Here is a 72089-nt window from a genome sequence, read left to right on the forward strand (position 1 = left end):
TATTGTAAAAGTGATGGGTAGAGAAAGAGGAGGGGTAAAGGAGATCGAGACAGGCAGCGAACAGAGAGGGAAAGAGTGGACCAGAAAGGTGTGAGTTCAGAAAAGTCAGGGAAGAGGAGCATTCAGGAAGGAGAGAGTTAACACCATCACAGAAGGTACAGGTACTGTGGCCAGTTTGTGCACACAAACTCATTGTGTTAGGACCTCTACTTAAAACTGCAGATGTAATTACTACTAGGGAGAGGGGACATAATACCCAAAGAGACCATCCCAGAGTTAGAGACAAGACAAGAAGTCCCAAGGGAAAGGACAACAGTACATAGTAGAATTCTATTTGTATCAGTCTCTTGAACCATGAAGAGGAGCCCTGGGGACTTCCAGTAAATGTCTTTTCAAAAGCAAAGGTGGACTCTGGCAGCTCAAGCATCCCTTGGACACGACTGGGATGGCTGGAATTGGAGGCAGATAGGAAACCAGAAAGTTTACCCTGTCCTCCCCTCATAGGGGAATTAGCTGATCAGAACACGGAAAGGAAGAGAAGGATAAATAAAAACTCTCAACACTCTAACCAGTAGTGAATTCTGAGATCTTTTATTTGTTTCCATGTAAATATCAATATTATTATTAGCTATATTATTAATATTAATATTAATACTCTCTGAGAGCCAGGAGAGCACTAAATACAAAACTATGTTTTAAAATAGGGGACCTGCCCGGTATGCTTAAGAACTAATTACAATTTGAATCAAGATTGGAATCCCTTAAGCCATTCCCTAAACAGAAAGTCACTAAGTAACAATTGGCAACTGCCCTCAAAGGAATCACCAAAAAGGCTGAGGGAAAATGTTTGTATGAGAAAAAGAAAAAACTCCATACAGTAAAAGAGAAGATTATACATATTGACTCACAGCAACCAGTACATAGGTATTTACTATGTACATTCACAGTTAGCATTATGAGCATAAGATTCTAAAATGATCATTCAACAAGGGAGGAAAAAAAGCAGGATCCAAAAATGGGGAATTAGTTGTCCAAGGTCCCTTGGCTAGTTAGTGAATGAGTCAAAATTAGAATTCTAATCTCCTGACTTTTCATTTCCACAAAACTCCACTGTTTTCGGAGAAAGGTTAATTATCCCTTTGAAGGAATGATTTACATAGGACACACATACTTTGACGGGTGGCAGCTGGGGGAGTGAGTCTAGTGGAAGGCAGAAATGTCCCTGTGTGGCTGGAGGAGGCCAGCATGGGACGAGCAGGCCATGTGTACCCACAGGGAGTGGGCGCCTGTGAGGAGGGGCCGTAACACCAAAGACAACCAACCCACAAAACAAGCTTTGGCTTGGAATGTGTACGTCCAGAAGAAATATAGTCAGAAATTCCAAACTTAAAAAAGTAAACATACATTTTCTTAAATATTATCTATATTCATAAACATTTACTTAGAATAAGTAATACTGAATAATTTTGACTTTGAGAACATAGTCAATAACAAAGAAGTACACACGCGCGCACACACACGTTTAAATCCTCTGAGTAGTCAAGACGGGTCTCATAGAATATATTGCTCAGAGCAATTCACGTAGGGGAGTTCCCTGGCAGTCCAGTGGTTAGGACTTGGCACTTGCACTGCCCTGGGCCAGGAACTAAGATCCCACAAGCCGGCTTGGGGAAGGGAGGGGGGGCAATTCATGTAAAGCATTTAGCCTAACGCTTGGTCTACAGCAGGCCCTCCATAGATGTTTACCTAGGATTATAACAATTATATGAGTGCCTGGGCAGCCACTCACAGTTTGGTTACTCTTACCTTATGCACAGTTTCTTTTATTTAGCTTCTTTTTATTTAGCATTTTGATTTAGCTTCTGCCTATAACAGATTAAAACCGAGTGGTGGGAATATAGTTGGAGACAGATAGGCACTTAATTGGAGATGGAAAATAATTGTATCAAACAGACAAGAAAAAAATCCAAATGTAATTGAGACCATTTAGTGTAGGGCCAAACTGCCTTCCACCTTTCTGGAGACCCTGAAGATATCACTGTAGCGCACCACAGTACAACTACTATGATGACCCAGAATCATCCAGAAATATTCTATGATATGTCACACACTCTAGTTAAAATTGCAGGGAAACACTTGCTACCATTCTAACAAGTTTTTATAAAAAAAATCAAATTTGTAAAAGTTTTGACACAGAAAACTTACAAATCATCTGGAAATTAAGAAAAATCACATTTGTCCACAATGCCATAAGCCAGAAACATTAAGTGGGATATTTAAACTAAACATTAGGTGATCTTATTCTCTTGAAAGCCTTGGTATTGGCTGATTATTGGTCCTTCTAGCCTCAACTATCAATGTGAGATCATATGTGATATTATGGTGTTTCTAGACAGAAATCATTATTTTTCATAAGATGTAATAGCGTCTCAATGTCTTTTGACATAAAGTTGCAATTGATAATAGACTTGCTTCATTTTTTTTTTTTTGCGGTACGCGGGCCTCTCACTGTTGTGGCCTCTCCCGTTGTGGAGCACAGGCTCCGGACGCGCAGGCTCAGCGGCCATGGCTCACGGGCCCAGCCGTCCGCGGCATGTGGGACCTTCCCGGACCGGGACACGAACCCGTGTCCCCTGCATCGGCAGGCAGACTCTCAACCACTGTGCCACCAGGGAAGCCCTCTTTTTTTTTTTTTTTTTTGAGACTAACAAGGTGGTCCATGAGTACAAGGTGTGGGGCTGAGTATGTAGCTCAGCATAAGCAGGAGGATGGGCATGTGCTACTTCGCCTCTCTGTGGCAAAGAATGTGATTTCCTTCCCAGACAATTTAAATTCCCACTGACTGTTACCCTGAGAGGTCCAGTTTCACTGCTCTCCTGAGTCATAAAGATAACCCTCACAATAAATTATCTCACTCTCCCAGTTTAGAAAAATCTCTCTGTTTTCCTTAAGTCACTGATTAGGTTTTTCACAGCATCACATCCCCGAGATGGTTCTTTGAAGGGAAATTTCTATCAAGAACATTTGGAGGCTGGGAAAGCAAAATGGAGAAAAAAGAAAGAAAAAAGCACAGAGTATTCCTTAGCCAGCTATCTTCATCAAGTCCTGACAGCTGTTCACAAGTTGATTTTCCTTTTGAACTCCGCCACATGAGAGAGGTATTTAGGCAATATGCAAACTTCAACCAATTTCATCTTGAAGAGGCACCTTTGGCTGCCAGGGGTCAATCCACAACCTTTGGCAGATTCATAAACCCTCTCCTTGGTCTTCTTCATTTTGACAGTGCCAGATGTCAAATATCCAGCAAATGGTAGTCAAGTGTCTTTTTCAATAATGAAAGTGTATTACAATAATTTCCTGATCAATAGAAACAACATCCTGAGGAAGAGGCACCTATTTTTCTCACTCTCTCGGAGGTGCCTAACAGGCTTGAGGCAATCCTGAGGGATGAGGGCTAGGTGATTTAGAAGATATAAGGATAAATACATAAAGTTAATTGGCACATAAAATAAAGATTTAAATATCCCTGAGTGGGGGAGGGAGTGATCTTCTGGTCACATCTCAAGTGGCCATATATGAGGGCTGAGCTGGGCTGACTCCTCCACTCCTAAGGAAGAATCTGTGTCCTGTCCACTCCCAGTTTGGCATTCATGTTGGTGCCTGGCTTAGATGCAGCCATCAGGTCCTCAGTAGACACAGAATCCACCAGGATTTTGATGTATGAGAATCAATTCTCCACCATTCACCTGAATGTCTTCGCAGGAGACACTGTGAGTGGTCACATTCAGGTAGACTTTGTCCTTGAAAGCCAGACTGGCCACTGTGACAGAGTCAACAGACGTAACCTTGCTCAGGGAGAAGAGGGGTTCCCGACCCTTCCGGTACTGAAGCCTGAGACTGAGCTCCTGAGAGAAGTAGCCCTTCAGGGAGATGAGATAAAACCCATCACAGTTGATGATGATTGAGTTGTTTTGCACCTTCATGGTTCCATCCTTGTTTGGGGATGTGATGATGAAACCATTCTCATTTTCACACTCTAAGGAGGGTAGGGTAAAAAAAAAAAAAAAAGATTCCTTAGCTCAGCGTTGGGCAACAGCCTTCCAATATGTCTAGAAACACATGAAGAGAAAAAGATAGGGAGAGAAGAATGAAAGGAAGAAAAATGAAAGGAAGAAAATACTGTTTTTCTCCATGAGGGTTGGAATCTGCTTTCCCTGTGGAATAGATGAGGCAAAGCTAATACTAGTAGCCAAGAGAGTTACAGATGGGGCTGAGGTTCAAGAGCAGAGAGATTATAGCAACTGGCAGTTATCACAACATACCTGTGGCAGGAAATGGAGCCTCAAGATTTCCCTGATTTTTCAAAACCAGGAGGGATCGGCAATTCGGTGCTTCCTTTCTTGCTCAATGGATAGACTAGGGCAAATGGTGGTGGAAGTGCCCCTTGCCCGGGTCCTGCACACCCCCTTCCATGCAAAGCAATTGTTTTTAAATCTTCTCTGTCCTCTCTCCACTTGATTATGAAATGAAAAATTTTCACATGCCCCTGGCACTAGACCTACCAAGAGTATGTGTTACTGGCCTTTGCCAACAGTCACTTAAGCTTAGTTATGCTGTGATACTAAGTAAAGCTTAGTAATGTCCATGGGCTCAGATTCTGCTCATTAAGATGCAGGTAGAAGAGCTCAAGAACATAGACTTACTTCTCCCTTCTACCTTTTTATTGCTAGTTTTTCCTGGAAGGTGCCTTGGGAATAGTGGTTGCCACAGGAGAAAGAAAAGGAAGAGTAGGAGGACACAGAATGATGGATTTCGTAGCTTTGTGTGGGGCCATTTCAAGTGTAAATCAAAAAACCAAATTTCTTTTTATTTCTACGGTAGCCTCAATATCATCCTGGATGGTCAAGCAACCACATCTCAAACTCCCCGCTCTGCCCCATGTCCTTCAGTGATAGGAAAGAATAGGTACTTTACTGAAATGTGCACTGCTGGGCACATTTCAGTAATTCTTGCTTTGTATCAAGTCCATGGGAAATACTTTGAATTGAAAGTAAGGATTACTTATAGAAGGCAAGATATACTTTCCTTTAGCTCAGGAGGACTTAACAAATGAATATCCATACAGAAACCATTGGTGGTTGTTCTAGTATTAATCATGGATCCAAATACTGCTCTCCAGGTTAAGTATCACCTTGACTTCAAGTCCCCCAACCCTCATTAAGGTAAAATCCCGTCCTATAATAGAATTACTGGGGAATGACACGTCTTACAGTCAGACAAACTTGTAAGAAGTAAAGCCTTAGTTTTCTTACCTAAAAAATGAGAATAATTCCTACTCAAAGGGTTCCTGGGAAGATTAAGTGAGGAATATGAAGTAATCCAGTGACAAGCACATATTTGGTAACTAATTACTCCCCTTCTCTTCTTTATACACCTTCGTCCCTAATAAAAACAATATGCAGCCTCCAACAATTTCAGGATTTAATGTTTCCCTAAGAAAAGAGAGAGAGATCTTGCGTTCTGGGAGAAATTAAGAGGCTGGAGAGAAGATTCTTTTAAAAATATGAATCAATTAAACTTTTGACAATACTTACTGGTAAACTGTACTCTGATACTTTGGATTGGAGGGTACTGAGATGGCACCTAAAGGAGGAAAAAGTATATATTTTTAAGAAAAAAAATGAACAAATGAAATTCATATCCTGTGAAGCAGAAATGCAGTAGCCTGTAAAGGGAATGACTTGACAAGAGATTTGTTTTTTTCTATGTAGATTAGACCCAGCCTTCCTGACTGCCCCCCTTGCCTTTCTATAACATCTCTTAAGGTAAGTTAGGAGTTTTCTTGTCTTTCGTGCAAGCATCTAAGTAAGATCTGTCCTCATTTGCCAAACTCTTCCTTGGTATATTGTTTTGGCTCACTAAGCCCCAATTTCCCATTCTGGATAACAGAGCACTTAACAGTCACCTTCTTAAGAAACCCATTCAGTCATAGAGATCCTTCATGGACAAGGCTGTGACCAATCAATCCTTCATGGCCACAGACTCCCAGAATGCACTGGGAGTGAATTCTGAAAGCTTCCTGACTGCTCGCTTTTTCACTGGAAAACAGGAGTAAGTGTCCTATTTTCAGGGCATACAGGCAATAAAAACTGTTCTAATCCTTCAGAGATGAGTAGATCTGCATGTAGCATTTTTTAACGTTGGGTCTTTCCCTACTCTTTTACCATGTGAAAAATCTAACCTGAACCAAGTGAGTACTCAAAAGCAAGGAAGAAGTAAAACAATGAAGAAAGGAAAGCTAATAAATAAAACGTCTGTGGAAATTTGGTGGTTAAAAGAACAAAGAAGCTCAATATGGAGCAAACTCCAAAATATCAATATATTAAGTGAAAAAAAGCAAAAGCAAAGGGCAGAATCATGTACAAAGTACATTACCATTTGTGTCAAAAAATAATGATAATGTTTGCGTGGGCACTGACTTTATCTGACAGAATATAATGTTGCCTCTGGGGAAAGGAACTGGAAGCCTGAGGACAGGAGTAGGAGGGACCCTTACTTTCCATGGTTTACTTTTTTATATTTTATAAATTTTGTATTACCTACTAAAAAAGGAAATAGAAAACAACAACAACAACAAAAACCCACCACCTACCGCACCTGCCAAGGACAAGAGCTCCTCCCACTAGGCTATTTTTGGCAAGATGTCCTGACCAAAGGTGTGGGGAGGAATTTGCTTTCATACTCTGGGGTGTGGAATCCCTACTTCCCACTTTCCTGGCACACTCATAGCAGCAGTCAAACAGATTCCACTGGGGCCTGCCCACGCAGATGAAGAATCCCCTACTTCCCTTGTACATAAAATCATAAGCCTCACCAAGCTTAAACCAACAGGCAGTGTAGGAAGAAGGAGAGCCTTTCTGAGCCCTGCCAGTGCCTGGGCCCCTGGAGCGATATTAGTCAGCGGTGAGCACATGGAGAGGTGTTGACCTGGGAAGACTTGACAGTCTTCAGCTCTCTCCCCTCTGCGGACTGTTTGTGAGGCTGGATTGGTGCCCTTCATGCTTAAAGCAATGTTCTGGAAGAAGGCCTCTCAAAAGGCATGTTACCCAATCACGATCATCATAATCCCCTGAGCAAATGAATACCCCCACTGCTGTCTGGGCAGGTTGGTCCCAGCCTGAATGGCCACCTTGTTAAAGTCAGAAGCAGCCTGCGCAGTCGCACAAAGAGCACAGGGCTCAGCATGCAGCAACCTGGTCCTAATCGCCAGCCAGGCAAGTATGGTGTCATCTTAGGAAGGTTTTATAACTTCTCTAGACATCAGTTTTCTCATCTTTAGAAATTCCTCAAAGATCACAGACATCCCTTTCAGCACTAACTGTTCATGATTTAAATTTTAAAAGTTGCAACTCTAAGTCAATTTTAATAAAAGAGAAAAATAGGAAGCTTCCTCATCCTAAATTTGCATAAAGCTCTCTGACCTAAAAGTTCTCGTGGTTTGACTATTTGACTGACTTTGCAAAATCTCCAAAAGGTTCCTGCAAATAAAAGAAATTTCCTAGTGTTCTAAAATACTGTGATGACTAAGTAGGGCCAGTAATGACCAAGAGGACATTCTGAGACCAAGATGCTGAGAGGCAGCAAGGAAAGCACACGTGACTTCCTCTTTCAGGTAGAAGCAAATGCAACTCCAGATTCGGGCTTCCTTTCCTTCTCCTGAAGGTCACCCAGTATTAGAAATTTGCATATTCTCACAAGTTTCTTCCTAGCATCAACACCACCAAGCCTAGGCAATGTTGTGAAATAAGACGGCGTTTCCTCTTGCTTCATGCCCTTCTACAACTTTTCCCTTCATCCTCCATACCTGATCACCTCATGCTGACTACCCCACTGCCCAGAAATACCCTCACAGTGCCCAATTCAAGGCCTTCCATCACCTGGCGCCAACCTCCTTGTCAAGCATCACTGCTACACATATCCTTTCTGTGTCTTATGCGGGAGCCAACCATTTCCTCTAAGCTCTTTGCCCTTGAATAGAGCCTGGTAGGACAAAACAGAGGGCATAGGCTTGGGAGTCAGATTCAGTTCAAATTGTGACTTCACTAGTTTTGTGAATTTGGAAATGTTGTATACCATTTCTGAGCTTTAGCTTTCCTGTCTGTGAAAATAAGGCATAATATTATTATCGGAATGTTCCAGGAGATGACTGTAAAGCTTAAATAAGTTAACATATGTGAAAGTACCGACGAGTTTGCCTGGCACATGGTAAGCATTTGAAAAATACTTGCTTCCTTTTTTCTCTCCACCAAGAATGGCCCTCCATCTATGTCGACCCATCAAAATATCACCACCTTCAAGGCCTACATCAAATCCCTGATTTTTGGTCTCCCATAGCAAGTACTTAAAAACCACTCTATTCACATGGATGTTTATAATAGCTTTGTTTATTATTGCTAAAACTTGTCAAGCAAAAGCAATCAAGATATCGTTCAGTAGGCTGAATGGATAAATAAACTGTGATACATCCAGACAATGGAATATCATTCAGTGCTAAATGGAAATGAGCTTTTCAAGCCGTGGAAAGACATGGTGGCACCTTAAATGCATATTACCAAATGAAAGAAGACAATCTGAAAAGATTATATACTGTATGATTCCAACTTTGTGACATTCTGAAAAAGGCAAACTATAGACACAGTTAAAGATCAGCAGTTGCCAGGGGTGAGGGAGGAGGGAGAGATGAACAGGTGAAGTGCAGAAGATTTTGAGTACTGAAACTATTCTGCATGATACTCTAATGGTGGGCACATGTTATTGTTCATTTGTTAAAATCCATAAAACGTACAATACCAAGAGTGAACCTTGATGTAAAATAAAATTTTTAATCACTCTATTGACTTTCATTCTACCACCACTGGATACATGTCTCATCTCCTCTACAAGACTACTTAGCTGTGTGCTCTTGGGAAAATGGCATTACCTTGCTTATTTTTAGTTTCTTCATCTGTAAAATCTATATCTCAGAGTGTTGTTGTGAAGATTCAATGAGATAATGTATCTAAATTTTCAGTACCTGACCTGGAACATTGTAAGGAGTTGACAAATGTCAGCTATTATTCTTGGATGCCCATGAGAGATAAGATCCATGTCATGTTCTTAATTTAGTCTATATAACATTATTTTAGCTTTATATATGACTACAGAATGAAGGAATTAATAAAATGAAAAATGAAGTCCAACAAAATTCCTAAAATATCCCTCTGGCTCTCTGTAGCCCAGGAAAACAATACAAAAGAATCCTGGCTTCATAAGAAAGGTTACCAGAAAACAATCAGAAAATATTAATTTTACCCACATGCACAAACATGGTCTTTTTCATATCAAGAAAATCAAAATCCTCATACCTTCTCCAGATACTAAAAGAAAATGGAATATATCAAAGGTCCCAGAGGGCTTTCATGTAAGGACAAGCTACACAATAAGGCTTTTTCAATATGCAAAGTCTGAAGAGCCAGTACCATCCTCGAAGGGGAAGAGAAACTCCTATAAGTCTACACACCAGAATCAAAGCACAGTCCTGAAGTTTGAATGAGATGGTTTCAGAAGCATGAGTATAAAAGAAGTCATCTTCTAACTGAACATTGTCTTTTACAGATGAAGAAACTGAGGCCTACAGAAGTAAAGGGATTCAACTCCCGTCCTCCAATCCAGTTCAACTTGCATTATACCAAAACACAGTTTTCTTTCTCCCCACGCAAATTTAAAGTTGGAGAAATTTCTTTGAAGACTTTATTAATATTCCATTCCTTGTGTCCACTTCGGTGCCAAGTTGGAGGAAAGAAGAAGTTGCCACACACGGCAGATTTGGCAGGGTGGTGGTCTCATGATGACCTCATCATAAAAGTGCATAGGGAGAGCCAAAAGTTCAGGCTTCCCTCCTGGGTTTGAGGGCTGTCATAAGTAGAGCCAAGAAAACAGAGTACTCAGTAGGCAGCTGATATATGGGCTATTTGACCAATTGACTGAATAATGCACATGTCCTGTCTAGGAGCAGCTGATGATGCGACAAAAGGTCAGCTGTCCCACTGTTCTCAAACTCTAATGTACATTTGATTTACCTGGAAAATTTGTAAAAATGTGTAGATGGCCAGTCTATTCATAAAGATTCTGATTCAGAAGGTGTAGGTGGACTCAGTAATCTGCATTTTTACAAGCACCCAAGGTTCAGGATTTGAGAATCACCACACTCAACTGTGAACTCCTGAAGGCCCAAATCCAGAAAATGTATCTTCAACCATGCCCTTGGCAAAAAGCATGCCTGTCCCAAAGCTGGTGCTCAAAGGATGTTTGCTCTACTGTAAGCACTATTCAATAGTTGATTGAATAGTTATATGATTGCCATGTTATTGCTGATTTGAAACAGCATCAACAATTATTGAGTACCTGCTATATGGCAGGCATTACATTCAACTCTAAGAACACAAAGGGAAAGAAGACACAATCCTTATTTTTGACCAACTTGTATGTCAACTGGGGAAACAGCTCCTCTACAAAAAAACCTTTGGTGAGCATCAACAGGCAATGTATGCCACAAGGTTCCAGAGAACAGAAAAATCATTGCAGGCTTTGGCCACTCAGGGAGGAAAGACATGGTCTTAGGCCTTGAAAGAGAAAGAAGACCCAGATAATCCAAAGGCATTATAATGGAAGAAAGGTCTAGCAATGAGACCATTCTTGGTACATTCAAGAAAAACAATAAAAACTTATTGAGAACTTATAACATGCCATGCACTGCGTTATGCTTTCTCAATTGCATTACCTTTTTTGCTATTCAAAATAACACTGTTAAGTAGAAATAGTAATTACCCATGTTTTACAGATAGAAAAATGAGAATCGGTGCTGTTAAGAACTTGCTCAGAAGAAACAGGTATTAACTTGAGTTTGAACCCCAAGTTCATGGTAACATCCTTTCTCTTTATCCTACTCTATTTTAGAGTAAAAAACCCCTATGAAAGCATTTGTCTGAGGGTTCAAAATTAATCTGAATTATTTTAATTGTCAATACTGAATAAGATTAAAACATTAGGTTTTAGATAGTTGTCAAAATATTCAGATATATCTCAAAATATCTAGACATTCTCCAGGAAAGACCTCCTCAGTCAATCCTACAAAGTTGTTTGTGTAGTACAGGTTGGCAAAGCTGTTAGCTGGGCTCTGATTAGATGCAATTGTCCTGATAAGGGGCAGCAGGACAAGTACAAAGTAGGCAGCAAGCAGGCGATGCAAAGAAGAGTCAGAATTATGTCCTTTCCTGGCCTCTCTCAGCACCTGGAGCACTGAACTGTCTGAGAACACAGATGGAAAATGTCTGATATCTAGCATTTACCCAGCAGCCTGTACCATGTTCCCAAAAGGGTGATGCTTGCTTCATGAGCTCATCTTTGGAATGTGTGAGTTTCTAATTCTGACTCACTGGGATGTGGCACGAGGCTGCCAACCTTATACTCATGTGGCATTTGTCCTGGAGGGAGATGTATCTGTGGCAGGAGGGAATGATACTCATCAAATATGAAACCAGGAAGTGGGCTCTGCAATCACTATGTGGGCCTTGCCCTTCCTCACTTGATATCAGTCAAGATCCTAGGTGGGAGAGGGATGGGATGTGAGTCAGTGGAGGATGGTGGGGAAACAGATCTGTGATGGGAACTCTGTGGTTCATGGTACAACCTCCACTGGGATGTGAATGTCTCCTCCCCCAACACTGGGCTTCATGTCAATCAGAGGAGACCTGAGAGATCATGAAAGCACAGCCTCACAAGCTCTCAGGGTGTGTCTCAACGAGCCTCTGAAGAGGAAGATGGAATTTTCTATATTTACCCATTACAGTGGGCTGGGAAGGTAGACTCTCACCCTGGTTGACTTAGTGTGTACTCAGCGGAAACTCCCTTACAAAGGGAAGGGCCCACACTTCGGATCAGGGAAGTTCAGAATCCCACTCAGAGAAAGGAATAGGAAGAATGGGCAAAAACTGATTCCTTGGCCAGAGTCTTCTATAAACAGAAAACTTTATCCCCAAAGTTACATTTCTTAGAGATGAAGATGTGTGACTTTGAAAATCTTGCTGAATAAAGAGTCTACTGAGATTTAATGAAAACAAAGAAAAGCCATTTTAACTGTCATTCAAGACTCTCTCTTTCTCCATCCCCACCCTTCGCCATGGCTGCCTGCACCTTTTTGCTGTAATCTCTCTCTTAACTTTTACTCTCCTCGCTACTACACAGGCCCTGTGATATCCTAATATAGCCTCCTTTCTCTAACCACTTCCACTTTTTTTGTCAAATTTACTTAGTAATGGCAAGTCTCTACTAACTGACCCTCTCCCCTCTATCACAGAGAACAGGAACTGTGGTTTCACTGTCTCAAATGCTTAGCAAATTAGCAGATTCCTAAGAGGAATATCAGGTATTCAGGTAAACAACCAAATGAACCAAAAGCATCCATGTGACATGAACACACCTTCAAAATTTTGTGATTTGCAAAATTTTGCAACCAATTCTTTATATCCTCAGGGGGAAGATTTTCTTACATCTGGGATTCCCTTTCCACATTTACTGGGGAAATCCTTAAAGTACACTGACAAAGGGGTCTGCCAAAACATTTCTAAGAACTCCTTTCCTGTCAGAGAGAGAAAGACAAATATTGTATGATATCAGTTATATGTGGAATCTAAAAATTACAACAAGCTAGTGACTATGACAAAAAAGAAACAGACTCACAGATTCAGAGAACAATCTACTGGTTACCAGTGGGGGAGAAGAAAGGGGGGATTGAAAGGTACAAACTACTATGTATAAAACAAGGATATATTGTACAATACAGGGAATATAGCCAACATTTTATAATCACTATAAATGGAATATAATCTTTAAAAATTGTGAATCACTATGTTGTACACCTGAAACTTATATAATCTTGTACATTATATTACTTGTATAATCTTGTAATAAATTAAAAAAAATTAAATTGAAAAAAGAAATAACTCCTTTCCCCACCTTGGTGATCTCCAGCAAAACACCCTAGTCTCTAAGCAAATGGAAGGGTTGGTTTACAAGATACCCACTGCATTATCATAAATCTTACAATGCCTTAAACATAATGGCATTTATAAATAAACCTTTGCTGAGCTAAGGTGGAACTTAGCCCTTTAGACTATGCCCTGACCTTGGCTAGTGGCTGCATAATCACATAATATCCGACACTGGCTTGAGCCAACACCATATGTGATTGCTCAAGGTTTTTTACATTGCCCCATTCATCCTTAAGTACAAAGGGGGTAGCAGAATTATTACAATCAATATCTTTCTACTTGAAGTCACTCATTCCCCATCTCATTTGCTATATAAAAAAGGAGGCACTATTGCCTTGGAACGGCAACCTAGTAGAATGGACAAGGCATTGGGCTGGGAATAGGAACACTTAGGTATGGTCTTAGGCCAGAACAAGTCCTTTCCCTTTCTCAGTTTCTAATATCCTTATTTTTATGTCCATCCTCAGTTAAGATGGTGGAATAAGCACTGTGGAATGAGGAGTGTCTAAGGACTTTTCTGTACCAGAGATTAGGCAAATCACAACATTCAAAAGAGAAATCCCAGATTATTGGTAGATAAGAAGACCTTTTGAATAGAAGACCTTTTCAACACAATAAACCCCTCAGCTGTAACAAAAGCAAGAGTTTTTTCCCCCAAGTGGCTCCCTATGACAATCCTATGAACAATCAAGAATATCTTTTGTGTTGTTTATGCAATGAAGCTCTTAGCCTCATTTGCATGAGGCTAAATAACCCTCAACCTATATTCTGGTGTGAACTAAGATTGGTGACTGGTAAAAATCATCACTGAACAGCAGTGGAATGATGATGGTGGTGGTAACAATAATGACAATGACATTTTAAACTAAAGCCTTCCTGTTAAATAATGGAAGAGAAACGAAGCACCTTATGCAAAAATTAAAGTATGCTCACTTTATAATCCCAATTGAGAAACTAGATATTGAAGCTAGGTAGATAGCCCTCTGTGAAACTTCTTACTGAAGAGCTGTACCCTACTTGGTTATCCAGTGCTTATCACACACTATGTTATTGCTTGACCACCTTCTTTCTCCACTAGATTGCAAACTCTGAGAGGACAAGGAAGACCAAGTCTTGCTTACCATTGTTTCCTCAATGTCTGACAGGTAACTTATTTTCCATAGATCTTGTTAAATAAGTAAATTAATAAATGGTTGGTAGTGAGTTGAATAGTGTCCCTCCAAATTTATGTCCACCTAGAATCTCAGTATGTGACTTGATTAGGAAATAGGGTCTTTGCAGATGTAATTAGTTAACATGAGGTTAACTAGATTAGGGTGGGTCCTAAGTCTAATATGACTGGTGTCCTTAAAAGAAGAGGAGAGGGGGCTTCCCTGGTGGCGCAGCGGTTGTGCGTCCGCCTGCCGATGCAGGGGAACCGGGTTCGCGCCCCGGTATGGGAGGATCCCACATGCCGCGGAGCGGCTGGGCCCGTGAGCCATGGCCGCTGAGCCTGCGCGTCCGGAGCCTGTCCTCCGCAACGGGAGACGCCACAGCAGAGGGAGGCCCGCATACCACAAAAAAAAAAAGAAGAGGAGAGGACACACAGATTCGCACAGGGAAGACGGTCATGTGAACTTGGAGGCAGAGCTTGGGGTGATGCAACTACAAGCCAAGGAACACTAAGGATTGCTGGGAGTCACCAGAAGCTAGAACGAGGCAAAGAAGGATCCTGAAGGATCCTTCTCTAGAGCTTTCAGAGGGAGCATGGCCCTGCTGACACTTTGATTTTGAATGTCTATCCTCTAAAACTGTGAAAGATTAAATTTCTTTTAAGGTACCCAATTTGTGGTACCTTAAAAGGCAGCCCTAGGAAACTAATACACGGTTGAAAAGATATTTACATATAGTGTGAAATCACACTTACAACATTAAAATAATTCTTTGAATCAGTCTGATAGAACTAGAAAGGCCCAGGTAGATTATATAGTCTAATCTCCTTATTGTTTTTAAAAAAAGGTACAGCTCGGAGTGAATAAATGACTGAGCTAGTGCCCAAATCCAAGTTCCCTTTCTCTTCTACGAATATATCACACATGGCGATGATTTGTTTCATCAAAATAACCTATGCTGTATTATACACTTGTTAAAGCTTCATTTGTTGTGTTATCTTCATTTGTGGAAGTAGATTTAGATCCCTTTTTAAAAGAATCTTGCTTCCCTTTATGCCAGGTTATAAATCTTTCCCCCAATTTTTTTTTTCTTCAGAAGCAATTAATGGGCTTCCCTGGTGGCGCAGTGGTTGAGAGTCCCCCTGCCGAGGCAGGGGACGCGGGTTCGTGCCCCGGTCCGGGAGGATCCCACATGCAGCAGAGCGGCTAGGCCCGTGAGCCATGGCCGCTGAGCCTGTGCGTCCGGAGCCTGTGCCCTGCAACGGGAGAGGCCACAACAGTGAGAGGCCCGCGTACCGCAAAAAAAAAAAAAAAAAAAAAGCAATTAATGTCAGAAAAGGAAACAAATTTTAAAACAGCCAGACGAAATTCTTACGGCTTAGAGCCATGGCGTCTTGGCCAAGTGTAACGGAAAGAAACAGGACTAGAATTTAAACCTGGTCCTAATTTATAACCAGACCTTCCTATATTGACCTAGACAAGTCTCTATGCCTCAAACTTCCTCATTGTAAAACTGCACACAAATATCTGTCTATCTTCCTCTGAGGTCACAGTGAAGAAGGGAGGACAAAAGTAGGGAAACGATAACAAAACCAGAGATGGTTATTGCAAGTAGCACCAGGAGTGATGCCCCTCAACCTCCCGCAAAAAAAAAAGAGCTTTGAGTTCCCAGTCTTCATCAAACCACATACAGGGTCAGATTAAGATCTTTATGGACCTTGGAAGTTAAAAACGTTAAGCACCCAACACACAGGTAACTCACAATATATTTTACATTACTGAGCAGTAAAACATGTGTTTTACAACTTCTTTTATAACCCAGCAAAGTTTTTATAATTTCCCTTGATGACTATTTTGATACTTATCATTTTTTGTAATGTTAATTGTCATTTTCAACCTGATCTTTGCTTGACAGTTTCACTCGTTCTCTAGGGTTGTGCTGTGGCGACCTACAGGGCAGCCCAGCCTGAGAGTACATCATTTACACTCACTGAACAGCTCCCCCGCAGCTCCCCACCTATATAACATTTTGGGAGTGACGCTTTCTATCCATAAGCCCTTATTCAATTAGTATTGGAAGAAATAAAGTTTGGGTCTATTTGCCCATCTTTCTGTCAAAGTATGTTCTTAAATAGCATTTTCAATGTTATCAAAGCTAGACAAATTTATACAAATTAATAACACATCAAACTTGCATTTCAGAATGAAAGGTTTGCTGAAAAGAAAATTATGCTCATCTTAGCTCCAACGTTTCTAATATTTTGAACCAGACCACTCTTCTAAATATAATTTTCTGCCCTATTTGGCAACCAAGTCATTGGAGAATTGGATGAACTACATCAACGTAAAGGAGATGGGATCAGCCTGGGCCATGTGTTCTAAGTGTGCCATTTTAGATCTCTGAACCACTTTCAGACACTAACTTGATAATATTTTATACCCTCATAAATTCTCCCCTTCATTTTTCCTTTATTCACTAATACAGCCATGAGGTCTTAATTAGACATCTATATTCAAAAATGCTAGAATTATACCAAGAGGGTGTTTTTTAGCCTTAAAAATTACAGTAGGAAAGTCAAAGTCCATGAAGTTATGGTTAACTTTACCTATAATATGCTTTCTGAGATTTGAGTTATGGAGTGTTTGTGTGTGTGTGTGTGTGTGTGTGTGTGTATGGTTAACTTTACCTATAATATGCTTTCTGAGATTTGAGTTATGGAGTGTTTGTGTGTGTGTGTGTGTGTGTGTGTGTGTGTGTGCGCACACGCGCGTTATAAGGCAAACATTTTAGTGGTGGTATGCTTATGGAAGCATGTTCATGAATAATAATAATAATCTCAACATTTACAAAGCTCTGTAACACATTTGTTCCTCACAATAACCAAATTCCAATTTTGGGAAATGATTAAATTGACACTCGGAATTTTGGGGACTTCACCCAGAGTCACCAAGCTACAAGACTGGACTGAACCAGAATATTCTAGTTCCTGGTCCAGTGTTCTCTCTCCTACACCTCAATGACTCCCCTAAAATTTTGAGAAGATATGTCGTATTTTTGTTATGAGGAAGTGTTTTAAAGCCTTCATTTGGCTACAAACAAAATGCACAAGCCATAGGATGCTGGGGAATCCAATTTCATCCTAACACTACCACATATGCCATATAGTTTATCTGTGACTGTGAGAAATAACCCTTCTACTTTGTTATTCAATTGTATCTTTTCACTCCCTAAATAGGAATAACAACATTGTACATGGCTCCTCCAACCTAAGTGATTCCAGAAGATTAATGTTCCTGAGCCATGAATGGAGAATCCCTGAAGTGGGTGGGAAGCTGTGGGTTCTCTGAAAGTGAAGGGCACAGAAGTAATTTCCATTAAAAGAAACAGAATTGGAAGGGCAGGGTGGTCAGCCCCTAGGCAAGGCTAGTAGACGTCTACTCAGGGCTAGTAGCTAGGAGTTGAGGTCAGAGAAAAGGAATAGGGCGGTTATACTCCAAGGTCTATACCAAGAGCCCTTCTGCTTGCTTCCCATCTCTCCTCTGAGTGTGTATATTTGTTTCTATTCATGTGTACATATGTGACATTTTCCAGCATGATTCCTGTCCAAGCTATTCTGTCCTATTTTGAGTACTTGGGTCAGAACCCATATCTAAATTTTTCTTGTAGAAAATATCATCACTGTGTAAGTAGTGAACAATATTAGGCCCTCTTGATATTGTTCATCCTCTTACACATGGATGAGCACTTGGCTTCCTGAGAAAAGTGTTCTTAACTCCTCGGGAAATAAGAGTGGGTTCTCTTTAAAAGATATCCAAGAACTGTTAGTTTTACTGTGGTGCCCCCTAGTGCTATGTGAGATTAGACTCACTTTCTGTATTTGTCAATATGTAGACCACATAAGAGAAGCGAAATTTGGAGAAGCGACAATTTGGGTAATTTTTCCTGTATTTTCTTTTGCATAGAATGGAATGAAGTGTGTTCCCTTAGCATGAGTCACAAGACCCTTTGTGTCCTGCCCCCACCTAGATTTTCAGCTTCATCTTCCTCCACTTTCCCCAATGAACTCTCAACTCCAACCATTCTGAACAACTTGCTCTTTTACTTAGAAAGCCTTCTGCCTCTACCCACCCACCATCATCCCTCTTGTCTATTTAAAGAATTTCCACCTTTCTTCTAATATCGGCTTTTACCCTCCCTGAGTTTCTGTTTTCTTATCCATAAGTGGACTATGTCTAATGTCTGCTCAAAAATCCAAAAATTCTATACATTTTCAGTAGTACCTCCTTTAACAGCCTCAAAATACTTAGTGACAAATCAGTTCAATACTTCAGATGTTTCTTTTTAGCCCCCATAAAATGTCTTATAAAATGCAAATTCAATTACATTGAAAATTATTTCCATGTCTATCATAAAAAATTTCTTTAAAAACTTGTTAGATTACATGGGGACACATTTAATTTGAGCTAATCTGAGACAAGATTTTTTCATCAAAAATGCCTCTTCTTCCTAAAGGATACAAAGTCCAAGTTATAGTCTGAAACTTCATCAAGAAACTGACTTCTAATTCTGGCCATCACTGATACAGAATTGGTCAGCTCACTTTCCAAATGCCTCCACTTCTGTCTTTCCCAGGAGTAAAAGTGATAAGAATGTAGAGCGTTAACTGTGTGTGGGATGTGCTGAAGAATTATCACTAAAAGCACATCTTTAAAGTACTCTGCTAAAGATGATACAAATCTTGCAAGCGCCCAGCTTCAACAGCTCTGAGACACATGGGTATAATTTGCAAAAGCTTCTCACCTTATAGATCAGCTTCACCTGTTCCCAGGTGAAGTTATGGGGAAGCCTGGAAGCCTGATATGTTAAACGGCAGTCCCAATAAACATCCAAACAGCATTACTGATTTCTGTGACTCAATTTTATAACTTGCATATTCTTCTACAGCATCCACTTCTTCCCCTTTTCTAAATAAGGTATTTTCTAATTCAGAATAAGTTACTTAGATAGGTACATGGTATATAAATAAATACAGATTACAAATATATGTGCAAATTTGATTTCCCTCAGTCCCTTCTTAAGAACCAGGGTATCCAGAAGCTTAGACACAAAAATCTGTTTACTTAAATTGGTATTTCTCAGATCCTCATACCTATTTTATGACTATGTATATATAAACTACATACCCACAGGATATTGACCTGGAAGAGATATTTCTTGATCTTTTTTTTTTTTTATGCGGTACGCGGGCCTCTCACCGTTGTGGCCTCTCCCGTTGTGGAGCACAGGCTCCGGACGCGCAGGCTCAGCAGCCATGGCTCACGGGCCCAGCTGCTCCGCGGCATGTGGGATCCTCCCGGACCGGGGCACGAACCCGTGTCCCCTGCATCGGCAGGCGGACTCTCAACCACTGCGCCACCAGGGAAGCCCTTTCTTGATCATTTGATCCAACTGCCTCATGTTTCAGATGAGAAAATCAGGACCCAAAGAGGAAAGTGTATTATATAAGGAGTGGGTAAGGTCCATCTTTTTTTCTGACATTCAAAAACAAAAACTTCTGCTTTTCACATAATAAAACTTAACCAAGTGGTGAGAAAACAAAGGTTACTAAATAAACTTGATTGAAGGGAAGGTTGACTGCCAAATGGAGTTTAACAGTTTCATATGTATTTTTTTACAGAGTCATCCATATAGGAAAAGTTTTTATGAAGTTTAAAATTAAATCTAAGAAATAAGAAAAAAAATCATGATTATTCTCCAAATATCTTTCTCCTACAATGAAAGAGATCCAATTTAACTAGGAAAACGATGAGCATTTCAGCTTTATTTCACCCCCTATACATATCACTCTAATATCATGTCTTATAAAAGTAGAGATTTGCAAAACGACAATGAGATATCATCTCACACCAGTCAGATTGGCCATCATCAAAAACTCTAGAAATAATAAATGCTGGAGAGGGTGTGGAGAAAAGGGAACCCTCTTGCACTGCTGGTGGGAATGTAAATTGATACAGCCACTATGGAGAACAGTATGGAGGTTCCTTAAAAAACTACAAATAGAACTACCATACGACCCCGCAATCCCACTACTGGGCATATACCCTGAGAAAACCATAATTCAAAAAGAGTCATGTACCAAAATGTTCATTGCAGCTCTATTTACAATAGCCAGGACATGGAAGCAACCTAACTGTCCATCAACAGATGAATGGATAAAGAAGATGTGGCACATATATACAATGGAATATTACTCAGCCATAAAAAGAAATGAAACTGAGTTATTTGTAATGAGGTGGATAGATCTGGAGTCTGTCATACACAGTGAAGTAAGTCAGAAGGAGGAAAACAAATACCGTATGCTAACACATATATATGTAATCTAAGAAAAAAAATGTCATGAAGAGATTAGTGGTAGGATGGGAATAAAACACAGACCTACTAGAGCATGGACTTGAGGACGTGGGGAGGGGGAAGGGTAAGCTGTGACGAAGTGAGAGAGTGGCAGGGACATATATGCACTACCAAATGTAAATTAGATAGCTAGTGGGAAGCTGCCGCATAGCACAGGGAGATCACCTCTGTGCTTTGTGACCATGAGAGGGGTGGGATAGGGAGGGTGGGAGACGCAAGAGGGAAGAGATATGGGAACATATGTATATGTATAACTGATTCACTTTGTTGTAAAGGAGAAACTAACACACTATTGTAAAACAGTTATACTCCAATAAAGATGTTAAAAAAAAAAAAAGTAGAGATTTGATTGGCATCACCACCTACCCCATCCTTCAACCAAAATTCCCAACAATCTTATCTATGAATTTAGAAAAGCTATCAGTCTATGTCCCTTCTTCAGCAGTTACTTTACACCCTTCTCTCTCAATCAATCTCTCTCTCTCTCTCTCTCTCTCTCTCTCTCTCTCTCTCTCTCACACACACACACACACACACACACACACACACACTGCTGCCACCATGACTGATCAAGTTCTGGGGAGAACACACATGACTGTCCTTCCCCTTAACAAAGCTTATGAGATTAAATTTAAGGACACAACGTGCTGCCCTGGGTCTTATTAACAGTATAAGAAATTATGTTAGCTAAAACAGTCTAGATAGAAGTAAGAAAAAAAGTTAAAGTTAATGTCAGGTTAAGAATTTCAAGTATCTGTGCCCCAAAAAGTTCTGTATCCAGAGTATACAAGAACACGTTTGTTGAGCAAACAGCTCTAATATACCTCCTCTATCTTTGCTTCCATTTCTGGGCCAGGACCAGAGAAAGCTAATTCTCTTCCAAAGATCAGCTCCATGAATTCTAGTATCCTGGAAGCCAGCACTCAGCTTCCCTTCCAGGCTCTAGCACAGAACTGCTGGGTGACTTGCTAGAAAGGACCCCTCTTCTCTGCATCCCTTGGGTACTGATGGTTCGGGGCGGCCCCCGCCACCAGCTGGCTACACATCTGTATCTGTTTCACCTTTTGCTCTCTCCTGCTCAGACCCCTAGTGCAATTAATTGTTGAACCTTGACTGGGGCCATATGTTCTGTCTTTTCATCATCCCACAGTGTAAGGAAATATGTAATGCTGTGGTTGTTTGAAAAAGCACTCTCAGGGCTCCCAGACCTGGTGCATAAACTCAGCTGTTCTATTTTGGGTTACTCTTTGTTTTCTTCTCGGAAGAGCCTAATTCCGGTCTCTGTCTTGGGCATCCTGCCATGGACACTTTGCTCCTCCCCCCTACACCCTCTCCCCAGATCGCCTACTCTAATTTCACCCAAAGGCTTCTGTGAAGAGAAGGAAACGTGTGGCATGATGAGGACAGGATGGGTGTGTTGTGGTGCTACTGGTCTGCAGGCTTGAGTATGACACCAGCTACACTTGGGAATCTGGGGACACGAGCACTCTATAGTACAGTGATCACAACCACACTCCCACTAGCCTGTAGGCACTGAAAACCCCTATTTTCTGTCGGCGAAGACAACCCCAGGCGTCGTCTAGGACTCTGCTCATCTTATCCTGATCTAATTTGAGGTACCCAGTCTCTGACCTGGCCATCAGAAATAAAAGTTCCTATTGTCTGACCTTTACCAGGGAGAGACTTTTCTAACACAGAGCATCCACCAGGGAAACAAGAACTATCAGACTATCCCCAACAAGGGAACATGGGGACATTATTCTTTTCTTTTCTTTTCAGTGGAATCTCCTGCAGTCAAGAACATCCTTAAAGAGCTAATAATGTTTGTAGATATGAATAAGTAAAAATGAAAAAATAATGTAAAAGGGGCCATAATAAGGAGAAGGAAAAATGGAAAGAATATCTTCATTAAGTGGGGGAAATACTAAAATGATGATCTTCCACTACATAATGTATTGGACAATGTGATGTCTATAAGTTGTGATTGGTAGAGAAAGGCTGTGAGAAACAATATCTGATCAAGTTACTAGGATAAACGTTTGGCCATGCACACATACAGGCGTGAACACATACATCTCTGCCCTTAAAATACATAGGCTAGCTATTTAAAAGAACTTAATACTGATACATTTAGCATTCTTCAAAAAGCATATTTCCTTGAGAGCCTATGGGGTTTATGAATACGATAGGAAAGTATAATAATGTAAAGAGACTTTCTTATTTCATTTTTACATTAATTCCCTGATCAGATGCTTACTAGCAGAACAGGTAAACCAAGTAGGTATATCAGTGACTCAAAGCTTCTAAGTGACAGCTCATAAAGGAATACCAGCATTCTTGCATTGCAAAGAAAAAGAATAATCCAGAAGCAGTGCCCCTGCCCTATCTCCACTATGCCCCACCACTGCCACTGCTGAAAAAAAGGAAGGAAAACAGAGACAAAAGGGTGTTTGACCACACTTTACGATTGCTGAGCGGAAAAGGGGAAAAAAAAAAAAAAAAACAATTTTGGTGTCAGATAATTTCCAAGTGACCATTTGCAGCTGCTGGAGCTGCCATCAGCCTGAGCTGGAGGAAAGGACATGCCAGTGGTGCATCTTACCTGAGCAGAGAAGTGCAGACAGATGTAGGTGAGACACAGGAGCAGCCCCAGCCCCTGAATTACGGAGGACACCAGCAATAGCTTGTTCCTCAAGAATCTCCGTACTGGTGCGTTTCCAACGTGCTCATCCAGGGGTTGGACCCCTTCCATCTTCACAATCTGGATGCAGCGAAGATGAAAACTGAGACAGAAGGGAACCTGAGGGAGGACTGACCTCTTCCCCGCAAAGAAGGAGATGAAGCCAAAACAAGGTGTATCAATCAGAAAACACACAAAGGTCCCAGGACCAGAGACAAGAGGCGATTGAAAGAGCAGAGCGGACTCTCAGTTTTAATGCTGCAGCTTTTGCAGGCAGGCGGGGGAACTTCTCTGTGACTAATCTGAATTTCCCCTTTACTTTCTTTCTTTTTTTTTCTCTGGGCTAACAGGGAGTTGTTTTTGTGGCATTCCAGTTCTGATTTGAGTGACTGTGAAATGACAGTCATAAAAGTGTGCTATTTTCTTAATTTCTCATTGCACCAGTAACCAAATTGTGGGTCACTTGATAAAGATAAAAATCATCATCCGTTGATGTAGGAGCTCATCTATCCCTTCTCCGAGGAGTCTTAAATCATAGAAGAGATTTAAGGAAAACGCTAGCCTTAAGTTCTTGTCTGCACTTTATTGGGTAACTAAGCACTGAACGCATTCAACAGATTCAGGGAAAAAAAGCACACGAAGACCATTCTTCAAGTGAAAAAAAAAAGAAAAGTTTAAAATAGGATGGTGAATCATGTAGAATAAAGGAGTAAGATCCTCTAGTTTTAGTCCATTACATTATAATAAACTAGCATATACTGAGCATCTACTATGTGTCAGGCACTGTGCTAGACAGCCCTAAAATCTTTTTCTCATTTAATCTTTGAGGCAAATTTAGTAAAGACTTACATGATTAATTTTAAGCATAGCAGGAAAGAAGCAGAAGAGTATCCTGACTTTTTCCCTTCCCTCCACTATACATTTTCTCCATACATAAGTTTGCATGAATGAACAAATGAATAGCTTCAAATAAGCTTTGAAGGTTGTTCCTTTCTTTGAGGTCAGGGTAGACACAGAACTTGGAAAGTAAGAGTACTCTACCAATAGACACTACTTACCCTTCACCACTGAAATAAATGATCAAATGAAATAAATGATAAAATTATTGATAATGTCAAATTCATATTAATAAATATTTACTGAGTACATAGTGAGCTCAGTACTATATTGTATAGGTACACTGGGAGGGGCTGTTTAAGACAGAACAACTCTTCTGTGGGCAAGTATGTCTCTCTGAGCTCCCTATCAGCCACTCAACGGATATTTAAAGAAGGAAAGGAGAGAGAAATAACGTCAACAAAATAAATGAGCTGTTGTATGCAACTTAATTTTATAGAAAATTGATATGAGGCACATTCAAGAGGGAAACAGCTTGTGGGAAATGGAAAGTACATTTATTAATACAGTAATAGAGTTTAAATCAATTAATATATGAATTGATACCCTCATTATAATCATTATGCTTTGCATTTGCAGAACATATTGGTCTTCAGAAGTTCAAGTTTTTGTCTGAAATATAAGGTGACTGAGACACTACACCATACAAGGCAAGCCAAAACTAGAAATCAAGTTACATCTAAACTTTAATTCTAAATAGGTATTCCTATGAGAAAAGTATGTGTAACATACAGGGTATGGATTAAAAAAAATTGAAAGGCAGAGTCAAGATGGCGGTGTGGGAAGACGGGGAGTTACCATCTCCCCACAACTAGGGTGCCTGCTGGCCGCTGGTGGGGAACTCTGATGCCCAAGGAGACGGAAGGAACCCTAAAGTGAACCGGTAGGATGCAGAGGGACTGAGGTGGGGAGGAGAAGTGGAGGCCAGACAGGATCTATGCCCCTGACGTCAGGGAGATCAGAACACACAGGCGGGAGGGGCCCTCTGGGAGGAGCGGGAGAGGAGCAGAGGGCGACTGCCCCGCCCACTCAGGCCAGGGAGCCTGCTGAGCTCCCAGGCCCGTCCCCTGCCCTCCAAAGCCCCTCCAGGCTGCATGGGTCCTCGTGGCCATAGGAGGGAGGCTGGGGAGATCAGGAGAGGCAGGCAGGAGGGACCCTCCCAGACTGGAGGAGCAAGAGAGGAGAGAAGGGCATTTTCCCTGCCCACTGGAGCCCTGGAAACCTGCTGGGCTTCCAGGCGAGGTCCCGTGCCCTCTGAGACCAGGGGTGGGGGGCACGCCTGGGCCCCTTCTGTTACTTGAGCCTAGGTCCCACCCCCCAACAGCCCCCAGGGACTTTTCCAGCCCTGTGGGTCCTGAGCATTGGCCCTGCAGAAAACCCAAACCTTGCCCATGCTTAGGCCCCGCCCCCTACAGCCAAGGCCTTGCCCCCCCACCCCCCTGTCTTTTTTTTTTTTTTTTTTTTTTCTTTTCCCTCCTCCTCTTTTTTACTATTGTGGTACTGCTGTACCTTCCGGTTGTTGTTTCATCTATATTTTTATTTTTATATTCTTTCTAACATATCTGTTTCCTAGTCTAATTTTATTTTTTACTTTGTTAATGTTCTCTATATTTTTTGTGTGTGTGCCACCCCACGTGGCTTGCAGGATCTTGGTTCACAAGCTGGGGGTCAGGTCAAAACTCCTGTGGTGGGAGCTCTGAGTCCGAAGCACCAGACAAACAGAGAACTTCAGACCCCAGGGAATATTCATCGGAGTGAGGTCTCACGGAGTTCCTCATATCAGCACCAAGACCCAGCTTTACCCAGTAGCCTACAAACTCCAGTGGTGGAAGCCTCAGGCCAAACAACCAGTAAGACAGGAACACAATCACACTCATTTAAAAAAAAAAAAAAAAAAAGAGGCTGCAAAAAATTATGTCACAGATGAAGGAGCAAGGTAAAAACCTACAAGACCAAATAAATGAAGAGGAAATAGGCAATCTACCTGAAAAAGAATTCAAAGTAATGATAGTAAAGATGATCCAGAATCTCAGAAATAGAATGGAGGCACAGATTCAGAAAATACAAGAAACGTTTAACAAAGATCTAGAAGAAGTAAAGAATAAACAAACAGAGATGAATAACACAATAAGTGAAGTGAGAAATACACTAGAAGGAATCAGAATAATTGAGGCAGAAAAACAAATAAGTAAGCTGGAAGACGAACTGGTGGAAATAACTGCTGAGGAGCAGAATAAAGAAAAAAGAATGAAAAGAATTGAAGACAATCTCAGAGACCTCTGGGACAACACTAAACACACCAACATTCGAATTATAGGGGTTCCAGAAGAAGAAGACAAAAAGAAAGGGTCTGAGAAAATATTTGAAGAGATTATAGGCGAAAACTTCCCTAACATGGGAAAGGAAATAGTCACCCAAGTCCAGGAAGCACAGAGAGTCCCATATAGGATAAACCCTTGGAAAAACACACCGAGACACATATTAATCAAACTAACAAAAATTAAATTCAAAGAAAAAATATTAAAAGTAGCAAGGGAGAAACAAAAAATAACATACAAAGGAATCCCCACAACATTATCAGCTGATTTTTCAGCAGAAACTGCAGGCCAGAAGGAAGTGGCAGGATATACTTAAAGTGATGAAAGAGAAAAACCTACAACCAAGATCACTCTACCCAGCAAGGATCTCATTCAGATTCAATGGAGAAGTCAAAAGCTTTTCAGACAAGCAAAAGCTAAGAGAATTCAGCACCACCAAACCAGCTTTACAACAAATGCTAAAGAAACGTCTCTAGGCAGGAAACACATGAGAAGAAAAACACCCAAATAACAAACCCAAAACAATTAAGAAAATGGTAATAGGAACATACATATAGATAATCACCTTGAATGTAAAATGGATTAAATGCCCCAACCAAAAGACACAGACTGGCTGAATGGATACAAAAACAAGACCCATATATACGCTGTCTACAAGAGACCCACTTCAGACCTAGGGACACATACAGACTGAAAGTGAAGGGATGGAAAAAGGTATTCGAGGCAAATGGAAATCGAAAGAAAGCTGGAGTAGCAATATTAATATCAGGTAAAATAGACTTTAAAATAAAGACTGTCACAAGAGATAAGGGGGGACACTACATAATGATCAAAGGATCAATCCAATCCAAGAAGAAGATATAACAATTATAAATGTTTATGCACCCAACATAGGAGCACCTCAATACATAAGGCAACTGCTAACAACCATGAAGGGAGAAATTGACAGTAACACAATAATAGTAGGGGACTTTAACACCCCACTAACACCAATGGACAGATCATCCAAACAGAAAATAAATAAGGAAACACAAGCTTTAAATGACACAACAGACCAGACAGATTTAATTGATATTTATAGACCATTCCACCCCAAAGTGGCAGAATACACTTTCTTCTCAAGTGCACATGGAACATTCTCCAGGATAGATCACATTTTGGATCACAAATCAAGCCTCAGAAAATTTTAAAAAATTGAAATCTTATCAAGCATTTTTTCTGACCACAACGCTATGAGATTAGAAATCAATTACAGGAAAAAAAAACTGTAAAAACACAAATACATGGAGGCTAAACAGTGCACTACTGAATAAACAAGAGATCACTAAAGAAATCAAAGAAGAAACTAAAAAATACATAGAAACAACTGACAATGAAAACACAACTACCCAAACCTATGGGATGCACCAAAAGCAGTTCTAAGAGGGAAGTTTGTAGCAATTCAATCTCAGCTCAAGAAACAAGAAAAATCTCAGAAAGAAATCTAACCCTATGCTTAAAACAACTAGAGAAAGAAGAACAAAGAAAACCCCAAGTCAATGGAAGGAAAGAAATCATAAAGATGAGAGCAGAAATAAATGAAATAGAAATGAAGAAAATAATAGCAAAGATCAATAAAACTAAAAGCTGGTTCTTTGAGAAGATAAACAAAATTGATAAACCTTTAGCCAGAACCAAGAAAAAAAAGGGAGAGGACACAAATCAATAAAATTAGAAATGAAAAAGGTAAAATCACAACTAACACTGCAGAAATACAAAGGATTATAAGGGACTATTACAAACAACTATATGTCAATAAAATGGACATAAACAGATGGAGAAATATACCATGTTCTTGGATTGGAAAAATCAATATTGTGAAAATGACTATACTACCCAAATCAATCTACAGATTCAATGCATTCCCTATCAAACTACCAATGGCATTCTTCACAGAATTAGAACAAAAAATTTTACAATTCGTATGGAAATACAAAAGACCCCGAATAGCCATAGCAATCTTGAGAAAGAAAAACAGAGTTGGAAGAATCTGGCTCCCTGGTTTCAAACTACACCACAAAGCTACAGTAATCAAGACAGTATGGTACTGGCACAAAAACAGAAATATAGGTCAATAGTACAGGATAGAAAGTCCAGAGATAAACCCATGCACATATGGGCACCTAATTTATGACAAAGGAGGCAAGAACATACAATGGAGAAAAGACAGCCTCTTCAATAAGTGGTTCCGGGAAAACTAGACAGCTACATGCAAGAGAATGAAATTAGAACACTACCTAACACCATACACAAAAATAAACTCCAAATGGATTAAAGTCTTAAATGTAAGACCAGACACTATAAAACTCTTTGAGGAAACATAGGAAAAACACTCTGACATAAACCACAGCAAGATCGTTTTTGACCCACCTCCTTGAGTAATGGAAATAAAAACAAAAATAAACAAATGGGACTTAATTAAACTTAAAAGCTCTTGCACAGCAAAGGAAACCATAAACAAGATGAAAAGAGAACCCTCAGAATGGGAGAAAATATCTGCAAATGAAACAACAAAGGATTAATCTCCAAAATATACAAACAGCTCATGGAGCTCAATATCAAAAAAACAAACAATCCCGTTGAAAAATGAGCGGAAGACCTAAATAAACATTTCTCTAAGGAAGACATATAGATGGCCAAGAGGCACATGAAAAGATGCTCAATGTCACTAATTATTAGAGAAACGCAAATCAAAACTACAATGAGGTATCACCTCACAAGGGTCAGAATGGCCATTATCAAAAAATCTAGAAACAATAAATGCTGGAAAGGGCGTGGTGAAAAGGCAACCCTCTTGCACTGTTGGTGGGAATGTAAATTGTTACAGCCACTATGGAGAACAGTATGGAGGTTCCTTTAAAGACTATAAATAGAACTACCATATGACCCAGCAATCCCACTACTGGGCATATACCCTGAAAAAAACCATAATTCAAAAAGAGTCATGTACCACAATGTTCATTGCAGCTCTATTTACAACAGCCAGGACATGGAAGCAACCTAAATGTCCATCGACAGATGAATGGATAAAGAAAATGTGGTACATATATACAATGGAATATTACTCAGGCATAAAAAGAAATGAAATTGAGTTATTTGTAGTGAGGTGGATGGACCTAGAGTCTGTCTGTCATACAGAATGAAGTAAGTCAGAAAGAGAAAAACAAATACCAGATGCTAATGCATATATACGGAATCTAAAAAAAAAAAATGGTAGTGATGAACATTAATTGCAGGGCAGGAATAAAGAGGTAGACATAGAGAATGGACTTGAGGACTTGGGGTGGGAGGGGGAAGCCGGGGCGAAGTGAGAGTAGCATCGACATATATACACTACCGAATGTAAAATAGTTGGCTGGTGGGAAGCAGCAGCATAGCACAGGGAGATCAGCTCGGTGCTTTGTGATGACCTAGAGGGGTGGGATAGGGAGGGTGGGAGGGAGACGCAAGAGGGAGGGGATATGGGGATAGATGTATGCATATAGTCGATTCGCTTTGTTGTGCAACAGAAACTAACATAGTATTGTGAAGCAATTATATTCCAATAAAGATCTATTAAAAAAAAAATTGAAAGAAAAATCAAGTGTGTAGAACTTAATTCTTAATAGTTAATAGTTATAAATAAACATTAAAATCGGTAACTACTCATTTGTTTCCAAACACTGACTAAAAGACCCACAGCAAAAAAAAAAAAAAAGAAAAAGCCTAAAATACTATTGGAAACAGTAGAGACCAGCTGAAAAAGAAAGAGTAAAAACTATTAATGCTGAAAATCAAAGAAAATATTTTTAAATGAAAAATAAAAACATTTATAGAGTGCATCCTTGTGCCCTGAGCAGCATCTTTTCTCAATGTTAACAACCTGGCTTCTATAAAGAAAAACTGACAATTACTGATATAAATTACTGTCTTTACAGACAATGAGAACTATGCAACAGAATGAATTCCCATTTTGGTGATGCCCCAGGAAAGTTATACTAGCTATACCAACACTTGGGCCTGCACATCTGAGGCACGCCTGTCATCTCCCCTGCCTCCATCTCCTACTGCCGTATTTTGCCTACTTGTAATTTTTTACTGACATTTAAATGATGTTTTACATTTGTTTCTTTTTAAATTGAATATATTCTCACAGCTTCTTCCCATTCTTTGTGGGAAGAGGGGGAATACACATGGAAAAATAAATATTAATTGGGCTGGAAGTTCTGGGCAAGACCTTTTGATAAGACTATGAAAGCATTTCAAGGTTCATCATTGGGCTGGTCTAGCATTTGGAACAAATGAAACCAACATCAGAGATATCAGTGTTGACATTTCAATCTTGGGCAGATGGACAGAGTCCTCCATCTCCAAAGTTGACATGTTTTTAAAGAGGTCAAGTATGCCACGTGAATCTATGTGCAATTTTTTTTAAAGCATCTCACAAAGATTAAATACACAGATACACCAGAGCAAATCAGCCTTGGAATGGAAGCCTCAGACTTCATTCCAAGCAATTATCTTCCCATAGATCTTTAATCTCCAAATAAATAGCCACTTCAAGTCTACAGAAAAGTATGGGGGGAGGGGAGGTTTAAAAAAAAAAAAAAGCTTTGACAACTGACAGAATACCTCATGTTCAGGAAGCAGCAAAACTTTTCTTTGGTTGGGGGGTTGGTATTTGCTTTTTTTCTTCTTTTGTTTTGGGGGAGGTTGTTTGTTTTGATTTGGAGGGTTTGGGTGGTAAAATCTGCACTTTTCATTTGTTTCTAAGTCATTAGTCCATTCAACAAGCATGAGCCAGGTGCCACATGCTGGTGCTGGGGGAAAAGAAATGAACTAAAAGGAGGTCACAGACAGGTAGGGAGGACAATCACAGCCAGGAAAGTACTGGGTCCGAGGTGGCTATGCAGGAGGAAAGGGTGCACAGGAGTGGGTTAAGGACTTTGAACTATATCCTGAAGGCACTGGGGAAATATGGAAAGCACAGTGTGATATTATTACATTTTAGAAAAAAATCAGAGTGAAATAGAAATGGCAGGGTGGGATCAAGGAGATCAGCTGGGAGATTTTCCAGGGTGCTCTGTGCCAGTTGAGGAGATGAGTAAGTCTAAAACCCCACCTCTGCACTCAGCTCTCCAAGCCCCCCATCCTAGAGCAGGAGTTTTCATTCTACGAGAAGGGGAGCTTTTATCTTCTTACAAAGGTGTGCTCTGCTTCCCAAGTCCTGAACAAAGGGCTGCATCAACCCATATAAATGTACGTTTTTCTAATTCATAAACTCAGAGAGGGCTCCTTGTTCTAATTCACACAAAGACAGCTGTATGAGCTGGGTGGTCCTCAATCTTGTAATTATTTAAGTGAGAAATAATAAGGTCCAGATCTAAAACAGGATAAAGAGAGGAGAAGATATTCACAGTGGATATTCATTCACCAAACATTTTGAGGGCCTAATTTGTGCCACTTTCCAAGTGTACAAAGGGAGTCATAACTTAGCTCTGACCTGGGACAGGTGACAGAGTAAGATGGGAGGTGACAGAAACAAACGCATTTCAAATATCAAACACCTGATTTGCCATTTGCCTTCGCAACCTGCTCTTGATCTTAATGTTCCCATTCTAGGTAATGTATTCGGCACTCCAGAATCTCAAAACCCCAGAATCAGCTTTGATTCTTCCTTGCCTCAATCAGTCAGACTTGCAGGACTATCCACTATCCCTGCAATACAGCTCATACTTTGCCATTTCGACCACTTCTGCTCCAAGTCCTTACTACTTTCTCCCTTGAACCTCTGAACTAAACTTACAGCTGTTCTCCCTACTTCCATTCTCTTTGATGTCTAATCCATTCTGCTTTGGCAGGATCTTTAAACCCAGTGATGACCAAGTTCTTATCAAGGAGTATCCATCTCATAGAGGATAAAGTTGAAGTTCTTTAGCATGACACTCATCACACTGTAATGGAACCCCAAATTTCCTCTCCAAGTTTATCTCCATTTTCTGATTATTTCTGATGATCATTTTGCCTCAAATATCCTTATCCTCCATCTCTGATGATCAAAATCCTACACCCTACACACTTTCCATGAAGGGCTACCTGTCTTGTGAGGTAGTGAGCTTGCGGTGCTCCAGAAGAGGTTAAACAATTCTGGCATTGAGTAGGGGATTTGTAGGATCAGTAGTTCGCAAAGCCTAGTTGATCATCAGAATCACTAAGGAGAGATTTTGAAAGGTTCAGATTCATCCCTAACTCTAGAAACTCTGATTTGATAAGTTTGGAATATTGCCTGTGAATCTGTATTTCTAAAAGCTTCCATAAGAGCCAAAATTGTGAATCTCCCCAAATGACTACTTAAAGTCTGTTTCACTGTTACATTTCTATAACACGAAGCCTTGCCTGGGCCTCCCAGAAGGATGCCGTTGTTTCTGCCCCTGTGGAGATAGCATTTTTCATACTCTGTCTTATCTTACAACTATTCAAATCTGTTTCCATCACCTCCATGACACTGCATGGTCTTGAGGTCAAGAGTCCTGTATCGCGCTCACTCACAGGGACAGAACAGTCTTTTTATAAAGATTTGCCAAGTTAAATTGAATTTGCTTGCAGTAGATTTGAACTATGCTATTTTCAGGACCAAAAAGGAATGAGAGTCTAAACAAGACTGAAAATGGCACTATTAAATACAGAAGTCTCCTGATAGCTGGACTTTGATCTTAGTGTGAAAGATTAGCAAACCTGAAATGTATACTTTTCATTGAAACCGGATGCACACCATTAGTACAAATGCAAATGTGAACTCGTATAATAATGTTCTGTTGGGTTTCAGACTCATTAGTCCCTCATATGTCAACTCCTCTTCTTCCGATGCTGATTTGCCCTTTCATTCATGAGAGTCTAAACAAGACTGAAAATGGCACTATTAAATACAGAAGTCTCCTGATAGCTGGACTTTGATCTTAGTGTGAAAGATTAGCAAACCTGAAATGTATACTTTTCATTGAAACCGGATGCACACCATTAGTACAAATGCAAATGTGAACTCGTATAATAATGTTCTGTTCAGACTCATTAGTCCCTCATATGTCAACTCCTCTTCTTCCGATGCTGATTTGCCCTTTCATTCTTCATGTTTGCTCCTTTTCTTTATCTTGAATTGACCACTGGAAGTTATTTTAGGGCATGATGATAGATTCTAAAACTTAGTGGCACAAAACTGCTATAGAATCTTTTTCTCTCTATGGAAATACGCCCATGAAGTACTACACCATTATGGAAAGCAAATAAATAGACAGTTTTTTGGCTCGCAAAATTACATTCTAAATTGTGCATTTAAAATATGTATGCAATGCCAAGACTATATAAAAATTTATAAGTAGATCTTTCAACTAATAATATATGCAGGTTTTCTAAAAAAATCAACTTTACTGAAATATAATTACAGATAATAAACTATATCTACTTCAAGTTAACAATTAGATGAGTTTTGACAGCTGTATACACTCATGAAACCACCATCACATACAGAACATTTACTCATTCCCAAAAGACAATTTTCTTTAAACAGTTATCATTCCAAAAGCAAACCTAAACTGAGTACATAAGAGATTCCCTCCTCTTTCCAAAATACATTTAATTGGGTATAAATTGTGTAAACCAGTGATTCTCAACTGCGGTGATTTTACCCCCCAGGAGTCATTTGGCAATATCTGGAGACAGTTTTGGTTGTCTGGATTTGGGGTGGGTGCTACTGATACCTAGTGGTTAGAGGCCAGGGATGCTGCTAAACATCCTACAATGCACAGGACGGCCCCCACTACAACAAAGGACTATTGGCCTAAAATGTCAGTAGTGCTGAGGTTGAGAAACCCTGGTATAGATGTCCATGTCCATAACTGACCTTGAATGAGGCAATACAATATTCACTTTCTAAGTCTTCACATTTGCTTATTGTCCTGCCTGAAATGCCTCTCCAATGCCCACAAACAAACCTATGAAGAGGGTACTATTTTTCTCCCTATTTTATAATTGAAAGAAACTGAGGCTTAGAGAGGTGAACTAACTTGGCCAAGGTCATACAATTAGTGTGTGGCAGGGCTGGGATCTGAATGCAGGTCCTTTTACTCTGGAGCCTGTTCTTAAATTCTATGCGATACTATTGATTTTTCTAAATAAAAATACAAGCTCTATGTCTGGCCTGGGCACTTAGTAAACAGTCAATATATCTAAGCAAATACTAACATGCCGAATGTACACAGTCACTAATTCAATAAGAGAAAGTAACTTCTTTCTGTCAATTAGATATTTTTTTTTTTCCAAATTATTGGTGAATGGGAATATATCTTATGTTCTTGGGTGTCTTATTTGTACCAAGCACGAAAGCCTCTCTTCATTCAATCTTCCTGGGAACACTGTGCATGGTTATTAGTAACCACATCTTTAACATGAGGAACCAGATTCTCAGAGTAAATTAACCACAATAGTGTTGGGATCTAAACCAAGATCATCTGGGTTTGTCTGTTTATTTAACTGTACCAAACCCTCAGTAGCTGTTATTATAAACCGAATGTTTGCATCCCTCTTAAATTCCTATGTTGAAGCGCTAACCCCCAGTATGATGGTATTTTGAGATAGGGCCTTTGGGAGGTGACAGGTCATGAGGGCAGGGCCCTGATCAGATGGGTGAGTGCTCTTATGAGAGGCACCGGTTTGCTCTTTCTCTCTACCTGCCAAGTGAGGACACAGTGAGAAGGCAGCCATCTGCAATCCAGGAAGAGAACTCTCACCAGAACCTGACTGTGCTGGTTCCTTGATCAAGGCCTTCCAGCCTCCAAACTGTGAAAAAATGAATTTCTGTTGTTTAAGCACACAGTCTACGGTATTCTGTTATGGCAACCTGAGCAGACCAAGACAGCTGGAAATTATAAAGCTGTACCAAAAGAACAGTTTCTTAAATTCTCTCGTTTCAACCCTCAGATATATCCACTCTGAGATACAGAGCTTTTACCGTTATCTTCAACGTCCTTCTAAGGAACTTTTTTCTGAATGTCTTCCTATACTGTAGCTAGAATAAAATAATCTATACAATACACCAAGCAATGTGTCTAGGCAGAGCAGGCTCTACATAGACATTACTGTGTTGTGTTTTTTAAACCTGTAAGTGCTCTTCAGTGTTTATTCTTTCACTGACATATGTTATATTAACCACCCCTTAAAGCTTTTGGCAGGTTCGATCAGCAGTCTCTCTCTTTGTGAAGGTAGTATTCTCTATGTCCCTATCCCCAATACCACTGTATATGGTTTGTTCACTCATTTCTGCCACCCTAAGCTGTACTGAGAAGTCCTTTCTGCAAAAATCACACATGCACAAAAAACCCTACAGCTTTATTCAAATTGCCTTAGGGAATTCCTCTAGGCTTCTCCTTCCTACTTTCTGCTGTGTTCCTTGGTGCTTTCTGCAGTTCCTACCATTTTCCTTCCTATATTAGCTCAAACTTTCCAACATATCTTGGTTAAACTTGGAATCTAGATCTCAACTTCCTGTTTCATCACTGACCCTGAAGTCCCAAAGGATGCCCTGCTAGGCATTGCTCAAGCTCCAGGCCCCCCCACCCCTCTGCTCTAATGTGGGGTTCTTCACCACACTGGTGACCTTCCCTCTACCCTAGGCTCAGCATGGGGAAGATGGATTAGGCTCTTCTTTTATCACAGATCACAGCCTGCCCTGTCTCAGAGTTCTGCATGTATGTGCCTGTCTCCCCACATGGAAGGGAGTCCAAGTCCCATTCATTCTCATATGTCCCAGCTCCCCTAGCACCAGTCCACGGCTGTGCTCAAGACAGGAAATGAATTAGACTGAATTGAGGCTACAGCTGTATTCTAGTTCTTCAGAGCTTTTATTCTTCTTTTCTTCTACCCTTCTAGCTCCATGATTCCCCACCCTTCTTTGATCCCACTTTGCTTTTATTCTTGACACTTTGGGCAAAAGTCAGAAGATCTGTATGCAAATCAAAGCTTTGCTACTTGCCACCGGACAAGGTATTTAACCTCCCAGCCTCCATTCATTCATCTACTATAGAGGAAAGAGAGAAAGAGAGGGAGACAGAAAGAGTTATCTGATATATGTTAGCATTCAATAATTGTTATTTGTCACCATTAGTATCATTATTGTAGCTTGAAAATGGCCATGGTGAGAGTATTTACACCACTGAAATTAGTAAACACTACAAATTGGGACTTTTTTTTTAGATAGCTGCTTTACCAGCACACCACTAGGCTAGTACTGCATATTGAAATGATAATATTTTTGATCTATTAGGTTAAATAAATCATTATTAAAATTAAGTTCACCTGTTTCTTTTTACTTTTTTGATATGGCTAGCAAGGAATTTTAGATTACATTGTGATATTCTTTTGGGCTGGCGCTGGGCAAGATAGACCCTAAGCTACATGGTAGCATCACCCCATCAACACGCCACAGTATGGTCTCCAGGTATTTCTGGGCATCCCAGGGAGAGCTCAGGTGCTCCAAACAATGGTTTGAGTTGATATTTGCCACCTTAATCAGCAGTTCTCTCTTTGAACCATTGTTCTTCCTGAGTCTTCAGGACCCTTGCATGGTCTAATCACCTTGACATTCCAGACAGATCTCTCCACATCCTTGTTCGATTTGCTGTGGGTTAGGTCCCTTCCACAGCTATTAGAAATGTCTCCTCAGAGCACCCAAGAACACAATATCTCTATTTCAAGGGTCCTTATCCACGTCATCGCTATTCCAGGTGGCAACAAGGTAAGAGCCAACTCGATGCCCACCAATGAAAAAATCCTAAGGCTCCTTATACACAGAAGTCCCTTCTTCTTTTACACTCTCTCTCCAGTTACTTAGACCTCATCTTCTATTCCTGGCCCAGGGAGAGAAGGAGAAAATTCTACAAGGGACAAAATTACCCTAATATACAAAAAACTACCTTTGATGTTTCCTAGCAGCCCCCACCTCTAACTTTGACATTATATTAAAGCTTCTTCATAATGTGTTAAATATGAGATTCTGTTATTGCAAGGTTAGTAAAAAAAATCATGTTTTTCATGGGTCTTTTAGTTACTGCTTAGATAAATAAAAGGGAGAAAGGTTTATTACTTGTTTGTTTCTTTTTTAACTTGTTTATTAACACTGATATAAACAGTAAGACTCAGTAGTCTAGGTATGATGTGAAGTGGCTTGACTGCTAGGGTCATGGCAGTAGAGATGGCGACAAATGACCAGATGTGGGTTATACTTTGGAGGTAGAACAATAAGGTTTACTGGATTAGATGTGACAGGCGAAGGAAATCAAGGAATCAAAGGTGACTTCTGGGCGATTTGGCTGTGTAGCTGTGTAGTGGTGTCATTAACTGAGCGTTAGAGGAGGAGCAGATGGGGAGGCAGTCTGCAAGTCAAGAGCTCTGCTTTGGACAGCTCCTCATTTAAACACCACAGAGGTGTTGAAAATGACTCCAAGAGTAATTTTATTTTCCCCATTTTACAGATGAGGAAACTAAATCACAGAGAGGTTATGTAACTTGGCCAAGATCATCTGACTAACTCACTCCATGAGATGTTTTCCTTTACACAGCAGTATAGAGGTTAAGGTTGCTGAATTCTAATCCCAGGACCACCGTCTACTAGTTGTGTGACCCTTTGACAAGGCATATAATTTCTCTGAGCTGTGATTTTGTCCTTTTGAAAATGGAAAGTTTCCTGCTCAGGATCTGTGCGAGGGTTAAGTGAGACGAGATAGGCAATGTACATGACATAGCATATAATAAATGCTGGGTAACTGTTAGCTAATATTATAGTTGGTCACTTTCAAAGCTAGGAATATTGTTGTTGCCTTATGATCTTAGGTTTACTCCAACTAAAAGGACCCATCTAGAAGGTATATTTTCTCCATCCAATTGTCCTTTAGCTTTGGCACTAGTTGAAGACTAGTTATTAAGACTAGCTACGACTCATGAAGACTATGTACCAGAATGACAACTTGGTCGTCTGTGATGGATATAGTCTGACATCTAAAAATTAGGTGGGGCGGGTAGGAAAGGGGGTGGAGATGTACTAAGTGAAACCTGAAATAAAGCCTGACTAAGTAAAGGAAACGTCAGAGACAAAAGACAAGATACAAAAACTCCACTGAAAGGGTCTGAAATGACCAAAGAGAAAAAGTCCCAACCTTAATCAGGGAAAGTTAGTTTCATCGGTGAAAAAAAATAACCACACACATGATACAATCAGGCAGTAGAGATCTTGATACTGGAAAACCAAAGGTGAGGAGTATTCAAGAGCATTTCCCCCATGCTCACCTCACAGGAAGAACTGGTCCAAAATTAGCAAGATTGAGAGGTTTTAGTTTAAATGCCTGGAAAATTCCTTCCCTGAAGAGCAGCCTCCTCCACCATCCCAATAGACACCTTAACTTCAGAATGCCTTTGGTGACACCATCCCTTCTCCATCAATGGCCAAAATAAACAGCAGTGAAAAATCACTGACAACTGAGGGCAGGGGTAGGGTAGGGGAACGACCCACTGAACAGTTACCAAAATGGTGCCCTTTCTATAACTTTGAAAAGTAAAATGAGGACGTGATCATTAATTTTAGTATGAAAAGCTATTAGAGGAAGCAGGGCAAAAGCAAGACCACAGAAAGACAAGTGAAAATGCCTTTTCTTTTTCAGAAGTATAGGGTCCACCCCACCCCATGCAGGCTTCCTCCAGGTTGGATCCTGGCTACTCGTCTGGTGTGGGGTCTTTGGTGCCTGCAGTCTGGGGAGTCGGTCTAGTAGAACTGTTAAGAGCAAGAGCTCTGGAGACAGGCTGCCCAAGTCTGAATCCCAGCTCACCTCAAGCGTTTCAGTCATAATGGAAGAATTATTGGAGTAACTGGGCAAATCACTTAACCTTTCAAAGACTTTGTTTTTCTCATTATTAAATGAGGGAAAGAGTACAGTAACTGTATCTAGTATCTAACTCTGCAGGGTTGCTGTGAGATGTCAGTGAGGTAATGCATGTAAAGTACCTAGCACGCAGCTTTTAATAAGCATTTACATTATTATGTCATTATCTGTAGTTTCATTCTGATTAGACCAGGATTTCTCAGTGGGAATGAGCCTTAAAAAAAAATAACTGCCAGGAATTTGTTCCTTTTCAGTTTACTTCTGTGGCTTGCCACTACTCTAGAAAAGAAAATTTATTGAGTACTCACTAAGTGCCCCCCAAAATTGCTAAAAAAAATAGCAGGGAACCATTACTTAAAGTCCCGAGAATAAAAAAAGAGAGGCAGGAAGATTAGACAAAGGTGGATTTCAGAAGTTCTCTGAAAGAGATGAATCAGTGAGGAGGGGTAAGAAAAGCCAACTTTTGCATACCTATGAAGGTTAGGATCATTTCTAATCTGTCATAGAGTTGTGACTTCCTCTTGTATGTTTTTATTTTTCTTTCTTTTCCCAAACATATCATAGAAACCCAGGCAACCATAAAAGCTGCGTTGACTGGAAGCAAATATGAAAGGGGAGGGTAGAAACTCTATTGTGTGTCTGTATCTTGTTTCAGTAAGAGCTCCAGGAGGAAAGAAACCCCAGGGGAAAGAATATGTGGTGGCTAAAAGCAGACAGACAACCAGTTACTCCTGGGGACCCCCAGACAGTAAAGAAGACACAAATGAGGTGGTTGCCTCAGGGGGATGCCTGTCAACTCCACAGCAACTCTGGAGGGATATGCCCCAGCCCAAAGCCCCCAGGTGATTTCCTCCTCAGAAAGGGCAGCCTGGGATAATGGCTAGAATGCTAGACTGGTGGGCAGAAAGGTGAAGGTAGTACTAGGGTAATTTATTGCCAAACCAGGATTCTTTGTGAGTGAAAAGGAAGACTACTCAAAGTAATGCTGGTCAACAGCTCAGACCAAGAACGCCAGGGCAAGCCAAGGCATGACTTGACTTGGCAAGCCAAGGCATGACCCTAGTCAATGTCCACTGTTCTACTCTTTGCACAAACACATAACTAGAAGACTAGAAGCTGCATGCTGGGGAACAAAGAAAAAAAGAGTGGATAAGTGATGAGCAAGGAAACAAACTCTTTTTTTTTTTTTTTTTCATTTTTTTCCAAAACAACTTTTTATTGAAGTATAGTTGATTTACAATGTTGTGTTAGTTTCAGGCATACAGCAAAGTGATTTGGTTTTTTATATATGTATATGTAAATATACGTGTGTGTGTGTGTGTATTCTTTTTCAGATTCTGGAAACAGACATTTTTAAAAGGCACTGCTGGTGTACCAGGCCCTTGTGGAGCAACTTTATATTCATGATCTCATGTAATCCCTTGCAGAGTGGGAACTATAGAGGAAGTGATGTTGCTGGAATGTGAACTCAAGACTGTCTGAAGTTAAAACACTTCATCCCTTTTTGCCCCATCCTACCACCCTGGTTCCAGCACGCATCACCTCACTGGCAGGCTGTAATGGCCATAGTAGCAACTCTTACTGAGTACTTTGAAAACTCTACTGGGTACTTTGTATACGGTGGTGCATTACAATCATCAAAAACCTGCAAGGCAATAAGGAAACAGAGGTTCAGAAAAGTTAAGGGCCACATGGGGGTGAGGAGTGAAGCTAAAACTCAAACTCAGGTCCGTGTGGCTGCAAAGCCAATGCTCTCACTCACGAAGCTATAAAGAATGATGGGATTAAACTGAGAGTGAGGGGGGAGCGGGCCTGCAGGGCTGTACGGCACAAGCAGACGGAGAGACAGGTTGGTCACAGAAGCAAACTTTCCCACCCAGTCCTCGGCTCCAGCCAGGCATGTCCTCCCTGCCACCTAGACCCCCTGCGCATGTGGTCCTCGCCACCCCTTTGCAATTAATTGACCACACTGTTCTCCCGTCTTGTAACCATCTCCCCCTTCCTCTTTGCCAATCTATAAATTAGCCTTTGTCGTGGTGACACTTTATTTCTGTCACAGTGTTTTACTCATACAGCTCTGTTTCCTGCCCATCCTGGCTGTAATTTTTCTCTGCATAGAGACTCTAAGCAACTTTCAGAACTGTGGCTCTCAGTCCCTTTAATATCCCACAGTGACTAGAAGGCTACAGTCATGTGGTAAGAGGTGGTTAAACCCTCCTGCACTGGGGCTGAATGCTTGTAGCACTTATCCTTCCCGACCCCAACATCGAAAGAGGAATTCCCCAGGAGAAACAGAAGCCACTCTTTCTCACACACACACACACACACACACACATCTCCGTCTCTCTAAGTCTCTTCTGACTTCTAAATATCACCAACTCTCAATTTTCATAGACTGTGCTGGAATGACAAATGCATTAAAAATGAAAAATATAAATAATCCCCAGAATTTCATTTGGTCATTAATTTCTTCCTCCTCGCTTTGAACCAATCTGTTAAATTGACTTCTCTAACACATGTGCATGCTTGACTTTGCTCTTGGGCCAGATTTTTTCAAAATGCACCAAAATTCACTAGATGATATGTTCCATAAGAGGAGGGACTAAAGAGTTTCTCAGTGCCTGGCACATGTAGGTGCTTTACATGTTTTTTGAATGAATGAGGCCCAGACGAATGATGGTTGTCCAAGCAAATACCAGGTTAGACAGAGCCCCAATAATTTCTGTGTGCTATGTAAGCCCCTAGAACTTAGGTGCAATCTGAGTAAAAAGAGGAACTACGAATTGAAATTAAGTTGTCATGCCCGGGCCAAAATAAGTGGAGGTCTTAAAAATAGAAAAATAGAAGTTAGGTTGGTTACAATTCTTGAACACAGAGATTGTGCATGAAGGCTCATACCAACTACAGATGTGGAGGAGGAGTAAGAATTTTCTTGTCATTTTACTGGAAAATAAAAGAACAAAACAAAGACTATTAAGCACCTAGTAATCTAGTAAATCCTCAAAATAAGTTTACTTTACCTGACTTATAAAATGTGAGTAATAATGATATGTATGGCCTTTCTTAAGTTAAAGAAATGAATCAGGTATTGATCTGGGTGGGGCATAATTCATCATACCTAATTATAAGTACATCACCCCTTACATCATGTTTTTTTCAGAGCATGATCACAGAGTCAATTTTGCACAAATATTCGTGAGGCAGATTACTAGTTGTCCCTCCTCTTATTCTTAGACCCTTGATCATACAGGTAGAGACTACATTTCCCAGCTTCACTAGCAGTTGTGATCATGTGATTTGATTCTCCCCAATGGAATGTGAGAGTAAGTGATAAATATAATATATATTCTATATCACTTGCTTAAAAGGAAATTGCCTGCCTTAGGCTTCCTCTCTCTGTTCTCCTTTGAACTGAAACACAGGATATACCACATGATTTAGCTTTGTCTATGCAAATGAGCATCACTCCCTAGAAGGCAGAGCAACAAGGTGAAAGGAGGAGCCTGGATCCCTGATTGGCCTCATAGAGGGACATGACTTCTATCTTCTTTAAGTCACTGTATTTTGGAGTCCTTTTTCCCACATCTTAGCTTTTTCCATATTTAATACAATTTGAGAGAGATTTATCTGTCTTCTCAAGGGCTCTCTTAATCCTTGTGTATCAAAATCATTCTTCTTTCAATCATCTAATCATGTTATCATCTTTATTGATTTTCTCTTCTTCAATTGTCAACTGATCTGAATGTGCCACAGCCTCCTTTTTCAAAAGCTTTGTCATTCTCCAATGAGCTTTTACAGACTTCCTAGTATCTTGACTCTCTTGCAAGATTTGCACTTTAACTCATCACTCAGTTTACCTTGCATTCAAATGCTCACAGCCATGGACTCAGAATAAGATGGGGGAGAATATTTATGTGTGGACTAATTTCACTATTAGCCAATTCACTGGTGAATATTTTATGGTGTAAAAACTTTTGCTTCTTCCTATGATCTAACTGCAGGGACTTGGATAATGCTACTTAAGTACCAAAGTATCATACCTGAGAAGAATTTCAAAAGGTATTTAAGAAAGGGGGAGCTTGTGGTATATATATTTTTTGTAGTTAATCTAGATTTTTTTAACAGGCAAACTTAACAAACTCTAAATTTCATAAATATTTTTAGCCACCTCTTAAACACTGTATGTATCCTACAATGTTTCAACCCTAGTCAGCCATCACTCCTTGAATTTAAATTCTATGGCTATCTAGTATTTTGGTTCTATCCTGTTTTGATTTGTCTAACCAATTAGACATTATTATTACTGTTGTTGTTTTATACAATGTTTTTATTTAACCACATATTAATCACATATTTGCTCACCATTTCTTTTTGCAATTCAGACTTCTCATTCATGCTCAAACCCCAGAGAGCACAGGCTTGTGGCTATAAATTCTTAGGAGAGATTTTTTCCCTTCATTCAAACCATGGTCAAACCAGACAAGTTTCCTTATTGTCCCATTCCACATGGCAGATTCATTTGGAGTTTAACCTTAACCTGAGCTTTGTGTATGCGTCTCTTATGAGATCCCCCAAGTTAGGCCAATCTTAGGCTTTATCTCTTGCCTTCTAAGTCCTGTGTATACATCAAAATAAAACCTCAAGGTCACCAAGCTTTGTCAGATAACCTCAAATGAAATCTGCTTTGATGTTCATTTGCCCTCCAGGTTCCCACTTTCACTTAGTTTTCAACCTCTGCGAATGTCTTCCTTCCTGTCTTGCTCAGAGATGTATTTTTTAAATATTCTTTACATTCCATTCATTTATTTCGGTTGTTTTCAACCGGAGGATAATTCAGGATGCCTAACCCTCTTGCTGCTAGAGCTGGAAGTCTGCAATCCTCATTTTAAACAATTAACATTTTCCTAAATAAGGTCTCTGCCACAGTGTAATAGTAGTAATAATAATAGCTAATATTCACTAAGCATTACTATAAGCTGAGTACTGTTAAATGTGTTTTATTTTATTAAGTCATCTAATCCTCACAATACCACTAGAAGATCAAACCCAGATAATCTGATGCCAGAGCCCATGCTATTAACTACTACACATTCTGTGTCTACAAGGCTTAGATGACAAAGAGGGTTCAATTTCATACGTATAGGAAGAAAAATATGCAAATCTTTCCTAATTAATGCAGCCAGTGAAAACTTCACAGACTTGCCAGGAATTTTTTCTAGGACTAGGAATGAGTCACACAAAACCTCTTGATAGGCTCTGTGTTTGAGATGGAGTCACAGGTGTAACATAATGCTAGGATTGTGATAAGGTTTCATCATATATGCCACATCTTTTATATGGAGTGACTGTGTAGGACCTGGCCTTGAGAAGGAAACTGAGGCTGTCTCTAAACTCAAGGAGAAAGGGGGTTTTGACCAATTATCAATGTCTTCCATGGACCAGGATGCAGAAGTGCCATCTCTGGGCTATTCCTGACCTAAGATGTGGATGAGGACAAAATCCAGTCCTTGGGTCAATCTTCCTGCCACCTACCCTGGCTAACTGAGCCAATCTTCCCTAGACTCCCAAGTTATGCTTTCTCTCTGTTTCCTTTTTAGCAGCAAGTGAAAACCTTACCCAGATAGGTCTAAAGTCTTTCTCTCTCCACAGTTCCTTTCTCTGGACTGTTTTACCTAATTCTATTAAATGCAGCTTTGCAGATAAACTGGCCCATGTCTTCAGAACTGAGAAGAAACCAGGAAGAAAAGAATAAAAAAAGGAGCACAGAAAATCCTGTTCTAAGTGTGTGTATGCGTATCCGGGGTGGGGGGTAGGGGGGGAGAACAGACAACTGTCCTGAGTTTTCTGAGCTTTCTAAATCCACAAATACCAGAAGACATTTTCAGTGGCGATAAATGTAAGTTCCGGAGTCATTCTGCTGGAGTTTGAATCTCAGCTCTACAGAAAGCTATTTGACTTTGAGCAACTAATATCTCTAAGCCACCTTCATCATCTATAAAATAGGGATAATAGTTATACATATATCATAGCAATTCTCAAACTTTTTAAATCTCAGGACCTCTTTATACTCTTAAAAATTATTGAAAATTCTTAGGAGCTTTTATTTATGTGTCGTACATCTATTGATATTTACCTCCACAAAAATTTAAACTGAAAATTTTAAAAATATTTATTCATTTTAAAATTAACCCGATTACATGTTAACATAAACAACAAATTTTTATGAAAAAAACTCTATTTTCAAAAAAATTAGTGAGAAGAGCTTTACATTTTTATAATTTTTAAATGTCTGGCTTAATGGAAAGTAAGTGGATTCACATATCTGCTGCACTCAATTTGTTGTGACATGCTGCTTTGGTTGATGTATATGAAGAAAATATAACCAACTACAAATGTGCAGTTAGAAAAGAGAGGAGTATCTTAATATTCTTTTCAGATAATTGTGGATATTGTCATTTGATTACATACCAAAACTCAAAAGTGATAGTTTACTAAAGGTTAGTTGCCATGTAGAATCAAAAATCATATCAATGAACATATTATACTGTTATATGAAGATCCACAGGAATATCTTACATTTTGAAAAGATCTTTTCCCAAGCATAAATTTGCAGCATTATTTATTCATGGGTCATTTTAAAATATTGGTTCATTGAGTTACACAGAGTTTTCAAACACGGACCCACTGCCTTATGTTATGGCTAAATAAATAAATCACATTCATTAACATCACCACTAAGTTCATCATAAAAGTCTTCCAAGTATTAGAAAGCTGTCAATCTCAAGGTAGCAGATGCAAGTTTTCCCAAAGTTAACTTTCACTTGAATGCCTGATTTTATCATTGGCAAAAAATACTGTCAGTGGTTCTTCTTGAAATAACAGGCACACTTCTTTCACTTTTAAGAAAAACGTCTGCCAAATACTCAAGCCTGAAAAATCAGAAAGACCAACTCTTTGTTAGTCTTTTTTTTTTCAAGTAAAAATTGTGTTCCGTGAAAAAAAAACAGCGAGTTTAGCTTCCAACTCAGTCACACAGGGCTTTCCCTTGAGACAAACATCATATTTCAGTGTGCAACATAAGCACTTCATGCACATGTCCCATTTCACCACCTAGAATAATAAAAAGATTTACACTCAAAGAGTCAAAGTTTAATAAAATTAATTTTTGCTGCTTCATCAGGACATCTAAAGTAAAATTGGCTTTTTTTTTTTTTTTTACTGTGAGTACCTGAAGAATATAATGACTATTACAGTGTAGCACCAGTACCTTAATTTATGCAAAAGTGACAGCAATTATTTGTCATCAGTTCAAATGTCAACACACTGACAAAGACAAGAATGTCTTAGTATTGTCATGAAAACAGTTCTGACCTCACAGACCTCTTAAGGAACCCTGGGCTCACAGATCACACTTGAAAATTACTGCTGTAAGACCAGGTATCAATAGACTTTTTCTGTAAATGGCCAGATAGCAAATATTTTCAACCTTGCAGGCCACACAGTCTCTGCCACAACTACTCAACTCTGCCATTGTAGCGCAAAAGTAAACATAGGCAATACATTAAAAAATGAACATGACTATGTTCCCATAAAACTTTATTTACAAAAACAGGCAGTGGACAGGAGTTGGTCCCAGGCCATAGTTTGTTAATCCATGGTATAAACCAAATGAGATAATGAATTAAAAATACTTTCCACAATTCCTGGAGTATAATTTATAGTAATTACTCAGCTAATGACAGCTATGATGACAAGTTTTCTTAACCCTCTAACACACACACACACACACACACACACACATACACACACATATCACAGCAAGATTGAGAAGCCTTAACAATACAGTACTGCTTTCTGCTTCCTGTCCTTTATAATAAATTGACAGTTAACCTAACTGATTGCTGAAATGATAGATTCAAATTAGTTACATAAATAAATAATAAGACAATAACAAGTTTAGTAAAAAGGTATTACATTAAGAACTTGAGGAGTTTGCAAATTTAATTCACAACAAGGCATGATTTATTAGATAAGCTCTGATCCAGCTACCTGGAGCTCTGAGTCCTAGTTCCAGATCTGTCATTAACCAATTTATAACCCTAGATTCCTCTGGGCCTCAGTCTCCCCATATTTAAAATGGAAGACACTGAGTTAGATAGTGCACCAATTTCCTATTGCTACAATAATGTTTTATAACAAACAACCACCAAACATCAGAGATACATCACAATAAGCATATATTTAGCTCAGGCATTTGTGTGTCAGCTGCAGGTCAGCTGACTGAGGCTTGAATTTGTTGGGTGGTTCTGCTCCACATGTCTCTCATTCTCTTTCTGGGACCAACAGAAGAGTCTGGGCATTATCTTCTGGTAATGACTGAGGTACAAGAAGGCAAAACAGAAACATGTAAGGCCTCTTAGGTCCCAAACTTGGAAGTGGCATACCGTCACCTCAGCCTCATTCTATTGGCCAGAGCAAGTCACGTGGTCAAAACAAAGTCAAAGGGTGGGGAATACACCTCCACCTTTTCAAGGAGTACAACTTCACAATCACATGGCAAAGAATGTAGTTACAGAGAAGAACCAAGGCCATCTACATAACATACTACAATTTTTACCTGAGATCACTTCCATCTCTAATAAAAATTATAGCATATTTTAAATTAAAAGGCTTACCTACATAGTTTTTCAAGAGATTGAGACTCTTTCTTATTTATATAATTTCTTCAAGTTCACTTGGGCCAATGAAAGAAAAGAAAGAGGGGCAAGGAAAGGCAATGAGATAATTATGGAAATGGGAAGGAAGAGTGGCATGGCGGAGGGAGGGGATGTGAAGAAAGAGGAAAAAGGAGGGAGGGAAGGGAGGGAGGGAGAGAAGGAGACAGGTGTGAGAGAGAAGGGAAAACTAAAGGGATGAGGAAGGGATGTGAGGAGGAAATTAATAATTAAACTTGTTCTTGGAGAAACCCTCTCAAAATGTAACCTCAGCCAGCAAAGTTATTAGAAGCCCATTCGAAAAAAAATTAGCTCATTCTTAGGAACTAGGTTTAAAAAAGATATCTATTATGATTCTACTCAGAATAAGCTGCATGGAAAATGTGACTGTCTAATATACATTTTATTTTTAATCTTTCTGTAAAGCTGATTTAGCATAAAGCATGTCTAATTAATTTAAACTTGTAAAGCTTTTATTATACAACAAATCAAATTTCATAGAAAATTATCCATGTCTAAAAAAATTGAAAGTGAGATTTTTAAATTATACCTTTTTTATTATTGAGCTTATTTTCTACCACAGTTTCAGATCCTGTTCATAGCTTTACCTCATTTTTTTCACATTTACTGATTGGTATTGGCACTTTCAGACTATAAGTCTCTGATTTGATACTAAGTTTGATTTTAAAGCATTTCCAGCATTATGTTCTGTTAGTTTCACCTTGCATGTGTTCCCCTCATTTTTATATGTCTTCTTTATTTTTTTAAATTATAGTTGATTTACAATGTTGTGTATATGTCTTCTTTATTAACTTTTTTCCACAAAATAATTTTAGGCCTACAAACATTTTGAAGAGGTCACCTAATTTAGTAAGAGAGAAAATATGTTTCCAAATCTTTATTTTTCTTAAGGGGCTATTATGACAAAGGTTAAGACATGTTTACAACTAAACAGTTAGAAAGCTGGAATCAGCCAAGAATCTGAAATTATAATGATTAATATTTTCCATCTGTAGAGTCTCTAAATTCTGAAACCAGTTTGAACCAATTCGTGTTTGGAGGCAAGTGACGTGTAGGAGGCAAGAGCACAAACCAAGTCTCAAGCATCTACGTTCCAGTCCCAACTCTGCTACTAATTACCTGACAAATGACCTAACTTCCCTGTACCAGTCTTGCCTGAATCATAACAGAAGGAAATCCAAAAACCAAAGACCGCTAAGTTTTCTCCCAGCAGCCATGTCTTGCAAATTATTCTTGTCAATTTTCATTGAGTTATTTTTCTTTCTGCTGACAGATGACCCACTGAAAGCATTGAGATTTGGGGTTGTTGTTTTTTTTCAATGATTTTGGTCCTTCATTATCATCAGATACCAGCTTAATTATCTCTCAGTGATACAGAGTCTCAAGCATCCATTATATAAACATTATAAAGGAAACATCTATCACTGGGGAAAGAAAAAATGGTCCTGAATGCATTTGATGTGACAGGCACTGTGCTAGGTGTGTTGAAGCATGTCATTTAATCTTTACTGCAATCCTTTGAGGAATATTTAATTTCCCTTGATTAAGAGAAAAAAGAATCTGAGGCTCAGGGAAAGTTACTAAGTTGCTCAAAGTCACTAATTGACTCTTTTATTCATCCATTTAATAAGGATTTAGTGAGTATGTGCTCCATGGCAGATATCATTCTAGGGGAGGAACAGACAATAAAAGAGTACTCAAAAAAATCAACAAGACAAATAATGTATCAAGTATTATAAGAACTAGGAAGAAACCTAAACAGGGTAGGAAGCTAGGGAGTGAACAGAGACATACATGATATGAAGGAGAGATCCAGGAAAAGATGTGGAGTGAAGCAAGAGCAAGTATAACAACACTGAGATGGAAACATGGCCACTAAGCAGTGGAGCTAGAATTTAAAATCAGGTCCATCTGACACGCAAAGTGTGTTTCTATCATGTCAAAAAACAAAGGTGCTGGGACTTCCTTGGAGGTCCAGTGGTTAAGACTCCAGGCTTCTAATGCAGCGACCGCAGGTTCGACCCCTGGTTGGGGAACTAAGATCCCACATACCCCACAGCCAAAAAAAAAAAATTAAAAAATAAAAAGCAAAAGCACTAAAAAACTCACACGCTGAAATGAGGTCATTTAAAAAAACAAACAAACAAAGGTGCATTTAATTGATTTCTGTGGAACAGGCTGTGAGGATAAAAATCTCCAAATAGCTTAAGAAAAACAAACTCCATCTTTATCGAAAACAGCAATTTATAAAAAGGTGGCTTCAAGGGCTTCTGGTTAAAAGTGACGAAAACTTTTCCAGAATGGGCTGGAGAGAAAGCCTGCAAAAGCACCTTCTGTTGAAAGGACTCTCGAAGTATAATTGATATAAGGTGTGGGTGTGTGAGAATGTGCTCCAGCCCTTGAGGCTTTGAGACTCATAATTTAGCGGCAAAATCCATCTTTCCCAGAAAACGTACTATTGAAAAGGATGCTGAATGAATACATCAGTAGGGATGAGGTGTTACAGAACAGAGCTATTAGAGGGTCTCTGTATTATTAACTGCTTTTTAACTTCTACTTTCAGAATCAGAGAATCACATAATTCCAGGTTTAGAAATAACTTTTTCTTATGATATATTCCATTGAAATCCAGCCACCATACATCAACCATACCACCACCCCTCCACAAAGGACCACTCAGGCTCACAATTTTATTCAAAATCAACCTGCTAGGGCTTCCCTGGTGGCGCAGTGGTTGAGAGTCCGCCAGCTGATGCAGGGGACGCGGGTTCCTGTCCCGGTCCGGGAAGATCCCACATGCCGCGGAGCGGCTGGGCCCGTGAGCCATGACCACTGAGCCTGCGCGTCCGCAGCCTGTGCTCCGCAACGGGAGAGGCCACAACAGTGAGAGGCCCGCGTACCGCAAAAAAAAAAAAACACAACAACCTGCTAAACTCCGATGCGTATTACTAACTTAACAATGGCAAGTCTGTGAGCCTGCTAGCCAGCTCCCTGATGCAGATATGGAACACTGATCACCACCCGCCCTGTAAGTCACGCTTCCTGCAAGTACACATCTGTCCCCATCCCCACCAAGGCCTAGCCACAGAACTTTCTATGTTGATCCTTCTTCTGCAACCCTTTCACCCAATTTACCTTGTTCTAGAATGTTATCTGTCCTTCCTGAGAATGTATGATTTGTCTCATACCCACATTCTCTTTCCCAGACCATCCTCACAATCCCTTCTGCTCAAGAGCAACTTCTACCTCCCGGGAACTTGTATCTCATCCATTTCCCCAGATGAGGGAGGCGAGTAGATTTTGACATAGGAACTAGAATCTCATACAATCCTGAAAGATGAGCCTGGATTAGGAGGAAAAGGGAGAATGAGATGGGTAACTTTAGACCTCCTCTAATATAGCACAGTCTACAGCCATGGGGCAAGAGGCACAGAGCAATCATCTGCTGCCTGTTGGCACTTTCAAGCCCCTTTGAAGGAAACAGGATTTATATAAAATGCAGAATGGCTTGTTGGAACCTGTATTTTTCTGCTGAAGAGCCATTTATGCTCAGGTTAGAAACTAACTACAAGCCATGTAATCAATCATCTGACAAATATCCATCCCCCAGTCCCTATTTATTTTTATGTCAACTTTGAGTATTTCTACCAAGAGTTTCCCAGTCTCAGCTTCAGCAAACTCAATGGTCAGGACTTATCACTTTCCTAGAGAATCAATTCTGTGTATTACTCTGTAAGAAATGCCTTTAAATCCAGCTTCTGGTCCTTAGTTCTTTCATATTTCTAGATGGAGTGCCTAGAAGTTCCCAGCCACAAGTGCATTCTGAGGCTGTCTATGAAGCAACAGATACTTCCAAAAAGAGGGCACAGTGCAGGCTGTGGTGGTGAAATGGGGTAGAAGAGCTGGAAAGGAAGGCATTAAGAAATGTCTTTAAACAAAGAAAGTATCAATTGGTTTTTATGACCGTAACTAAATTACGTATAATCTAATTTTGTAACTATAGGAGCGTAAAACTGTGGCAGGTAGTGGAATTCAGAGCACCCAGGTACCAACCCAAATTTTTCTGTTAACTAGCATATGACATGGGACAACACGTCACCTCTGAGGACCTCTTTTTTCACATCTGAAAATGCAGGGAGGGGTGTTGGAGGAGGAGAAGGGTACCAGATGATTTCTAAGGCCCCACGGGGGTACAGAACAAAATAATGGGCTTTGGCATCAATCAGCTGCAAACTCCAATTCTGTCACTTTGTGTGTGATACTGTGTGTCACTGAACACATTTTAAGCTTCCCCAATCCTGTTACTTGTCTCTCAAGATGAGGACCATGATCGCTACCTCACTGGACTATAGTATAATTAAATGATGTCTCCAGTATCAATTTTTGGCATTCAAGAAATGCAACTTCCTCTTCCTTCCTCCTTTCAGTGATCCACTCCTGGCAACCAATATGTTTGATCTTCTCAGTAGCCAAGCCAGCCCTCATGTGTCCCAGAACACAAATCTGCTGACTCAAGGATCTAATCGTAACCTCAGCCACCTGACAACAAGGATCACTGAATTCATCTTTTCTCCATTTCAGTTTCATGTAGAGATAACCAAGGTTACAGACACCTCTGACAGAGTTTGGGATTTTTTAATTTTTGTTTTTTAAAGCCAATAAGAAAAAGCAAAGGCTAGTAGAGATGAAAATGCTGTACACATATTTTCAGTGACTTTGGAAGGTACAAGATTATACAATACTTGACCCTACTTAAGACTTTTATTTAATTAACTAATTAATTAGTTAGCTTTATTTTGCCTCTGCTATGTGCCAAGCCATGTGATACACTTATGAACAACAGGATATGGTCTCTGCCATCTCTGAGCTTATAGGCTAGCAGACAAGATAGATTAATTATTAAACAAAAATTTATAATAAAGTATATGTTAGAGAAGTTCGAGACACTTGTAGCATCACACCTTCCTTCATGCACAAGAATAGAAAGTTTCCTAGAGAAAGGAATAATTAAGCTGATGTCAGAGGTATAAGTAGGAATTGAGGGGAGAGTGCTTCAGATAGTAACAGCATATAAACGAATGGCCCAGATGAGAGAGGATGTGTGGTCCCTTCAAGAAGCCAAAACACATTCATCATGATAGCAATAGAAGTGGTCAGAGACAGACAGGAGAGGGAGGCAGAGGCCAGTCATGGAACATCCTGTAAGCCACAGTATGAGATTTAAAGCTTATGCTAATAGCAATGGAAAGCTGTTAGAGGGTGTTTAAATAAGAATGTGACATAATAATTTAAGTTTCAGAAGGATCACTTTGATGATAACATGAATAAAAGATGAAAGAATTAGCAAATAAGGAAAGAAAGCAAGAAGGGTAAATGCAGCGGGTTGGGAAAAGAATGGATAATCTTTTAGGAATTAGAGTTGACAAAACAATTAATTAGTTGGGGTGAGGGTAGGGAGGAAACAGAGTGAAGTATGGGTTTCTGGCTTGGACGACTGTGTGTGTGACAGGGCCATTCTTCAAGGTGAGGAACACTTCAAGGTGAGGGGCCTGGCGCACGTTTGCAGGGAACGGAGGATAGTTAGTTGTTTTGGACATATTGAAATTGAGATACATTTTGAAGCAGCAAGACTTGTGAGTGCTGAAAAGTTGATCTAGATGTCAAGAAAAAGGTGTTTGTTAGTATCTGAGGACCCCTCTCACATTATCAAAATGCAAGGTTGAGGAAGATATCCAAAGATAAAATTGCCCATTTAATTTCTCCAAAATGGCCCACCAATAGGGAACTATCCTCTTGGTGTCTCTGGACGGACTACATGTCCTGTTCCTTGTGATGTCACTCTTGTAACAATGCCACATCCTGCACACCAAGGGTGGGAGGACACAAGAAAAGGGCAGAGCTGGGTTTTATAGTCAGTGGGAGGACTTGGGTAGAGCACATGTGACTGCAGGGAAGTAGCCTGAGTCTACCTACTCATTTCACAATACATGCCCTCCCCCCAAGTCAAAGCTTGTGCACTTGAACACCAAAGCTTCCTGCCCTAAGCAATAATACCAACACACAGTGCTAAATCTTTCTAAGCCTCAGTTAAATAGAGACAGTAATAGTACCTCACAGATTTTGTGAGGAGTAAGAAATAATGCATAATTAGCGCTAAACACAGTGCTTGACACAAAGCAGGCACTCAATAAATATTGGGTAGTGGTGGCAGTGGTGGTGGTGGAGGTCATACTGATGATCAGAAGCATAACAGATCTTGAAACTCCTAAATCATCAAACCTACTAATTTTCATGTATTTTTCAAAGAATACAGTGCAGAGTATCCTTAATTCTGAACATTCAAAAATTGATAATCCATACATGGCAATTCCTTGTTCATCAATACAGTTCATAAGCTATTCCATATCTAACTATTCTATCTAGATGGCATCCAGTGGCTAACTTGAGATCTTTATTTTAATTTGCCTGATTGGTTTGTTTTATGAACACTTTAATTTTGACCATTTTAGCCCATGAATAAAACTTGGATGAACTTTAATTTTTGATTTAGTTGATCATCTTGAAACAAACTTTCAACATTAGAGAGAATATGCCCATTTTTTAAAATTAATGGATTACACTGAAAGTTAATATGGAGATAGAGGTTAAAAAGATAGAAATTTTTTATATAAAACTTATTTATATAAAACTTCCAGTCATAGCGTCTTATTCACTTCAGTATTTTCAGTTTCTCAACATAGATCTCAATAAATATTTTTTGAGAGATGAAAGGGAGAGAAGTAGAGTGAGATCTGAGGTGTTCAAGATCAAATCTGTGGAGAGACTAAACTCATTAGGGACCCCACCAGAATTATTTCATAACATAACTAGGAAGACTGAAATTATGCAGAGATGATCTAACAAAGGTTTTCAAAGTGTGATCCCTACTCCAGAACATGCACATCACCAGGGAACTTCTTAGATATGCAAATTCTAACACTCCACCTAGAACTCACTGAATCAGAATCTCTAGGAGTGGAGCTGAGCAATCTGTTTTAATTAACAAGCTCTCCAGGTGATTCTGATGCACACTCAGGTTTGGAAGTATTGAAAAGCAAGGCACAAAGTGGCTCCATGGACTTTAAAGGGTTTCTGAGTGTTTAAAATGGCAAATACTAGGCAGATGTGTAGATCTTAGTCAAATTCAAGCAGCTTTGCTCCCAGAATTCACCTGGCATACTTCACACCATTTAAATTAACTGCAGATTCCATAGAAGTATCTGAGTTTCCACTTCTGGTTAACTGCCCAACAGAGAGATCTGAAAAGGAATTTTGTTATAGAATGAAGTGGGAAGAAATTGAATTAATCTAGGAACTCCTTGAGGACTGAGACAAATGTTGTTCCAAATTATTGGACCCCCATTGTCTGTGAGAATGCCTAGCAGATAGAAGGTACTCAAAATCTATTTGTTGAATGAAAGGAGACATTCTGCATGTGGGAAGGGCTGACCCAGGCAGTCCCTCAAGATGGTATAAATGGGAGGGTGATGATAAAGACCTAGGCTTGAGTCCAAGTTTCAGCCCTAGCAGCTGTACAATCTTGCAATAGTTGCTTAATCTCCCTAAGCTTTATTTTCCTTATACGTACAACAGAGATGGTAAGTTTCTATCCCCTAGAGTTATTCTGAGAATTAAAAGAGAAAATACATGTTAAGGACATATAAGAGGGCCTGGGAAATAGGAAACTGTCAATTAATGTTGGTTCTTAAGAGTTTTTTTAAAATATTTGTTATTACAGCCGTACTACTTTGGATGAGTCAAGCCTTAGGAGTAAGGCCTCTATCTTATTCAATTTACATTATACGGTTTTAAGCCTACCCCATATGGCAACATGTTTTCCCTGAAAAGAAACATAGGGACTTGTCCTTTACTGAAGTCCTTTCTAGAAGGCAGAGAAGTTACAATCAGAGAGTAAGGTAAATGCCCTATTATTGTGTGGCTCTTTTGAGTTTTAAGCAGGTTTCAGTTGGCTAACAAGGTCAAATGTTTTATGTTTACAGAAGAATCTCTGCCAAACTATAGATTCGTCCACTTTTGTGATATTTCCAGCCCTTAGTTCTCATGATAGGAAAGGAAAATAGAAAAGAAAGAAGGAAGGGTGGGGAGGGATGGAGAGAGGGAAGAAATAAAACTTTTCCTGAAATTCTATCTTAAAGGACAAGTTCAATTGTTAATAATTATGTTTGGAGGAATGCTGATCTAAGATTTTAACAGCTTAATTATAGATCTCTTGATATATCTTCATACAGTCTTTATACAATACTAATCTGAGATTTGAAGCTCTGTTGAAGTTGTTGAAATTCAAAATTATTCATTGAAAATAAATATATGGAATTACTTAAGAAGTCCTTCCAGCATGGAACTTCCCATTTTTCTCTTCCTTTGGGTTAATTATCTAGATAATACTAGGCATTAAATGGTTAAATACACCCCGCGCTCCTGCCCTGAGTCTAAGTTGGAGGAATGGTTATTTGCCTTGCCCAGGAGTATCTTGACATCTATACTTCTATCTACTGCAGGATGACTTGGTCTCCAACCAGGAAGCAGCTTTTCCCATCAGAGTAGGATGTGTGCTCCATCACTGTGAGCAGACCAGTGCTGAACACAGAGAGAAAGCAGCAGATCAGTAACCAGAGGGATCAATGATCCAAGTAAGACCAAGAGATTCCCCCAGGTTGACAAGGTACTGCAGCAAGTATTTCATAGAACACTTTGGAGGTAGTAAACCTCCACTGAAATTTTCAATAGAAGTTCTACTTAAAATGTATTTTAGAAGTTGCAGATGAAATGATTATCAGCTTACCTGCAGCAGGATAATTTTCAGAACTTCCTTGGAATCTTCCATGCCTCCCTTCCACGGCCTTAACATGGCCTGGACAACTATAAAAGGTTCCCAATCCCCTGTATTTCCTTTCAATGGGGAATATTTTCAGGTTTTTTTCTCCTGCACCACTCACTCTGCTTTGTCAGTTCTTTTTTACCAACCCTTCAACTTTGATCAACATCCTGCTACCCCCCTGCTCATTTGAACCTGATATTTCAGATCTCCCCTCACAGCCACATCTTCCTGTGTTCAGCTATCAGGCATTTTTTTTTTTTAAGTCCTACACCTGTCTACCAGTCATATCTATTCCAAACACAAGAGCTTAGCTCTGGGATCTCCACTTGTCCAAGAAGAAGGTCAAGAGCAAGGATTTTGAAACAAGAGTGAATGAACTCACTTAAAAAGAATGGAGTATAAAGGGCGTAAGAAGAAGGTCAGTAGAAGCCTGGAGAATAGGAATCGGTAGCAGACCAGTGACTGCTCTTTGCCATGGTGGCAAAGAGTTCTCATAGGATACTTAGGAGTATGAGTATTCAAAAAATTAAAGTTGAGGGCTGCAGAAGGGAAGTAATGAGGAAGATGTAGGCCTTGCAATTCTGCCTTGGTAACACAAACATAAATTTAGGCAAAAAATATCAGGACCTTGCAATTGCTTCCCATCTGACTCTTGTCTAGTAACAAAGAGAACTAAGCTATAGGTACAAGGGATGAAGCTAAGATGCATCATTTCTAGGCTCTGCCTAGTGTGGAGAACTTATGGTTAGACAGCACTATACAGTTGACCCTTGAACAATATGGGTTTGAACTGCACAGGTCCATTTACACACATTTTTTTCTTCAGTATATGTAGTTGGCCCTCTATATTCAGGTGTTTCAAATGTGCAGATTCAACCAACCTCGAATGTAAATTTCCATCAGCAGTTGACTGAATCCATGGATTCGAAACCAACAAATATGGAGGGCCCGCTATACTATGCCATAAGGGACTTAAGCATCCAGATGATTCTGATATATGAGAGGGCTCCTGGAACCAATCTCTGCAGATTCTGGGAGACCACTGTAAAACGCTGGTAAGACAGCTGGACAAACTCCTCTGGCATTATGCAGTTTTCCTGCTTAAGCTGAACATATAAATTAAAGTGAGCTGAGTTTTTCCTCCAAAGCTTCCAAGTTACTCTAAGTCTCTTTAGTCATGGCTAAACAATAACTGTAAGAAGAAGGTGGGTGCAGTAGCCAACAGGTCAATATGCAATCGTTGGTCCTATCTCCCCAGCTCTTCTGAAAGGCATCGCAGAATGAGAGATACAGAACTAGGGACATGAAGGCTTTAGGTCTAGTACTGAGTTTAGGGTTATGGTTGGTTGACTTCTGCATAAGACCTTAAACTCTTATGTTCTATTGAAGAACCAAGTTCTAAATGGAGCAATTTTAAAGAATGGATGTAATGCAAAGGCAACCCCGAGACAAAGTATGGTTAATGCAGGAAAATCATTAACATTCAAATTCTTTACATAAGGCCCTATGCCTGAATATAGACCTCTCTACCTTATATCTCATCAACAAGGTCTAAGGTCCTGGAGGAATAGGAATTATTAGATCAAGAATGATGGGGCAAATCTAGAATGCCTTCGGTTTATTAAATGCTGTTTAGAAGCATCTTTTGAATAAGATTGACAAAATTAAAATATAAAGGAGATTTAAAAAGGAACCACCTGCAACAAAATGGAACCATAAAAAATGGAATCATAAAATATAAAAGAAGAAAAAAGCCTGGGGCTCAGAAGGAAGAAACGAGGTTTGAAGAGCACACCTTTGCCCTCGTGTACAGGTTCTCAAACTTGGCTGCACATTAGTCACCTAAGAATTTTTTTTTCAAATACTAATTCCTGGGTCCTGCCTCCAGAGATTCTGATTAATTGGTCTGAGGAGCAGCTTGGGAAAGGAGGTAAGACAACTCTTTCTCTTTCTCAAGCAGCCTATGCAGTCATGTCTGACTGAAGCTGCTAATCAAGATCAGCTGGACCTCGACACTCATGTCCATACTAGGATGCTCCTAACAAGGGTCAAAAAGAACTGACATACAAGGATGGCATGCCTTCCTGCTTTTTTTTTTTAGCCTATGTGCTTTATTTGTGCTTTCTTTTCAGTTTGTTAATTACTTTAATGCTCCTCAAGTCATGAACAGACTTTGGCATGATGATTCATGTCAGAACATTTAATTACATAAGAAAGCATAAGAAAGGTCAATTTATAATATAAAGCTTAATTTACAGGAATATTATTGCCAACCTCTAGAGGGAGCTCAAGGTTCCTCCTCCCCACCTCCCTTCCAATCCCCATGGAGAAACATTGCTTAGGTGTAAGTTTAGGATTTTACTGGTTATTTGATATTGGATGGTACCACATGGCCAAGTTACCTACTTTTATAATGTGGGTGTGGCCTATATTGGATTACCTTCTTCTTTGGAAACTGAGAAAGAGGGTAAGTGCACTTGGGTTTTTGTTTGGCAGACAGAAGTAGTTCATAATATGCTAATTAGGTGCATATTAGCAGAGCAAAAAGGAGTCCTTCAAGGGGTCCACTGAAATGTTTTGCTTTAGGCTTAAGAGCTAACCTAAGATTATTCTGCCTCATCTGCCTTCACCTTCATCATCTGTCAGCTTTTTACTCTCCCCTCACCTTCCCACTCTCCCCCACCCTCGGCCAAAGATACTCACAATGAGGGGAGGGTTGTAGGTCATGATTCAGATAGTATCCTAACAAAATATCATTCTAATAACATCATCATTTTTATTCAGGTGTTGTTAAAAGAGGGATAAAAGGAACTGGGAAGAGAGTCTAGTTCTTGCAATTCAGACTTGCAAAGGTAAAGGGAATTAAGTCAAAAGCATCAAGGCTGAACTTCTTAGTTTAAATAATAGGAAGATAACAGTGCCTGACTTTGTCTCAACTGTCCAACAACATATCTATGAAGACTGAAACAAGCACACAAACAGAAAAATACTAACATAAAATATGTAATAAAAGATTTACCAGATTCTGAGCAAAATTACCACAAACCCTTGTCTTAGTCTGCTTAGGCTGCTATAACAAAATACAATAGACTAAGTGGCTTAAACAATAACAATTTGTTCTGGAGGCTGGGGAGTTCACGATCAAGGTGCTGGCCAATTGGGTTCCTGGTGAGAGCCCTCTTTCTGGCTTGCATACAGCACCCTTCACACTGTATCCTCACATGACAGAGAGAGAGTGCTGTGTGTCTCTTCCTATTAAGGACACTGATTCCATCATGACGGTCCCACCCTCATGACCCTATCTAAACCTAATTGTCTCCCAAAGGTCTTGTTTTGAAATACCACCATATTGGGGGTAGGGGCTTCAACACATAAATTTGAGGGGAGCACAATCCATAGCAACCATAGAAGAGAGAGGGTCAATATGAGAAACTTTTATAGACTGATCTAAATTCTAACCTTGGAAACAACAGTAAACCTGTATAGAATGAAGACAGACTGAGGCTTCCACCCATCTCTTACTGCACTACACTTTTCCTTAGAAGCATGACTTGCAACAACCAAAAAACAGATACTTCCCTTATCTTTTGGGGAAGACCCTTTGAGGTGGATGGCCAGGCCATTCCTCCTGCTTTACTTTTAACCACATACCTCTAAAGAACATTCAACTGTTTAAACACATCTCCTACTCTTGAATTCATAGCCCTTCCAAGAAGAGTTCTGATACGGTTCAAATATAGAGACTCCAAAGACAATATTGGGTTACACGGAAGCTTTCGGGAGATGAGGCAAAGAGATTACAATCATCTTCTTGGATGCCTGTTCTTCTTTAGATCACTTCTCCACTTTTGAACTCACTGCCCATGTGGCTGGTGTGATTAGATGAGGCCAGATCTTCCTCTCCCCTGGAAGAAAACACCATCTATCCCTTCTACTTTAGATACTTGAGAATTTCTTCTCTGTCTCCCATGGGTATTAATCCAGTCTATGCTTTAAATAACACCTATGCACTGATGGCTCCACTTTAACTTCAGCATACCTAACTTCACAGAAGTCCAAATATTGTATGGTAAGGATTCTGATATTAATCTAGTCCCTCTTGACTGACACCCATTTTCAGCATAACTGTGGCTTTAGACATATAGCATCTACATTGAGAGTAATTTATTTAGATAGTACTTTATTAACATTTTTAACCAGAATTAAGGGACGGGGAGCATTGCAATGACTTCTGACGTCAACTACCTGGAGTTGGATCAAACTTCACAGGTGAAGGGCACAGTCCTTCACAAGACTGCCCTCATTTCAGATACCAGCTGTAAGTGCAGAGGTCTCTAGGCCACCCTCACTTCTGACCAAGTGTCTACAAATTTGGGGATTCCCACTACCCCCTCAGGTTTGATAATTCACTAGAACAATTCAAAAAACTCAGAACACTACTTTATTTATGATTAAAGTATTATTATAGCAAAAGGATACAAATTGGAACCAGCCAAAGGGAGAGATGAACAGGGCAAGGTCTGGGAAGGTTCTCTGAAATAAAATTCATATATTATGGCAAGACAAGAAAAATTTAAACATAAAAAAATTTCTCTGCCCTTTGGCCTCTTCTCTACCCTCTACTGTGCATTGTGTATCTGCACTAGACATTGACCAAACCTCCCCCATTGGCAGAAATACCTCCTTTAACCCTAAAGAGTAACATTGTCCTAGCATCAACAAGACGACAACTTAAAAGATAACATTCCTTCTTGATCTTATACAGGCTACAATGACCCTTAGATCTGGATTACGTAAACTATCAATAATATGTCATTTAATGTACAGCCTTCTGTCTCAAAAAAACTTATATAACTGTCCCTTGACTTCTAACGTGCAATATAGCTCTCAGAGTTTTCTGAGATGCTGTTCCCAAGTTATAATCCTCAATTTGGCTCAAATAAAATTTCCATTTCTTTCTCACATCTACTGATTTTTTGTCAACATGCATGGTACAGTTGGCAGGATATCAAAGATATCCTCCAGAAGGCACCTGGCATCTACCCGGAACCGGCAGTTGGTACCAGCATGGGCCCACTGAGCCCCACCAGTTTCTCAGTACTCCTCAGGTACTCGTTGTTTGAGTGATGATCCTGAAAATGTTATTCAAGCTATTTTGCTTAAGATGTGGAGTCTTAAGGGGCACTGGTGCATTTCCTAGGCCAGGACCCTTAAAGGGTCTGGGCAAGAGGCCCAGGGAAACATAGGGGGCTGGATTTTTGTTAAATTTGGCTTAAATCCAAAATAATGAGTTGATACATGGTCTGAACAAAACTTTTGCTAGTGAAATGAGAGACTTAATTATTCAGCTCCAAAGAATAAGGGAGACCCACTACAACGATTAAGTAAATACAGTTCCTCCGGGCAGCACCACAGACAGGAATAACCTAGCACTCTAGCCACCCATGATGGTTTTAAACTGTCACAGGAAGAAACCAAACCGTGTAAAATATGTCGAATTGACCCAAGTATAACTCCTTGAGGAACTTGACTCAGAAGCAGCACACATGTGATCCACCATGCTCTCCTCAGAAAATTGTTCAGATTATATCTCATATCTCATATCTGAATTGGGCTACGGAATTAATACTGGGAAACTGTGCCTCGAAGGCCAAACAACTCCCATGCAAACAGCCACCTACAGGAATACCAGCTGGGTTTATGTATGCTTGCAAGCACTTAATTGAGAATTAAAGGAAATCAGGCCCTAAAATGGCCAAGATGGGGTTCTTCTGGCACTCCAAAACAATTCTGAGCATGCAGTTAAAGCTGGCAGTCTTTTGGATCTGTGCCTTGCAGGGTCTACTGGAAACAACAGTGCTAAGTGTTTTTGTCTTAGATTAGCAGGGAAAAATATTTGTAAGGCTAGCTCCTTGGATCCGTTCAATTGGAGAAACATCTAAATCATTAAAATTTTAGAGAGCTCTCATCTTAAACTACTGTATCCATTTTAATTGGTATGCGGAAGTCCCCAAAGGCTTCAAAATTCCAAAAGAGCCTCATTAAAAGATCTGTTGTAGGGACTTCCCTGGTGGTGCAGCGGTTAAGAATCCGCCTGCCAATGCAGGTGACACGGGTTTGAGCCCTGGTCCGGGAAGATCCCACATGCCGCAGAGCAACTGAGCCTGCCCGCCTAGAGCTCATGCTCCCCAACGAGAAGCCACTGCAATGAGAAGCCTGTGTGTCGCAAAGAGTAGCCCCTGCTTGCCGCAACTAGAGAAAGCCCGCATGCAGCCACGAAAATCCAATGCAGTCAAAAATAAATAAAATAAAAATTGTTTTTTAATTAAAAAAAAAGATCTGTTGTAAAAGGCTAATGAAAGATTAATGATCTAAAAGGTACCTAAAACTTTACTGCTCCCCTCTTTCTTCCTTATTTTGAGTACTCATTCTAGTAATCTTCTGAATTGCCTTTCTACCCCGAAGACACTATTAAATGGCTACTTTTAGAACTGTGACCACCTGAGGCTGTAAGTGAGCCTCTCTAGATCAAAGGAACTGAGGGCCATAGGTAAAGAATTTCTTAAACCCAGGGAGGATCCACAAGTGTTTGTAAATGGACTGTCAAAATGGGAAGCCACCAGTCTGACTAAACAGACCACAGCTGATTTTTTTTTAATTGGAGGAAAATTGCTTTACAATGTTCTGTTAGTTTCTGCTGTACAATGAAGTGAATCAGCTATATGTATACATATATCCCCTCCCTCTTGGACCCCCCCCTCCCACCCACCCCCCATCCCACCCATCTAGGTTATCAGAGAGCACAAACTGAGCTCCCTGTGCTATACTGCAGCTTCCCACTACTTCCATTTTACACATGGTAGCATGTTTATGTCAAACCTAATCTCCCAGTTCATCCCACCCTCCCCTTCCCCACCCGTGTCCACATGTCCGTTCTCTATGTCTACATCTCTATTCGTGCCCTGGAACTAGGTTCATCTGTACATTTTTCTAGATTCCATATATATGCATTAATATACGATACTTGTTTTTCTTTTTCTGACTTACTTCACTCTGTATGACAGACTCTAGGTCCATCCACATCTCTACAAATGACCCAATTTCGTTTCTTTTTATGGCTGAGTAATATTCCATGGTATATATGTGCCACATCTTCTTTATCCATTCATCTGTCGATGAACATGTAGGTTGCTTCCATGTCCTGGCGATTGTAAATAGTGCTGCGATGAACATTGGGGTACATGTGTTTTTTTGAATTATGGTTTTCTCTGGGTATATGCCCAGTAGTGTGATTGCTAGGTCATATGGTACTTCTATTTTGAGTTTTTTAAGGACCCTCCATACTGTTCTGCATAGTGGTTGTATCAATTTACATTCCCACCAACAGTGCAAGAGGGTTCCCTTTTCTCCACACCCTCTCTAGCATTTATTGTTTATAGATTTTTTGATGATGGCCATTCTGACCAGTGTGAGGTGATACCTCATTATAGTTTTGATCTGCATTTCTCTAATAAGTAGTGATGTTCAGCATGTTTTCATGTGTTTGTTGGCCATCTGTATGTCTTCTTTGGAGAAAGGTCTATTTAGGTCTTCCACTCATTTTGTGATTGGGTTGTTTTTGTGTTTTTTTGATACTGAGCTGCATAAGCTGCTTGTATATTTTGGAGATTAATCCTTTGTCCATTCCTTCATTTGCAAATATTTTCTCCCATTCTGAGGGTTGTCTTTTCATCTTGTTTATGGTTTCCGTTGATGTGCAAAAGCTTTAAGTTTAGTTAGGTCCCATTTGTTTATCTTTGTATTTATTTCCATTACTCTAGGAGGTGGGTCAAAAAAGATCTTGCTGCGATTTATGTCAAAAGTGTTCTTCCTGTGTTTTCCACTAAGAGTTTTATAGTGTCCGGTCTTACATTTAGGTCTCTAATCCATTTTGAGTTTATTTTTGTGTATGGTGTTAGGGAGTGTTCCAATTTCATTCTTTTACACGTAGTTGTGCAGTTTTCCAGCAACACTTCTTGTGTTGCTGCAATGTTCTTGCAAGAACATTGTATGTTCTTGCCTCCTTTGTCACAGATTAAGTGACCATAGGTGTGTGAGTTTATCTCTGGGCTTTCTACCTGGTACCATTGACCTGTATTTCTGTTTTTGTGCCAGTACCATACTGTCTTGATTACTGAAGCTTTGTCATATAGTCTGAAGTAGGGGAGGCTGATTCCTCCACCTCTGTTTCTCTTTCTCAAGATTACTTTGGCTATTTGGGGTCTTTCATGTTTCCACACAAATTGTAAAATCTTTTGTTCTAATTCTGTGAAAAATGCCACTGGTAATTTGATAGGGATTGCACTGAATCCATAGATTGCATTGGGTAGTATAGTCATTTTCACAATGTTGATTCTTCCAATCCAAGAACATGGTATATCTCTCCATCTGTTTGTCTCATCTTTGATTTCTTTCATCAGTGTTTCATAGTTTTCTGAGTACAAGTCTTTTACCTCCTTAGGTAGGTTTATTCCTAATGGGATTGTTTCCTTAATTTCTCTTTCAGATTTTTCATTGTTAGTGTATAGGAATGCAAGAGATTTCTGTGCATTAATTTTGTATCTTGCAACCTTGCCAAATTTACTGATTAGTTCTAGTAGTTTTCTAGTGGCATCTTTAGGATTTTCTATGTATAGTACCATGTCATCTGCAAACAGTGACAGTTTTGCTTCTTCTTTTCCAATTTGTATTCCTTTTATTTCTTTTTCTTCTCTGACTGCTGTGGGTAGGACTTCCAAAACTACGTTGAATAATAGTGCTGAGAGTGGACATCCTTGTCTTGTTCCTGCTCTTAGAGAAAATGTTTTCAGTTTTTCACCATTGAGAATGATGTTTGCTGTGGGTTTGTCATATATGGCCTTTATTATGTTAGGGTAGGTTCCCTCTATGCCCACTTTCTGGAGAGTTTTTATCATAAATGGGTGTTGAATTTTGTCAAAAGCTTTTTTGCATCTATTGAGATGATTGTATGATTTTTATTCTTTGTTAATACGGTGTATCACACTGATTGATTTGCATATATTGAAGAATCCTTGCATCCCTGGGATAAATCCCACTTGATCATGGTGTATCATCCTTTTAACGTATTGTTGGATTCAGTTTGCTAGTATTTTGTTGAGGATTTTTGCATCTATGTTCATCAGTGACATTTGTCTGTAATTTTTTTTGTGACATCTTTGTCTGGTTTTGGTATCAGAGTGATGGTGCCCTTGTAGAAGGACTTTGGGAGTGTTTCTCCCTCTGCAATTTTTTGGAAGAGTTTGAGGAGGATAAGTGTTAGCTCTTCTCTAAATGTCTGATAGAATTCTCCTGTGAAGCCATCTGGTCCTGAACTTCTGTTTGTTGGAAGATTTTAAATTACAGTTTCAATTTCATTACTTGTGATTGGTCTGTTTATATTTTCTATTTCTTCCTGATTCAGTCTTGGAAAGTTGTACCTTTCCAAGAATTGGTCCATTTCTTCCAGGTTGTCCATTGTATTGTCACATAGTTGCTTTTAGTAGTCTCTTATGATCCTTTGTATTTCTGAGGTCTAAGGTGTAATTTCTCCTTTTTCATTTCTAATTTTATTGATCTGAGTCCTCTCCCTTTTTGTCTGGATGAGTCTGGCTAAAGATTTATCAATTTTGTTCATCTTCTCAAAGAAATAGCTTTTAGTTTCACTGATTTTTGCTATTTTTTTTTTCATTTATTTCTGCTCTGATCTTTATGATTTCTTTTCTTCTAATATCTTTGGGGTTTTTTTTGTTGTTGTTGTTCTCCTTTCTCTAGTTGCTTTAGGTGTAAGGTTAGATTGTGTATTTGAGATTTTCTTGTTTCTTGAGGTGAGACCAAATTGCTATTAACGTCCCTTAGGAACTGCTTTTGCTGCGTCCCATAGGTTTTGGGTCATCGTGTTTTCGCTGTCAGTTGCTTCTGTGTATTTGTTTAGCTCCTCTTTGATTTCTTCAGTGACCTCTTGATTATTCAGCAGTGCCCCATTTAGCCTCCATGTGTTTGTGTTTTTTACAGTTTTTTCCCTGTGATTGATTTGTAATATCATAGCATTGTGGCCAGAAAAGATGCTTGATACAATTTCAAATTTCTTAAATTTTCTGAGGCTTGATTTATGACCCAAGATGTGATCTATCCTGAAGAATGTTCCATGTGTACTTGAGAAGAAAGTGTATTCTGCTGCTTTCAGGTGGAACGTCCTATAAATATCAATTAAACCCATCTGATCTATTGTATCATTTAAAGCTTGTGTTTCCTTATTTATTTTCTGTCTGGATGATCTGTCCATTGGTGTAAGTGGGGTGTTAACATCCCCCACTATTACTGTGTTACTGTCAATCTTCCCTCCCTTTTATGGCTGTTAGCATTTGCCTTATGTATTGAGGTGCTCCTATGTTGGGTGCATAAATATTTGTAATTGTTGTATCTTCTTCTCGGATTGTTCCCTTGATCATTATGTCATGTCCTTCCTTATCTCTTGTAACAGTCTTTATTTTAAAGTCTATTTTAGGGACTTCCCTGGTGGTGCAGTGGTTAAGAATCCTCCTGCCAATGAAGGGGACATGAGTTTGATCTCTAGTCTGGGAAGATCCCACCTGCTGCAGAGCAACTAAGCCCATGAGCCACAACTACCGAGCCTACACTCTACAGCCCATGAGCCACAACTACTGAGCCCACAGGCCTAGAGTAGAGCCCATGCTCCTCAATGAGAAGCCACCACAGTGAGAAGCCCAAGCACCGCAATGAAGAGTAACCCCCGCTCGCCTCAACTAGAGAAAAAGCCCACGTGCAGCAAGGAAGACCCAACACAGCCAAAATATAAAAATTTTAAAAATGGCTTGTTTAAAGTCTACTTTATCTAAGTATTGCTACTCCAGTTTCCTTTTGATTTCCATTTGCATGGAGTATCTTTTTCCATCCCCTCACTTTCAGTCTGTTTGTGTTCCTAGGTCTGAAGTGGGTCTCTTGTAGACAGCATATTTATGGGTCTTGCTTTTGTATCCATTCAGCCAGTTTGTCTTTTGATTGGGGCACTCAAACCATTTACATTCAAAGTAATTATCAATACATATGTTCCTATTACCATTTTTTTTATTGTTCTGGGTTTGTTTTCATGAGTCTTTTTCTTCTCTTCTGTTTCCTGCCTAGAGAAGTTCCTTTAGCATTTGTTGTAAAGCTTGTTTGCTAGTGCTGAATTCTCTTAACTTTTGCTTGTCTGTAAAACTTTTGATTTCTCCATCAAATCTGAATGAGATCCTTGCTGGGTAGATTAATCTTCGTTGTAGTTTTTTCCCTTTCCTTACTTTAAATGTATCCTGCCATTCCCTTCTGGCTTGCAGAGTTTCTGCTGAAAGATCAGCTGTTAACCTTAAGGGGAGTCCCTTGTATGCTATTTGTTGCTTTTCCCTTGCTGCTTTTAATATTTTTTCTTTGTATTTAATTTTTGCTAGTTTGATTAATATGTGTCTTGGTGTGTTTCTCCTTGGGTTTATCCTGTATGTGTCTCTCTGTGCTTCCTGGACTTGGATGGCTATTTCCTTTCCCATGTTAGCAAAGTTTCTGACTGTAATTTCTTCAAATATTTTCTCATACCCTTTCTTTTTCTCTTCTTTTCTGGGACCCCTATGATTCGAATGTTGGTGCACTTAAAGTTGTCCCAGAGGTCTCTGAGACTGTCCTCAGTTCTTTTCAGTCTTTTATCTTTATTCTGCTCCTTGGCAGTTATTTCTACCATTCTACCTTCCAGCTCACTTATTCGTTCTTCTGCTTCAGTTTTTCTGCTATTGGTTCCTTCTATTTTTCACTTGTTATTATGTTGTTCATCACTGTTTGTTTGTTCTTTCGTTCTTCTAGATCCTTGTTAAACATTTCTTGTATTTTCTTGATTTGTGCCTCCATTCTATTTCTGCGATTTTGGATCATCTTTACTATCATTACTCTGAATTCTTTTTCAGGTAGGTCACCTATTTCCTCTTCATTTATTTGGTCTTGTAGCTTTTTACCTTGCTCCTTCATCTGTAACATATTTTTCTGTCATTTTTTTTTGATGGGTGGGGCTGTGTTCCTCTCTTACTGGTTGTTTGGCCTGAGGCATCCAGCACTGGAGTTTGCAGGTGGTTGGGTAGAGCCAGGTCTTGGTGGCAAGATGATGACCTCTGGGAGACCTCACTCCAATTAACATTTCCTGGGGTCTGAGGTTCTCTGTTAGTCCAGTGGTTTGGACTCAGCACTCCCACCACAGGAGCTCAGGCCTGACTCCTGGCCTGGGAAGCAAAATTCCACAAGCTGCATGGTGGGGCAAAAAATCACAGAATGATAACAAAGAATAAAAAATAAAGTAAAATTAGAAAAGTAAAAAATATATTAGAAAAAATAAAAATATAAATAAAACAACAACAAGGAAAACAGAACCACAATAGCAAAAAAAAAAAAAAAAAAAAAGGCCGGAAAAGGCCTTGTCTGTGGGGGGATGAGGCTTAGGCAGGGGGCGGGGCCTGGGCTCAGGACCAGCACAGCTAGAAAAGGTCCTTGTGGGGGGTTGGCCAGGGCAGGGCTTAAGCTCAGTGTGGCCAGAGGGGAACTCGGAGGGCAGAGGTTTAGGCCCGGGACCCCAGCAGGCTTGCTGGGGCCCAAGAAGGCAGGAGAAACACTAGCTGAGTTCCCCTCCAGTCCCAATTCCCTGAAGGTCTCTCCCTGTCCCTGCTGATCCCCTCACCGTGAGTGGGCCCCTCCGAGCATGGGAACCCCCTCCCCTCCCCCAGCTGCTCCGCCGGTGCACCGGTCCCATCTCGCCTCTACTTTTCCTCCCCGTTCCCCAGGCCCCCAGGACCTGCACAGCCAGAGAAGGTCTCAGAGGGTGGAGCTTCAGGCCCAGGACCCCAGCAGGTTCCCTGGGACCTGAGTGGGCGGGGGAAACGCTGGCCCCTTTCCCTTTCAATCCTCTGATCCCCCGAAGGTCTCTCCAGTCCCTGCTGGTTCCCTCACCGTGAGTGGGCCCCTCAGAGCATGGGAACCCCTCCCCTCTCCCAGCCGCTGCTCAGGGGTGCTGGTCCCATCCCGCCTCCACTTCTCCTTCCCCCCCTCCCCTCCACGTCCTACCCCATCATGCAGGGGTTCCTCCCATTCCCTTAGGTGTCCAAGGTCTCCCACCAGTGCCTGGCAGGTGCCCTAGCTGTGAGAAGATGCAAACTCCACGTCCTCCTACTCCACCATCTTGATAGCTGCTATTTGAAGCTAGGTGGGGACTCCTCTCCTAAGCTAGATGAGAGAATGTAAAACATACCAATGTAAATGAATAGTATATCCATCCTTCGATATCACTGAGGTGGACATCCAATTCTATGAGGAAATAAAAGCATCTGTCTTTGTTTTACAAATCTAGTATTTACAGGACCAGAGGTGTGGCTCCAGAAATAATCCAAAACCCACCAATTTTAATACTCCAAAATCCTCCCCTATTTATCTTAAGAGGTTTTTAAGTATTGAGAAAAAAAACTGGGGGGCAGAGGGGCTTAAGGGAACAAAGTCAACCTAGAAGGAACTTGCCTTTCTTCTCCCATACCTTTGAGATGCAAATGTTCTACCTGGTCTTCTCCAGGAACCTTATCTCTGCCATCTTTTTAAAATGCAAATTTCAGGAAAAAGGATAGGTAATTTGGAACTTGACTTGTCAAGAATGAATAGAAATCTTAAGTATCTTCTCCATAAATATTATGGGACAAGAGCAAAGCTTCTGGCCATTTAAATCCAGTTTCTTGACAAATCTTCCCTAACATCCTTCTTATGGCTAGATTTTTACACTCCACTGCCCTGATGATTAAAGATGTTACGGGGTATGAAATTTTAATGAGTACATCAAAGTTTCTGAAAGCAAATGGTTTATCTCTGCTATAAAATGAGTCACTTGGTCTGATTCAATCCGTAAAGGAATGCCAAAACGAGGAAAAACCTCAGTGATTAATTTCTTTACCACTATTGTGGCATCGACACATCTAGTCAGAAAGTGTTTAGTCCATCCACTAAACATGCAGACAACAACCAAACAGTGAGTATAGCCCAAAGCTGGGGACAAATCTATTAAATCCATTTGGAGTGCCACAAAGGGAAGTGTGGGGCTTTGGAGGACTTCCCGGGTGATACAGATTTCTCCCAGAAATTTGGTGAGATTTACAAGTAGTGCACTGAGAAATAATTTGGTCAGAAATTTTGTGGATACCAGGGCAAAGCTAATTGTCTTTCATTTCCCTAACTATCCCCCTGCCCCCGGCCAAGTGCACATATGTCCCACTTGATGGGACTTAAGTGCAAGCCAAAAGGTTAAATGAAAGGGGGCTACAGGAAATCTATTTGGCCCGATATATAATCCATCTGGTAATTGTTGGCACCTTTTGTACCCATTTGCCTTTTTTAGATAGTGGAGCTTTTACCTGATAATAATCATCAGTCAGGAATAAAGGCAGGTTTAAAAATTATGTGCAGAAAAGACAAGGGGTTCCATTTTGAACTGCATATTCAGCAGCTCTGTAAGCCGTATTATTTCCTAAAGATACAGCACCTGTCTCCTTAGTATGTGCTGAACAATAAACAATAGTAATTTTAGAAGGGAAGTGAATAGCTTGTAATAGCGCAGCAATTATATGCCCATTAGCAACAGGACTACCTAAAGATGTTTAGCATCAGTGGACTTTCCAAATTGTGCCAATAGCATAAGTAGACTCCAAAAGCATATTTAGAGTTCATGTACATAGGGCCAGTTTTCCCTTCTGCTAATGTGCAACCTCTAGTAAAAGCTGAGTTCAGCAGCTTTGGCTGACTTTACATTAGGCAAAGAATAAATCTCAAGAGTTTCATGAAGGCAAACTATGGCATGACCAGTTATTATGTTTCCCGGAAATTTCATTTATAGGAGCCATCACAAAATAGAAGTAAGTCTGGCAAGAGGGAGGAGATATGGGGA

General features: G+C 39.9%; 1 protein-coding gene across 1 annotated transcript; it reads right to left on the bottom strand.

Moving 5' to 3' along the window:
- Window positions 1–3686: 3686 nt before the first annotated feature.
- On the bottom strand, window positions 3687–23406 carry TNFSF4 (TNF superfamily member 4). The gene is made up of 3 exons (XM_007118212.2): window positions 23254–23406; window positions 5595–5643; window positions 3687–4036 (listed from the first exon to the last, which is right to left on the bottom strand). The coding sequence occupies exons 1-3, from the start codon at window positions 23401–23403 to the stop codon at window positions 3687–3689; spliced, it is 549 nt and encodes a 182-aa protein (XP_007118274.1). The 5' UTR covers window positions 23404–23406.
- Window positions 23407–72089: the final 48683 nt, after the last annotated feature.

The sequence above is a fragment of the Physeter macrocephalus genome, chromosome 4, assembly GCF_002837175.3.
Source record: "Physeter macrocephalus isolate SW-GA chromosome 4, ASM283717v5, whole genome shotgun sequence".
Classification (NCBI taxonomy): domain Eukaryota; kingdom Metazoa; phylum Chordata; class Mammalia; order Artiodactyla; family Physeteridae; genus Physeter; species Physeter macrocephalus.

What these genes read in the sequence shown, in the direction of transcription:
- TNFSF4 (XM_007118212.2), bottom strand. Translation starts at nt 23,403, where the DNA reads ATGGAAGGGGTCCAACCCCTGGATGAGCACGTTGGAAACGCACCAGTA. An exon ending in GTCTGCACTTCTCTGCTCAG is followed by an intron (nt 5,644 to 23,253) that starts GTAAGATGCACC and finishes TTCCTCCTTTAG; the next exon opens with GTGCCATCTCAGTACCCTCC. An exon ending in TATCAGAGTACAGTTTACCA is followed by an intron (nt 4,037 to 5,594) that starts GTAAGTATTGTC and finishes TACCCTCCTTAG; the next exon opens with AGTGTGAAAATGAGAATGGT.